The sequence below is a fragment of the Brachionichthys hirsutus genome, unplaced genomic scaffold (genome assembly GCF_040956055.1).
Source record: "Brachionichthys hirsutus isolate HB-005 unplaced genomic scaffold, CSIRO-AGI_Bhir_v1 contig_637, whole genome shotgun sequence".
NCBI lineage: Eukaryota > Metazoa > Chordata > Actinopteri > Lophiiformes > Brachionichthyidae > Brachionichthys > Brachionichthys hirsutus.
In genome coordinates this window covers 1-70,000 of record NW_027180606.1, presented here as the reverse complement: position 1 = coordinate 70,000, position 70,000 = coordinate 1, and the positions used below count along the sequence as shown (strand labels likewise).

Below are 70,000 nucleotides of genomic sequence, written 5' to 3'. Positions count from 1 at the left end.
AATTTTCAAAAGGCATTAGCTCTAGAGCTGGAGTGGGTCCTCCAGGGGTGTCCAATGCTCCATTACCTCTTGGAGGGGTCAGCTGCAGAGGACAAATGTCTCTGAGGGGTTTAGAAAAAAAAAAGATTCTAACTTAAACCCAGACATTAGCACTACAGTAGACTAGCCTGACTGCGTATAAAGGTCAGCACCAGATTAACGGGCAAACTGAAAACATCTGGGTAATTACACAATTACTGTGACATGTGCTTTTCGAGTTAAGGTGTGTTGTATTAGCTGTTCGCTTGGTAGCTAGTTTCTTAACATATTCCACACTGTATCCACCAAACACACACTCTCGTAAACACTCTTATTTGTATCTTTCCACTTCTAAAAAAAAAGCCCCCCCCCCCCCCCCCCCCCCAAAAAAAAAAACAATTTCCACCCTTTGCTGCACATTCCAACAGCTTCAGCAAATTTCTGGCCATTTAAGAGACAGAAATTGAGGGATCGATGAACGCGGGGCTATTTTTAACCATTTTATTGTTTTTGTTGACCGTAAGAATAAGCAGGCTTACGCCACATTCGTCCTTGACAGCACGCTTTAATTAATTTTCTGCACGCACTCGAAGAAGCCAGTGTTTTCTTTTTCAAATCTGTTTCCTCAGAAGTAAAAAATGTGCAACACATTCTTTCTTCAATACCTCTGTTAGAACATAAGAGAGAGAGAAACATGGATGACATGTGAGGAGAGAGAAGTCACTCTGCAGAGTGTTTGTCCTCTTGGATTCTCCAAAAGCAACAACAGTAGATTTTAGGCAAAGTCTTTAAGCTCAAAGATCAATCCACACATTTTTATTTTACATCTTCAATGCTTTATCTGTTACGGAAAAGCTGCAGAAATCCAGTGAAAGCCCTTTAAGAATGTGTTGTCTTTCATTAAAATTCATGCACGTAAAAACTGTCCTTGAGTTTCACAGTCTTTGTTTTGCAGTTCCATAAGATCAGATCCAGCATCTAATTACCAATCAGATTTCAGCCAGATGCTGCTTGTATGGTTGCCTGTTGGGCTATCGTGGCTACACATATGGGTTTAACTACGAAGATCGGTCACTGTAAAGAACCTGTAAAACAATGAATACCCCGAACAAGGATCCCATAACTTTTAAGTGGTGCAAAGGTGAGGAATTTAAAGGAAGTGAGACCTCGTAGATGGGAAACCTGGGAGGGATTATCATTACAAATGACTCACAGGTGTTTCGAGGATCCCTCTGATCCACTGAGTCGCGCTGTGCTAATAATCTTGTGAGGCGCTACCACTATCTGGGATCAACAACAAGCATCGGGGAATACTCAGTATGCTACGTTGCTACTACAGGCTAAATGAATGTATCAATCCAAGAAATAAATACCACTCTGTGGTGCATGGTCTGATCCAGTGGTCCTTATGGGCTTAGTGTAAGTCCGTGTGTCTGTGTGTGTTTACTCCAAAGTCTTCATTCACTCTCCGACAGTAATTCATTACAAATGTGATTAGATGTAAGGAGAACGCATCAATCTCTGGAGGTAAGACATTTGCCCCGGCGCAGAGGATTACACCAAATGAGTTGGGCTGCGGTGGAAAACAGCAGCGAGTAACCCGACCTCGCTCGGCCAGTAGAACGTTGTTGATGGCTCGGTCACCAGCTGAGAATGAGTTATCCGGTATCGATGGTTGCACTGAAGCTTTGTGGAGAGCAACCTGATCGAGATCCTCGCTAGAATCAGACACAGCGTGAGCCGCTGTAACCGAAACGGCTTCATCCATATTTCTGTCTGTAAAGCAGCCCACTTACCCGGGGAATTGCGTGTCTTCCTCCATTTCACACATCACTCCATCCACTGCTAATGTAGATATTTATCTATCTCTACTTCTGCCTGTCTGTCTTTATTTCTGTAAATCTGTTTATATGTCTTTCTCACTGACCTCTAAAGGTGTGCTGTCGTATCTGGCACCAAGGCGTTAGCAACAGATCCTTTAAATCCTCTAAGTGGACGTGGGGTCTCCATGGATTGGACTTGTTTTATTGGTACATCCCATAGTTGCCCAATTGGATTGAGATTTTGGAGATTTAATTGCCAAGTCAACACCTCAAACTCTTTTTTTGATGCTTTCTTCAGTGGATGGGGTCAACATGGGCCCCCTTACTGGTCTGTGTCTTTGAAATGCAATCCACAACAAAGCTGAATATGGGACTGCGACACCTGTTAAAGATCCTCTAGCAATTTAAGAGTAATGCGTAATTTTAATTAGAAATAATAGCCTCTATTTCCCCTAAAGCAATAGCTGAATCTCCAGAAGCGCAGTGATCTACTAATAAACTCAAAATCTGGAAATAGTTCATTAAACACGCCTGGTTTTAATTTAGATTCAGCGCCATGTCCTGGGAAGAAAATGAAGGCAGGCATAAAAACCACAGGGGTCTAAAAAGTGGACTGATTGCTTCGAGCATACTCCATCTCGCTTTACCCTCCCCACAATGTAAGGAAAATCAAGTCAATGAAATTGCCAAGCATATTTTAGTTTAAAATGTTTTATGCAGGACGGCACTGTGGGTAGCGCTGTTGTCTCACATCAAGAACAACATCGGTTCAAATCTTCCAGACGACCAGAGGACTTTCCAGTGTGGCGTTTTCATGTTCTCCCCGTGTCCAGGTTCTGCTGGTAGGCGTGAATGGCTGTTTTTATGTTTGCAATGAACAATGCAAATTATCCAGAGTGAACCCTGCCTCCTGCAAAAAGTCAACTGGGACAGATTCCACTCCTGCAGTGATGCTTTACGCACTATTTTGGAAACCAATTACTTGCAGGTTTATGTTTTTGTGGTTTTCACACCATTGCATTTAATTTCAACATTATAGTATATTATTATTCAGTAACTTTCAAATACAATTACTTTACAATCATCTATTTTACTGTCTTTCCAATATAATCTGTGTATGTGTTTACAGATCATCTAGGATTAGCTAAATCAGACATGTGTTTTCACCCCTGCTTGGTGTCTCTGCTCTAAACAGAGCTGCGAGATTTAGACATGTTGAAAACAGCATTTTCCTGTACTTCTGATTGTCATTTTAGCAATTAACATTGCAGCCTATTTTAATTTCTCTGTCAGGTTGTTCTTACTGAAAATAAAGCTGCTTAACCCACATCACAGCAAAGTCGATGAAAGAAACTAACTTCCCTGATCAATAACACGCCAGAGACACAAGGAAAGAACACAAACAACAACATTCTCATACCGTAATCATTAACTCAAAACTGGATGATGTTGGTCGGGAAGGATACCTCGGCACAAATAAATAAATAAATAAAAAATACATAAATAAATAACGAGAACTATACTGCTTTTCAGCGCCACCTCACCAAAATAATTTCATGAAGCAGTGGAATGTTATTTGTTATATTTTTGTCAGGGAAAATATGCTTTTGTATAATTCATGGGGGAATTTTTTTAGGAAAATATCCACTACTACAACACGTCATGATCCCGTCAGGCAGGCTGCAGCAGTTAGGGGAAAATTGCTTTTCTACAATTTGAGTAATATTAATTGTAAGTTTTTTCTTGGGGTGTTGAATCCTAGATTACAATGAGGATTCAGTGATATTTTGAATCAGCACAATTAAATGTAATGGAACATTTATGCTGCAATTTTTCTTTCACTCAAAAAAAATAACTAAATAATATATATTTTTGAGAGAGAGAGAGAGAGAGAGGGGAAACAAGTGTCAATATTACCTTTAGTTACAGGTGTCATTGCATTCGTATATGCCCCCCAATCCAAAGCATCAGCTGTCAATAACTACGCCTTTGTTGTCTCTGTCCTCTTTTCTATTCATCCCTCACTTCTAATGATGAAAAAAAATATTTACCTGAAAGCAATTCAAAAAACAGAGACTGTATAAATGATTGAGAAAGAAAGATTGAATGAATTATTGAAAGAGATGCAATGAAAGATTGAAAGGCGGAAAAAAATAAAGCATGACGCAGGAAAATTGAGTGACTACAAGGAAGAAAAATGGTATGAAAAACAGAATGAAAGAAATAAGGAGACTGAAACAAAAAATAGAAAAATTGGAAAAAGAGACATTTCCTATTTATTCCATTAATTTTTTTCTCCATGAGAGGAGGAGGTGAATGGGGGGGCTTGGCTTCTTTTTGTCTCTCTCTGTCTCCACGTCTGTATTGTGACATCACTGAGCAAGCTTCTTGTTTCCTCAGGGAAAATCACCCTCCCATCATCCAAACCCTCATCAGTGACAGATGAGAGATGAACAAGGGATCAAAATAAGCTTTCTCCCCCCTTTTTCCCCCCTGTCAGGTTATATTTACTCCGGATCCCTGTGGCTCCGCCGGAAACGCACTCCGCATCACAGCTTTCCCATTCCCACCTGAGGCGAGGCGCTCCTGTCATCATCAAAACCGAATCATTTCAATCAAACAATTTCAAGGACAAACCCGGAGCAAACATGTGGGATTATGGGTAAATATTCCCAACATTTTGCCTGATAATTGTTGTTTCTTGATTGTTGATGACCGGAGTTGAGAGCCTAGCTTGAGTTTAAGGTTTTTTTGGACATATAGCCGGTCCCTCTGAGTATATTTATACAGCACACTAAGACCAAAATGATCCAACACAAAGTGATCGAGTTGACAGAAAAGAACAAGTCAGCTACCGTTACCTCATGTGAGACTAATTCTCATCTTGAACTGTGGAATGGACAGCTTGTGAGGCAGCCACATCCACAGATCTCTGCTGGTTCGAACAAACCCTGCCGCACAAAGAATAAAATAAAATGTATAAATCCCCAAATCCCACAAATCATTTAAAAAGAACAATCGCCAATAGCAGCAGGGAAGCCGCCATAACGACACCCGTCTCTCATGCTCTTTTCCTAAACCCATACCACCACTGAAGCGTCTTTACGGCACGGCCGCATCGGGTTTGCGAAAGAAGGATCAAGGCTAACGCCTGACAAAACAGGTAATTTTATATAGTTTTGCAAGAATAAAGCAGGCCAACATTTGAAGGGCGGCTGAGTGTTTATTCAACCCTCATTACACTGTACTGAAACCTTGGCTGCGGCGTGGAGGACTGGCTGTAACCCACCGCTTAATGAGTAAGGCCGACTGCTGCTCCTGCCAGGCAATAATCTTCTCTTGGCATAACCAAATCAAGCACAGAAATGTTCTTATCAGGAAGCAACAGCATACAGCCCCCCCCCCCCTCCAAAACGCCCAGCAGACCTCTGATTTAATTGATTTTCACCATCCCAAAGCTGCTCAGTCTGTGCGTCAGACTATTTTATATACTGGACCGCTTGTTTGGGTGAGAGATTGTTTTCCGTCGGCTCCCTTGCTCGTTTGATGGGTGTGATTCAGGCCGCGATGGAGGCTGTGCAAAAAATAGCTAAGATGTGGGTGGCTATTTTATATATATATATATATTATATATATATTATCAATTGTTCTTCAAATTCCCTTTAGTATTATTAAAGCTGTGGGTAGAATGCCAACAAGTCTGATGTTGAAACATCAAGCTGCTGCACAGTGAAATCAAACTATTCTGGAGAATAATTCTGACCGAGTCCACTCTGTGATCCAATTTAGAAAAAATACAAGTGGACTTTTAATAAATGGCGTATATCCTGTTTATTTTCTATGAGGATAGTTGTTGACTCGGTTCGTAGCAGATATCAGATTAGTGTCTTTTAGCCTGTCTGTCGAGACACAATTAATTTAGATGTTTAGAAAAAAGAGATTAAAAGGAAGAAGGATAATCATGGATTCCTGTTATCCCCAAGAGAGAAAAAAAAAAAAAAACCTTAATGGAAAGACTCAATAATATTCAAATCACATAAATCTAATTTGTTCCTCTATAAACTTCCTGCTAGCACAGGGGTGGGCAAACTTTTTGACTCGCGGGCCACAATGGGTTCTAAAATTTGACAGAGGGGCCGGGCCAGGGTGTTTGTGTCAACTAATATAAATGACTTAGTTTGCCCGTCTGCCCTATACCCTGGCGTACTCCTACTGTGGAGCTCTCCGTGGTGCTGAAACGCCCGCTTTGTTTTGGAGGGCCCCCTGAAACAACGCTTCCCCCCCACATGACAAAACAAAAGCAGCGGGTTTCAGCACCACGGACAGCTCCACAGTAGGAGTACGCCAGGGTATAGGGCAGGGGTGGGCAAACTTTTTGACTCGCGGGCCACAATGGGTTCTAAAATTTGACAGAGGGGACGGGCCAGGCTGGAGTGTTTGTGTGAACTAATATAAATGGAATGTAAAAGCCATTACATGAAAGGATTTGGCCTTTAACAGGTAGCATTACAGGGAAAAAGGGGAAATGAATGAGGTTTATAATAACATTTTATTTAATTATATTATTTGGACAATTTTGGCAGGCCGTATTATAAAGCCTAACGGGCCGTATATGGCCCCCGGGCCTGAGTTTGCCCATGTCTGTGCTAGACGCTTGCAGGTGATTTTTCTCTAATTATCTCCTTTCACGTGATAAATTAGCCTTTTTTTGGTACTTTGTCTCTTTTCGGGTGAGAATAATATTCTCACCACACTTGCAGAGGTGTCAAGACACATTTTACCACCATCCGGATGTCTGCGGCAGCTCATTGAGCACCCAGGCTTGTTGGATAATTGTTATTTTATTACTAATAAAAGCCTCGTCCTTTGGTTCAAGTACTTCTTGGCTGCCAGAGTAGATTTCCTTTCTGAATTTTGTTTTCAAGCTTCTCTTTTTTTTAATTACACTTCCTGGTTTGTCAGATTGACAGTGCATGATAGCAGTTTGGCTGAACTTCAGCCTCGTCAGCAGCCGACAGCGCCTGCACTCCATTACCTCCTATTTCCACTGTGGAACCAAAGTGTGTGAAGAGTCAGAGAACATTAGGGTGGAGTTTGGCATTCTGTTTACCGCCAGTAAATTTGCATACACAGGGATTAAGGCTTTCTGTCTATTCCGCTGATTATCCTTTAGCGTCGAGGAAGCTGTTTTCAATGGAAAAGATCAAAACGTCGGTTTTACAGAACCGAATCAACTCCAAACAGCCGACACCGATGACGACCCGACGAGGCCAGAAGTAGAGGGAAACATTTAAATTGTATTTATCTGCCGACAGGAACCTAAAATAAATATAGACAAGAGGTTTTATGACTTAAATGACTTAAACTTAAATGATAAAACAACAGGACCGTGCAGGAAAACGCGTTTCCACCTTCTGTCTCCATTGAGAAACTGCTGGATCACCAAAAAGCCATTTTCGTCGTTTGACTGTAGCAATTTAGCTTTCACAAGTGCAAACGTCATTTCAACCTATCAGGTTTTTCTGACGCGCCGGCGTGTGAGAAAAGTTGATAGTGAAGTGTCGCGAATGCATCTACACGTGAAAACTGATTTACACATAGCTGTAATTCAATTATAGATATCCACGATCACATTTCCAATGTCAAGACCCATTTACGGTGAATTTACACCCAAGGGATTTAAACACACTGCTTGGTGTTATTCCTTATTAATTCCTTGTTAAGAATTAATTATCTATATTAATCAGTAAAAAAAACCTCCCCTATGAAACACTTCTTAGGCGATATATCTTATAAAACATCAATAATTATTATATCTGCTGTCAGTAATCCTCCTCCTTATGGATCTGCACAACCTCCGGAGCTCCATTATCAGGTCTAGAGCTCTAGTCCATCATGCCTAAGTCTTCTTCTCATTGCTTTTGCTTGTTCTGTGTTAGTACTGGTCTAACTGGTCTCTGCTGTGGTACTGGTGTACCACAGCAACTCTTCTGATGGACTGCCCCATCTCCTGCAAGCCAAATGGCAGGATCCCAGTAATGCCGCAATGTCATTTCCTTTCCAATTGGCAACCCCCTTTTTTTTACAGGGGTCGAGGGGTGGTCATTTGGGATGAGCTAAACAAAGCCATTGTGACTCGTTCTCAGAGACGACTCATTAAAATCGGTGTTGCGTGACTCGTGAAACCAGTTCTATGGGTGTAAAACCAATTTAAAACTGGAGTTCTCAAAATGAGCGGTTTGTTTTTAAAATCTATTGAGTGTCGATAATTCAATTCTGACCTATATAATGTAGCGTTAAATCTTTCAGTGATTTTCAATGTTGGGGAATGTTAAATAAGGTTAAATCTTATCAATATTAGAATTAACAGGACTATATAAGGGATAAGAATCAGAATTGTATTTTGGATATGATGGTTTGAAATTCTAGTCAAAAACAACTTCATGCTAGCTTTAACTGCTAATAGAGCTGCTGATTAGATGTTGATGACTCATCTTTTTCCATCATCACTCATCCTTTCTTTTACAACTTTAGTATTATCTGACAAATGTAGAGCAAGCAAAGAGCCTAAAAGCGTCCTTTCCTCCTTTGATTCACAGCAGGGTGTGTGTGTGTGTGGGGGGGGGGGCTGAATGTTCAAACTGAAGCCATTATTATAGATATAGTGGTTTTCTGAACGGCGCCTGCAACTGTCATCCAATTTTATTGAGATTGAGAGCTCCTGTTTCCTTTTCATTTGCTCTCGTGAGTAAAAAAGAATCACAGCATTAGCAAGTTAAAAAGCAAAATAGAGATGATACGAGACAACGTGTGCTCATTCTGTCCCTCTGAGAAAGCATTTAACAAGAGGACAGAGCTGTTTGTAACGACACCTGTGATAAAATGAGAGCTGCAAATGACAGTTTATGAGGCCCCCCATCTGCTCTTCACGCTTGAAGTGCATTTCTTTCCTCCCCGGGTGTTGTAATCACCTCTATATTTAGGATGGTCTTTATTTCTTCTTTTCCATCTTCCACGCCACGCTGGTGTAATCAGACGACTTCTTGTGTACCGATATCAAAGCTCTTCTCTTAATTGTCTGAGAAGAAAAAAAGATGAGATGGTGCATCTCAAGGAGGGTCATCGGTAAATTTAATTAAATATTAACTCACTCCTTCTGTGATGTATACTATGCTAAATAATAGCATATATTTTCTATCTGTAGTAATTATTAATTGCATGATGGTATTTTTTTTTTACCTCCTTAGATATCGACTTACGCTAACACTAATGGCTCACTGCTTTGAGGAGCCTGATGTCTGTGTGCTTGGACAACCGGTAAGTAACTCCGGCCCGGCAGGGAATCGCCCCGTCTCCTTTCATGCTCCCAATGTACACTTCAAATGGAACCAGGGAGTCATCAAGTCTCCCGCAGAGTGCATCGGATGACTCTGCACGGTAGCATCATAGCTACACGGGAGTCAGAGCACAGGAACGCGGTGGACAGCTGATGGTGATTTAGGCTTCCATCGAGTCTCTATAAATGACAGTGGAAGACGAAATGCTAATAAGCATAGCTTTCTGACTCTCCGTGCAGCACGGCCCTGCAGGTCAACTGCAGAAATTAGAAGGTTTATTCCTTGCTGCAAGTAAGTCATCTTTTCACAAATAACTCAGCACGCAAGAATTTATTGTTCAGGAACATTTAACCATTTTAGATTCCAGCCTGAGGGTCTGTGGCAAAGTCTAATGGAAGGTTATGCTGCTAAGTTGCTACTGGCTTTCTTATAATAGCATGTGCTGACATTTTATTTTCAAAAAATCAACTTATTTCTTTGTTTAATTGTTGGAACAAACATCCTCCAACATTCGGTATCAATGGGCAATGACAATAACGACCCAAACTTGAACTAGACTTGAAAGAGACGCATTACTGGATGTGATAAAGGAGGAGGAAGTTCATTTTCTTTGCTCACGTTATTACCTTATGGACGAGCGGTACGCTGAAGAATTAATTTAGGGCCATTTCATGCGTGGAAAGTATTTTGTTCAATGCAAACAGGAGCGTGATCGCCAATAAATGACATTAAATGAGGGGAAATAAGCCTTTCATTGATATATAGATTTTTCCTTTGTGTTGTGTTTTAGATCACAAAGCTCGACTATTGATACATTAATCATACGGCATTTACCACTGGATAGATAATTAGAAAATAGACTGTTATTAATAATAATCACATTTTTCGGATTCTATGAGCTAATGTCCTATGAAGAGAGCAACAATGATATTTAATAAACATGTCATAGATATGTTTTATAACAATAACATACTGTATTATTAATTATAAAGTTCGATCATGACTCATTTCCCAAATATAAGCTGTTGAGCTCTCACATTTAGTCCGGTTCTTCATAGTGCTGAATCCCTGATGGCTTTAGGGTTGAACGGATAACAGTGTCCCCAATTACTGAAGCCTGTTTTGTTCTGTTCTGTTCCGTTCCGTTCCATTGGGTCCTCGGCTTCTCATCGAGACAGAAGACACCCCTTAATAACGTCACTTGTGACTTTTACCACAGGTCGGTTGGTTCGTGTCCAGTATGAAACTAAAGGTCACCAGTATTTTTCTAAATTTGACCAAGTTGTTCCGTTTTATGTTTTACTTTTTACAGGAAGTCCATGCTTGTTAAAAGGTTCTTAGTATGTCTGGTCCTGATGCATTTTGGAGAGAGAGAGACTTTAATTCCATCCATGGCCCGGTTCCTTACTCAATAATTCAGAGTGTGTTTAGTCTAATTGATTTCACTTCTTACGTCACACAAAGATGAAAGAGTCTTTCATCCGTGGCCACTCACCCGAACCATCCATCTTCTTTCAACATACATTTTTACCATCCTCTCTAGGCGGGAATGGATCCTGTGGACCGACCTGTCCCGGCCGACACGCCATCAGCTCTGATAGCTGCAATATTTCACGCTGCACAACTGAGATATTATGATCATTATATATCATTTTCATTCTTCTCTTTGGTTCTGTCTCTTTGGTTTCACCTATAAGTGCACCGACACAGGATCGTGAAATAGTAGAATTTCATCCTCTGTCTTTGCCATTTTCACACATATTTCTGCACACACACACACTCCAACTGATCCCGTCTCATAAAAGTCTGCAACATAATAAATTACCATGTATTTTATTCGATGTAGGCATAAATTCTGCTTGTGCTCCTTTATTTTCAGCACCTGATTATGAAAGAGATGAACTTTTTCTACATGAAATAAAATTTATATATAGTCTAAAGATGTAAAAGAATGCCACCGACTGGTGATAAACATCCAACAATAAAGATTTGGTTGTATATGAAGACTTCAATTAAATTAAATTCATTTTTATTTCTATAGCGCCAGATCATAACAGAAAGTTATCTCAAGGCACTTTACAGGTGTAGCAGGAAAAGACTTGCAGGGAAAGATAGAACCCGACTTGTCCCACAAGAGCAAGCACTTTGAAAACCTCCAAAGACAGAAAGTGGGTTGGATCCGCAGTGATTTAATGTAAATTAAACAAGTCATTATGCATTAGCATACTGTACAGGTAATGCAATGACCCAGCAAGGGGTAAAGAGTCCTAATAGAATTACAAGACATTACAAGAATGAGTATTTTTTGATCACCTCCTCCCTACTTAATTCCAAATCCCCCCAAAGAGGTAGAGATTTGGCTTTAACAACAGCGGTTCAGCCCAACATTTAATACATTAAAGACTTAACATTCCTCAAGGGGGTAACAGGATCATGTGCCTTATAGGCATGTTTATGGGATGCCATGCGGTACAATGCACGGAAAAGGAAGAGAGATTGAGGAAGAACGAAGATCTGGGATACTGGTGAATTCTGATGACGGAGGAAGAGGAGGCTACGAGCAACCGCTGCACACGTGGGTGGATTCCTCATCGTTGTACGTTTTGATAAGTCCCGTACGTTTCTTGCACTCGTCTATTACGATGTGTGTGTTCCCAATCCGTCTGCTGCTGACAGAGCCCCGAAAGAGAGGATTCATTGGTGGGAGGAGAAGCATATACTTGCAGACGTGCCCAGGAGCTTTGCCCAAGGGAGGCCTGCGGATAATTACCAACCATTTGACAAACAGAGTTCGGCGGCTCACGGAGACTTACTGATGGTAAGCCAATAGGCAAAAAAGAACGCTAACTCCAGACAAAACATAGTGTACATAAGTCATACAAAGGCGGCTTACAGGTACATTGTAGAAACTCAAATGATCAAAAATAGTCACTTGTCCCCATGAAGGGTTAAGACGTCGAATGCAATAGTGAAATGACAGCAGAGCTCGGATTGTGATCGATCTCAAACATAATGTAAGCCCATCACAAATGCCGTAGCTCGGAGACGGTAAAGACGCCGGTGAAGAAGCCCAGATTTGAGTCTAAGTTCAAAGTGTCGCCTCGATTTTCCCATCCAGATTCAGTTTACACTCCAGACCTTCGAGAATGAGCGCTTGTGCATTTTGTCCCTCCGCAGCATTTGATGAAATAGCTTTACCCAAGAGGGTTGATATTCAGAGTGAAAAAAGAGGGAGAGGGCAGAGCGGAGAGAGCGCTGCAGAGAAACTGTCGAATCAGTAACCTCAATCATGTCCCACACCTATGACTAACCTCGGGCAAAGTTAGGGAATTAACAGAGCAGCCAGACAGACATGCAACACGGGCTACGACTTTGCACTTCAGAGATAAGCTCTACCCCATTCCTCTGGAGATTCTTGAGAAAGACCACATTAATAACAGCAGAGACTTCTCCCTCTGCTGCTGCCTCTGTTTCTGTCTATTGATTTTTCACTGAATTCTTTTGATGAGAGTGGAGGGACTGACACTTTGATTAGGCTTGCCGTTAGCCAGTATGTGTTTGCTCTTATATGTGCAGGTTTATTTTTGTGCAGGTGAGCCAATGCGGTAGCGGTAATTTTGTGTGAGGGTAGACGGTAACAAATGACTTCTACTTCAGTGGCGCACGCAGGTGTGTTTTTGAAGTATCGGTGTAGGATTTACTTCTTACTTTCTGCAGCATTTGGTTTAACCTTTCCGGTGGTATTGCTCCATTCGGTCTGTATCCGTATGCTCTCCTAATAAGTGTCCCATTAGGGGCAGAATGAAAGCAGACACACGGACGCATCCTTCCTTAAAGTACAGCATAAATGGGCCTTTACCCTTCAGGCTACGCCCTCCTTTTTGAGGGGCGCAGTGAGAAAGTGTACTTTTTTTCCGGTTGTTTGACTTTGCTTCCCATGGTTTTGTTCCAATGGTTCCCAAACACAATTTAAACAGCTGATTCTCTTCTATATTGCTCAAGACGCTTCTTCTTCTTCGTCCTGCTTGTCCAGTCAGGGGTCACCACAGCAAACCAACGTTCTCCACTTCACCCTGTCCTTTGCATCGTCCTCCCCGACACCAGCCACTCTCATGTCCTCCCTCACTACGTCCATGTCTCTTCTCCTGGGTCGTCCTCTAGCCCTGTTCCCTGGCAGTTCCATCCTCAGCATCCTTCTACCGATATAGTCCCCATCTCTCCTCTGGACATGTCCAAACCATCAAAGTCTGGTCTCTCTGACCTTATCTCCAAAACGTCTAACCTTCACTGTCCCTCTTATTGTCTCATTTCTAATCCTACCCAACCTGGTCACCTCCCAAGGAGAACCTCAGCATCTTCATCTCCGCCACTTCTAGCTCCGCCTCCTGTCTTTTGCTCTGAGCCACCGTCTCTCAGCCGTCCATCATGGCTGACATCACCACTGTCTTGTAGACCTTTCCTTTCATCCTCGCTGACACTCTCCTATCACTTGGGGGGCGGAGGGGGGGCTCAGACAGCAACGCTAAATATCAAGCCAAATACAAACACATACTTGTTTGGATATCAGAACACATAACACACCAAAGGCAGTAAAAGGCTCTATTGTTTGGGCTAATTATAGCAATGAGCAGCTCGCTCCGGGGAGACTTCTCCTTTTCCTCTGGACGTCTCCGGATGATCGGGTTTCACTGACATTGAGAGACGGAGCCAAGGTTGAGCCCACATTTGATCCGCATTATCAGGAAAAGCCCTGACCACCATCCGCTGCAGCCGAGGATCTACTGACAACGATTTTACATTTCTCTCATGACATTAAAGTTCTCCTTCATTCAGCGTAAATAAAAACAGACAAAATGATTTTTTTTCTTCCCAAATTGAATACCTCTGCAGTTTTTTGGCTAATGTGCAATGTTTGCACATTTTTTCATTTTACTTATTTATTTATTTTCTTTTAATCAAACAGGAGTCGTGACCTCTGTTAGCAGCCCTTTGTTTCAGTAACTACATGTTATTTTTACAGGTGATATGTTACCTACGCATTTAGACACGTTTATAAAAGACTATTATAGATTTCAATCTTTCATACAGTCATGTGTTGAGAACATCTCGCTGGCGGAAGGCTGATCCTTCCCCGCTTTCAAACCCGGCCGTGATGGCATCGCATCTTAACAATCAACCTGTTTCTCTGTGGGATGTTTCAAACACCTCATTTTACGTTATTTTTGTTCCAGCTTGTTTCCTGGCATCCAGAATAATCACAGGCCTAAAAAAAAACCCACAGGATTTTAAATATTTAATATATCGTCTCTGTGCTGTTTTCAATTGAGCACATCACAAAAAAAAAAAACATTGATCAAATGATACACTATAGGTTGTGTTTCTCCTTTCGTGCATGCAGCATCCCTGCTGTTTTGGTGCTGAGGTTGTCTTACAGTGAGATTTTACTCTGTATACAGCATAAATCTATAATGCCTTATACTGCTATATATAATCAGCTCTCATGACAGGAGGATTTTGAATTTAACAAAAAGAAAATGCCCAAAAGTAAATCTAACATTTCACATATGAGTAAAAGCCCACCTATAAGACACGGCCTGAGTCCACCAGTGGATGTCAGACAACGTGGGCTGTCAGCAGTTCTAACCCGAACCCTATTTTGCATCCCTCCTCCATCTCCCTCGCGGTTGCAGGTTCACCACAGGGATGATCCATGCACTGATGATCAGGACCTCTAAATCACCTGTCTATCAGAATACACCTTCACTGACCAAGGGCGTGACATCCCGTGAGCTGCGGTCAGCATCTTGATGCTCTTCTAATCCAAAAAATATATAGTGACCTCAGTCAAACTTGTATAAATCTAGGAAAGGAGTTTAATTCGACGCCTGCAGACAAATGAGACGTCCTCATCCTAATATCCCTCTCCTCTGCTTGCATTTCTGTCATTAAACCAGAAATGCTATACGTGATACCACACCTACACTTTTGGTAACCTGGTCAGGTGGTAAAATAATCTCGGTACTGTTGCGTGATAGTATTTCTAATTTATTGCGATTATTATCTTTATTTTGTTTTTTTAATAAGATTTTCAGCAGCCATGATCTCGGGATGATGCTGCATCCACCCTTTCCTCAGCCTGGATGGTCTGGGATGAATTTGCTCCAGTCTTTGGGTTTTAGTGGAATAGGAGGGTCCGCTGCGCGGTGAAAGTGAAGTAACGGCAGGGCGACGCAGGGAAGCCTTGGAGCGCGCCTCGCGAGTCGCAGGGACGCGTTTGGACAGTCTGTGTCACGGAGCGCCCCGCGCGCACGCAGGCACGCAAGTGGAGCAGGGGAATCTCCCACCAGCCGGCTTGTCATCTCAGTGAGAAACCAGCCCGTTCAGCCTCACGAAGATAAAGGAGGCGCGATAACATCTCCTGGTCTCGATTTTGGACTATTCGAGCCGAAGGAACGAGGAACGCGGGAACTCCACGACCCGATCCCATCCCGCGTTACCTGCTCAGGCTCAAACGAGCTGTCTCCAGGTGTCCGGGAAACGGGAGCGGACGGACTAAATTGTCCGTTTATAGTTCGCAATCTGAGTCCAAGAATATTTTATTGAGGATTTTTTTTATGGAGTAAAAGGACTGCGCCCCCCGCGCTCAGGACCGGATGGATTCTTTGGGTTTTTTCGTGATTCTTCTCTAATTCAGACGCATTTGAGAGTCAAGGTGCAAACACCGGAGCCCGTGCGCGCTCATTTGTATTCCTTGTAATTGGGATAAGGACCAGATAATACGCGGTTGGAATTTCGGTGCGTAATTTTTAGAGGTGCGCGCGGCTGCTGAGCCGCAGAAGTAGTTGAGCCACCTTTCCTTCCTCCCTCCCGTTTAACAGCCTGTTTTCCAGTGGAATAAACTGAATCGCGGGTGAAGACTTGAGAAGAGCGGCTTATTTCTGGAATCAGAGGCGCAGATTCTCCGTAGGGTGGTGAATGACCAATGGGGAATCATGAATACCGCTTCTGAACTCGAAGATGGGACTCGGCATAAAAACCAGGTATGTTCATCCACCTCCACGCGCGCTGCGGGGGTTTGGGGGGGGGGGGAGTGGCACGGCTGCTTGGCGCAACGACCCCTCCGGGTTTAGCGGTCTGGGATCGGGGCGCCGCGCACCGCGGAGGAGCCGCAGAGCTTCACTTCTGCAGTTCACGCCATCCCCACGGCCACTTCTGCTGCGCGTGGCACAACGCGTCACTGCGTTAGTTAGGAGAATGTAAAATATCCCACAGGTAATTTAACGTGTTGGGCGACAGTTCGGGGGGCACCTCACCCGAATATCCACCCTCCCCGTGTGCGGTTGGGCTGTATTTGGAATGGCTCCGGACGCGCAGACGTTTTTTAATGGCCTTTTGACGCACCGGAGCGCTTTAGACAAACTCTCCCACTCGGATGAACGGAGGCAAGAGCGGACGTGCACGGTGGTGCAGTCGGGCAAAGCGCACATCGGGGAACAGGCAGCAAGGTCAGGAGACGGTTATTGACAGCCAATGAGGAACGGCGCTCCTCCAGGATCCACGCAATTAGGTTTCGGCGCGCCCGCAGAGGAGATTGACGCATCATGGGAACACCGCGCGTGATTTACCTTTCCACGCTCCACACGCCACACGAGGTTAAAGTGTTCTGCCACACGTCACTGAAAACAATCCGAAGGCGCTGACGTGAGAAGTTCACGGGAGGAGCCGGTGACGTGGGCTGGGCTGTGATCGTTTACCTCTTCGAGCAGCGAGCAGGGAAGGTAACACGTTCGCTGCCCAATCGTGTCTCTCGCCGCTTCCACTTCATTAAATACAAAAATAGCTGATTCTAATTAAGAACAAAACGTGCGTGAACAAAACGTGCGTGAACAAAACGTGCGCGTGCTGTCATTCAGAAAGTGGCCAGGTGGCAGTCACAAGCGGCACCTCTCTATAAGGTATTATCGATCAACCCAAGCAGTGATTGATTATATATTACACTACAGCTGGCTGATCATCCTTTAGCTCCAGAGGCGGGGCTAAGAGCCTATCACCTCCTGTTTTATTGCTGCTTTGCCTCCTTTACCTCCACCCGAAAGGTCACCCTAATGTGAGAATGTAGTTTGATGCTTGTGTTTCTCGAGGGGACAAACCTCCCCCCCTCCCCCCACGGGGCTCGTGGAGCTGTGAAAGTGGTGAGTGAACTCAGATAAGAGAGAGAGAGCCGCTTGCTCAGAGTCACAGGACGTTGGATGAGGTCATCCATCCATCCGTCCAACCATCCATCAGAGGCCCCTCCACGTTTTTATTGTACATCACACTCAGATGCACTGCCAGCCTCTCTCTCTCTCTCTCTCTCCCTCCCTCCTCCCCTCCCTCAGCAGGAACTCCATTGTTGGTCATTCCAGGCCCGGTTGGGAGTGATGGGTTAATAGAGATGTCTTCTGGGCTCTGTTTGTGTTGTCGTTCCAGAACCGGGCCCATGATTCTGCTGGTGACTCCTGATATATCTGATTAGTTGCTGTCGGTGTTCTGTAACAGACTGAGGTCATTAAGAGTCAAAGGAAGCTTCAAGTGCAGCCTTGAAATCTCAGATAAAAGCTATATATGTTCTTCTTCTGTGCATTAAAAGAAGAGATGGAAAAACGGATGTCGTGGCTTCCGGTCGGATGCGAGGACGCGGCGGGAAACCTCACACACAAAGGGTTGACAGGCAGGCCGAGACAGGAAGCTGCCGGCCATTAGCGGTAATGTGAGAAACATTTGTTCCTGCTTTAGATATTTCACCTCTTTGCTCCAAGATTGCTTTGTAAAAATGCAATTCCAGACAAGAAAGACAATAAACAAAGGTGGTGATATTGTAAAAACAAACAAATAAACAAACAAACACCAATATTGATTTTCTGCAGTGCTCTCCAGCTCTTTTTTGTTTTTCGGTTGGAGCTGATTTCATGCCATCATAGCGGAATTAGCCATGAAGTGTGAGTAACCTGATTTTCATCTCACTTATACACTTATTTCATATGTATATATGTATATGTACACACACACACACAGACACACACACAAGTCTGCTGAATCCCGCCGGGGATGCCTGCCCGAGTAATCAATAACCACTCCAAACTTTCCAAAGCTGTAAAATGACTGTATGAGCAGAATACCAGAATACCACTTCACACACACACCCACACACACACACACACACACACACACTGCACCAAACATGCTCACTCATGGAGGATTTGTTGAATTTTATCGGCCAGGATTCACTTTTGAACACAAACAGATCAAAGTCACGTCAAGTTAGCAAATCACTGATCAATAAATAGAGACATTTAGAGATGCATCTTGACAGCAAACACACACACACACACACACACATTGGAGGACCACTTATCAGTAACTCGCTCCACAGCGACTCAAATCAGAATTTATATCAGTGTTGCCTGACAGCCTTGACACATACACGCACACACACACACACACACACACACACAGACGACCGCACACAGACTGGACACACTCCCCTTAAACGCGCCTCGCTCCCAAAATTTGGTAAGTGTTGTGCATCAGGCGGAAAACGTCTCGGCCGCCCTTCATGCACGAGGCTTCCTTCATATCGGTAATTAGAGCTGAAGGGCTGTTTTACTTTCCGAGGACAAGCCGTATACCTTCAGGTAGAACGTTCCACAGCCTGCAAATGTCGTTCCAAACATTCATCGAGTCCCACTTCAAATCACAACAGACAACAACAAACACCTTTTGTCTCGCCCCCGAGCGCTTCATGTCGTTTCTAAATCCGACCGCAGGCCTGCATGTGGAACATCGTCCAGAATCACATAGAATAATTGAGTTTTGTCAACTTTCAAGTTGAAAAAATGTGCAATTTTAACACTTTTGCTTTATTAAGTAAGATATTAAATGCATTTGGATCTACCAACACGGCTCTGCGGTATTTGAATGTAATTATGGCGCTCAAAAGTGGTTTTATGTTTGTCAGCGATAGCTGCACAGCGTGACTCAATGCTAGCATGCAGATTTATCAGGTTTTTGCACCAGTGCGATAAAAACACACAAAATACACAAAAAACACAAAATAATTTTATTTTGTTGTTTTTCTTCCCAAACGAATCGTCTTTGTCGTTCGAGCGGGTGAAACGGGTGAGTTCAAAAATAAACGTCTGACTCATTCCTCAGTCCTTCTAACAATAAGATCTGTTAAACTTGCGTCATGATGCGCCCGCTTTGCTCATGAGAGACTTTTCACACCAAGTCGAGGCTCAGCTTCAAACTATAGCTAAACGCTGCGTGTCAATGTGCAGCTCGATCAGCACCGCCAGATGTGGGCCAGCTGGTTTTGTGGGCAACCTTGTCAAACTAATGAACCTGCCGGAGTCGGATGGAGGTATAGGAGGCGGTGTGGACTGCAGCAGAGCAAAGTGGAGAGAGTTCTTTGGTTCACCGGGTCTGTGATTTCCCCGCGGAGGGTCCTACTATGGAGGAGGTGCAGCTCTAACAACCTCAGCTTCTGTTTCCTCCGCCCCGGTCTGGGGCGGCATCGAAAAGCTTTAGCTTTCAGGTCCCCGGAAAGGTCTTCACGCCCACCTCTTTGTGGGGTAAGTGTCGCACCCGGTGGCTAACCTGTACCGTAAGCGCTCAGGGTTTAAATTTCGAGCTGTGCCCAACGCTTGTGACGTGAGGTTGTTGTTGGCTTCAAGCTCCACAGATAGCAGGCATCCATCTCAGAGGAGGGGCTGCTTAAATTGGGCCACGTCTGTCTTTGTGCTAAAAGGTGCTCTGATATATTTATAGCCTTTTATCCATCCATGGTTCATTTCAAACTCCACTATGGGGGGTGAGATGGGAGGGACCGTTACTGGATTCATTACCAAACGCAATCCCTCGGCTTGCTGCTGCAGCCAGATGGAGATATCGCCGGGCAACACACGTGAACAGCGACCACGTGAAACCAAAAGACCGATCTTCAGCCAGAGGTTTTAAATGACAGCAGCAAATGAAGAAGCCAAGAGTAACGTGGAGTACAGTAGAACGGACCCAGGGTGGCGAAGCATGAATCACGGCAGGTAACAGATGAGCGCTGAGCAGCGTCAGGATCGCTGGGGGCTCTTGTTCCCACTGCAGGATGACGCAGCCGGAATCCAGCAAACTCCCACATAGCGGAGTACCGGAGAGGCGCCGTCAGATCAGCCACACATCTGTATTTATACACACAGGATGACAACATATCATCCTGTTGTAATATCACATTTTATTACCTCCGACAGGGAGGTTATGTTTTTTTCCCGCCGTTTATCTGTCTGTCTATCTGTTTGTCTGACTTTTAGCAAGATAACTAAAAAAATTGAAACAGAGATCAGAGATCAAAAGTATCTCAACGTAAACGCGCGCGCCTCTTACACTACTTCACTCTGGAAGACTGTAATGTGCAACTCATCATTCACTTCTCTGCTAAATCCGTCATTAAATATGCATCGGAGATCGCCTGTGAGAGGCGGATGAGAGGTGTGCAGATGGAGGAGAAGGAGTGGGCTGGAAATCAGGTAGAGTGGTGGAGTGAGGGATGAGAGAGGGAGAGCGTTGCAGAGTTCAGTCATCGCCAGGGACAACCGGCTCGGTCCAGATGGGGCTCTATCTGCAGGCAGCTTTGGGAAGAGTCTAATTTCCTTGCAGTGATTTCATTCTGAAAGAGCGCTGAGCGCTGCATTTCTGAGGTCAAACCTCCCGCAACAAGGTGCACTTCTCCCCCCCCCCCCCCCCCCCCGCCCCACATCCAGAGGACAGCAAGGGTCCCTTTCATGGAGGGCTAACGCGTCTCCTTTAAACTATACAGCAGGACAGTAAATAATAAGGGAATTCATGGCACACATTTTCTGAATAATTTACAATCGATGTAGAATTTTAATCCAGTAATCAATCCGCTCCGGTCGAAGGATATGGAGCAGGAGCATCCCTGCGGAGGGGGACTCGGCATAGGAGGGAGGAGGATGAGGATGCAGTTTTATCAACATTTAAACACACAATCTCAGCAAAGACTGCAGAAACACAGAGGCCAGCCCTATTGTTAGCCTACATAACAGCATCATTACAGACCGGCCTGCTTTAGCTGATTTAGGGTTAATAGCGGCATTTATTGTCCAAAAGGGGGACGGTGGAAGGATTATTGTTGTCCCAATGAAGGAATATTTTTGGTCTGATGCCACTTTGAACATTTTTAGGGGTTTAGATTCACTTTGCTTCTCATAAACCAAACATAATGTGTGAATCAATGAGAAAAGCTCATTCCCTCCATGGCCATACCGGCCATCCAATGAATGGCCGTCCCTCGCGGTCAGGAAGCGGTTCCCCCTGGTGTGCGACGGCACGTTTACCCAGCTGACAGAAATAAATAAAAAATATTGGTGTTTATGTCTGTCAGGAGAACAAAGAGAAGAAAACATCAGGAAGGCGGTGAGGTGACCAGAAAAAAAATCAATCACGGCGAGGAGAGCTTGATGAGGGAGGTGGGAACAAAGAGATGAATTTATTGCAGCTGTCCTATTAAACAGTTCAGACAAACCCATGGTTAATATATTAACAGAGATTTCTACCAACATCCATGATTTATTTATCATCAAAGATTCAATCGGGCAAGCTGTGTGCCGTTATTCATACGTGCTGTGTGAAAGTGGCACATTTTAATAAATGAGGGATTGTAGGAGTCGCTGCCACGGCGTGTTGTTCTCCCAAAATCCTCATCTTAAATTATTCAAATGGTAAATCCATCAAAAAACTGGGAGATGGATTGATGTTAAAAAAGCCCCCCCCCCTCTCCTTTGGCTCGTATAGCTGAATTTATTAAATCTCCAGGAACATTTTTCACTCTTGTCGTATCAAAAAAACAACAAAGAAACAACAACAACAGACGTCACAATTGTGGGAAGCGAACGCGCGACAGTCGGCCAGTGTCTTTCATGTTTTCTGCATGTTTGAACTTCCAGCATCTCAATCCAGGGCTGTTCCTACAGCTTCAATTTATATTATTTGGGTTGTCTTGTTTCCGCACCTTTCGGCGAGACCTGAGTCTCGATGAGATTGGATATGGAAATGTGAAGCGATTCAGGCCAGCAGTTTCTGCTGACGCTGTGGAACTTGGCAGCACGGAGAACAGGGAATATTCCGTGGAGGGGAAAACGCTGCTGCACGCGGACGCCTCAGACGCAGACTCGTTTTAATGCTTGTGCTTCAGATATGAAAGGAAGTGGATAATGAGCTTCTTCCTCCACCTGATTACGGTCCATCGTATCAACGGCACGGTGAAAAGCAAAGAGGCACCGGAGACTCCGGCGAGGCTGAGATATCAGAAGGTCGAATTGAACTCGTTAATTGATTTCAGTCAGCCATTGGTTGAATTCTCTTTTACTTTACATCCTCGGTTCATGTAACCAGATCACACCAGACAAATCGAGACAGGTATTCCCTTTACAAGACTGCCTCACCCTCTTTTCTCTCTTTCTATCACCCCCTGTCTTTATCTCCAGCTGCCACCAACAATAATAGCCCAAAGGTAACATGATCGTGTTCACCTCGGCGTTGCGACAGAAGTTATTCTGGTATGTGACAACCCTCCACAGACTGGTCCAATCCCAAATCCCCCTAAACCCTTCCCATTTGTTCCCACTCCTCCTTTGTCTATTTTTTTTTTAGAACCAGAAGACTTTCATGTTTTTAAAGGACGCCTGAGCAAACCAGGAATGGGATCCGATTTCCATCAGGAAAGAATTCTGCCTCCAAACTGCTGCAGAACCCGACTGTCGAAATGTCTGAGATAATTATCCTAACTATAACTGAGTTACTGACGGCGTGATGAGTGGCGTCCCACAGATAGAGGGTTCAGCCGCTCCCCCTCACAAGTCATGAAGAGAAAACAAGGGTCAGAAAGAGGAACCGGGACAGGGCCTTTGTCAAAAATCTGCTAACTCAAGTCCTCCTCAGAGATTTTCAGGCTATTGGATGAAGTTTGTAAGACGAAGGAGTAAAAGACGGATCAGAGATTTGTGACAAGCAAGCAGCACTCGTCACATAATCATCGGCACAATCTCAAAAATTCTTTCGAAAGACGTCTTTAATGAATCCTTCTCGCGTGTTCTCGCTCTCTCTCTCTCTCTCTCTCTCGGTCGCTCTGACTCGGGGAACAGAATCTGGCGGGCTCCTCACAGCAGTCGATGATGAGCCGGCATAAGAAATCAATCGGACTTAGAGTATTTCTGCGGCCCCTCAGCTCGCATTGATTTATTGCAAATGTGTTGAAGATGAATAGAAAAACTCTTAGGACTGCAGGGAAGGGCGGAGAGAGGGAGTGGACGTAAGAGCGATAGAAGATGGGCTGCCGACAGGCTTGGGATGAGGGGGAGGAGCAAGCAACGAGGCGGGATCTTGATCGGCTGACCTTTGCTTTGATAGGCTAGGGGTCACGCCGCTGTCTGTCACTGGGCAGAGAACATGATGATGGCGACTTTATGAGGCGGCGATGTGTTGGCTGTGTCCCGCGGTTTTTTTCCGAAACAGGTCATGACAGCTCCTGTCAGTCTGCAGCAGGACGGGTCAAAGGTCACGGAAACAGCGGCGGCGTAGAATCCTGGCGGACGCAATCGGCGAGCTAACCCGATAAAAATACACTCAATCGCTCCGCGGCTTTTTTGCCGGAAACTTTCCAATCTGATGTAAACAGAAAATTCAGTATCTTTTACATAAACATCTGCTTGTTTCTTAATTAAATTATTGCTTCATTAAAACTGGAAGTGTCTCCTAATTTCGTTTTTCCACGTTGCCGATTTGAGTCGGTTTCCAAACTTGTCCTGCCGTCGCTACTCAATTACGGCCCAAAGAAATTTCAGGGCTCTGGAGGAAAGCCTCGCCGGTAAATTTAGGTTTTCTCTTCCAATGCATCTCGAGAATGAAAGGCTCCATTCATCCCCGTTGGCGACGGTCGGCCGAGAGGCGGATGCAGACGGATGAAGAGCTCGGTGGTGACCCGGTGTATTTATATTACTCGCCCACTTTTAGAGACACCAAAAGGGGGCTGTTGGAGATGAGGATTAAAGTGGATTACAGCAACTGGACAGCACAGCTGAGAGAATGACATCTTATGTTGATGTCATGGCTTCCATAAAACACGAGTGGTAAAATATGTCGCCTCAGCAGGGCGGCGCCGGTCGGCTTCTCTGAAGGGGTTAAAGAGGAGATTAGAGCGATAATGTTGGTCTGCTAATCCGGCAGCACTCTCAGAAGAAGAAGACGGGGCACAAGAGGGGTCAGCCATCACCATGGCAACAGATTATTCATCACCATGGCAACAGATTATTCTGCAATAATTATCTGCCATATGTGCCTTTGTCAGAATTAGAGGTTGGCTGCGAGATGGGTCAGAGGTCAAACGCTGATCAGAGCCTCCGGTGCCGTCAGAGTGGAGTTCAGCTCGCTCCGTCGCATCTGTCACACGAGACGCCGCCTCGCAAGCCGCACGCCGCTTCAATCAGACACCCGAGAGGTCCGACGCCACCAGACGCGTCCACTCCGTCGCAGCGACTCGCATTAAATGTCACGCCACGCTGCGCAGATTGAGCTCTCAACAGCCTTTTCCTCCATCGTATATCTTCCAAAATGAGTATGTGGAAATGAATTAAATGGATTTATGATTTCAATCAGAATACTAAGCTTCCCGAATTGACTTTTTTTTATTTATTTTTTTGCCTGAGTAGTGGGGGAAAGAAAATGACTGTGTGAGGAGAGTGCACAAATGTGAGCTGACACGGGCTCAGGAGGGAGGGGGGGGGGAAATGAAAAACTTTTGTGGTTTGTTCAGCCGACCAAGCCTTCCATTAGGAGTCCAGACGGTTTAACTCAATCCTGCAGCTCTCCCGCGGGAGTTATGCAGTTCACACTAGCACCCTGGGAAAAGCAGCAACAAGGTGCAAAGTGGCTTATCCGTTATAGTGGATCATTTATTGAATGACTCGAGGCCACGTGGGAAAACTCATTTGGAGCAAGATGGCTCTCGATGGATCTTTACTTTCCCGTAAAGCACAGAACTATCCTTCAAAATCACGCCGCATTTAATTATTTGGGCTGTAGTCTACTGCGTGATATCAAGGATTATAACAGTTTTTTTTCCCACCTTAATTTTAGGATTTCTTCAACAAAACACCCCTCGAGTCACGGACAGCAATCTTTATTCAAACCGCATCTCTGCATCGAGCCGTGGATTTGGGTGTGAAGCAGCCTGGAGATCCCCCGGGAAGCCAGGAACGTGACAGCTTAGCCGGTTTTTAAAACACATGACGATACCTGGGGCTTATTACTGCAAGCTGTCAGAGTGTGTGAGCTGCACGGTGACGCTGTTCTCCTCTGATCAAATTTGTCATGTCATGGCAGGACGGAGGAACTGCCGACACGTTTCAGAGCGAGCCAGGATGCGTTCCGACAAGCTACTTCCATTTAGACACCAATTAAGCTCCATCCATTACTTGTATCTACGGTCAATTAGAATGTCACCCGTCACTATTAGGAGACTCTCCGAGCCCTCTGGCATTCTGGGAAAAATAATTACATTCTTTCTGCATCATAATTACTGCCTTAAAAGTGTCTCCTTCGAACACTAACAAATGAAGCTCTTGCCCCCCCCCCCCCCCCCCCCCCCCAGCCCCCAGCCTCTGCCCAAGTTCTGCCTCTCTCATCTCTCGCCCGTTGTCTCCCGAGACGCTAAGGAAGTGGTTTTAATCTGGTAACTCCAGAGGAATCCTCAGCACCGGACCGCATTAATTAAGTTCTTATGTGCGTTCCGTTAAATGTTTTCCGAGCCCGCCCAGCGTAAACATGTTTACCAGCGACTGGTCACTTCTTTGCAGCTTCTGATTGCAACGTAGCGCACGGATTAGCACGAGTTATGAGAAATGAAGTGATTAGTGGACATTAACCAAATGCAATTTTACGCGCTGATGAGTTTTATTACTTCCTGATTTCCTATTTGCAACGTTCGTCAACTCTATACACACAAGTAAATCGAACCGCTGTGATCTCTAGAGGAGCCGGCATGCGCTTGTCCACATGTGTGACGATGAGCAATTATTCAATCCACGTTTTAGCTGAAGTTGAGCTGATTAATTTCCACGACTGACTTCGACGTTGCCTTCATCCGGGTGTTTCGTCGGCACCTCGCTGCTTTTAGGAGTAAAAAGGACAGCATGCTGTGACATTTCCTTTGTTAAATAGCCAGACTGTGTCCTACGCTTTCACCCTCACATTTGCCAGCTCCTGAATTTCGAGGATTCAGGGCTTTTTTTAACCTGTGATCTAAGATTTTCAGAATAAAGCACGCCTCTGTTTTATTTATCTTTGTAGCACTTCCCTTATGTGACCAGCTAACGCTCTCATAGCACTTTTATTGGTTAAAAAGGCTCTTTTTGCTGTGTTACAACGAAAAATTCAATTAATTTGCCACCATTATGTATAACCGCTTTGAAAACGTATGATGTTACACATTCAAGACTGTTGGAAGGTGATCATTTTCCCATGTGAAGTATTGACGGAAGCAGTGTGGCATTAGCATGTGATGAGTAAATACGAATTTAAAACATCCAGGAGACAGCGCTCTGGATCGAGAGGCCACGTTTCCCATCCCACAAACCTTCCGTTCTGAATGCGCTGCGCTTCATTGGCCGACGCTTCTAAAGGGTTATTTTGCAGAGGAATTTAAAGTGTTCCTCTTACACTGAAGGTCCTCATGAGGAAATCGCTTTTGCATTTAAGAGTAGTGTTACTAGCAGGAGTAGAGGCTCACTGAGGCCGTCAGGCAGAAGAGGAGCTCCAGCGTTGACTTTGAGTGACAGGAAGCCGTGCTTGACTTAGTTTTTATTCCATTCTCCTTGAATAATCTCAAGGTCAGAATTGAAACAACAGGCTGCACAGGCCATAAAGAGGCTTTTTTTTGTTTGTTTAAGAAACCCGGGAGCCCAAAAGGCCGACATTTAAAATGACAGCAAAGGCATCACGACCTGTCGACCTCCCCTCGGGGAGAGGAAGACGCAGCTCTTACCACCCGATAGCCTCAACGACAGCTTTTAGTCAAGCATTGTCGCGCATGCACACACACACTAATGCAAGACACTTGCAACTTTTCACATAAATGAAGCACTGCACACAAACACACACACACGGACACACACACAATCTAGCTGTTGGAGCAGGGAAGTGAGCATCATATTTGTCTTGCGTCATCAGCATCTCGTTGCCAAGGTCACAGACAGGATGTGGGGTATTCACTCCATACAAGTGTACAAAAAGAGATTGATGGACACACACATCACAACTGCTCTAACAGTTGTGATGTGTGTGTGTGTGATCGTGATGGAGCACTTAACTGTGCTTACAATTGCAATCAGGACTCTAAGTGGCTTGCAATTTCAAAAAGAGAAAATGAAGTGGGAAGGAGGCAGAAAGAGAAGTGAGGCTGTGAAGTTATCATGAGAACGTTTGCAGTGATTCCTGACAAGGTAAAATGATAGCATGCTAATCCCCGCCATGCTAATTCACACAGTAATGACTTATACAAAAGATAACTGTGTGTGTGTGTGTTGAAGCGACATCAGCGTTCGGCCGTTTGCGGCCCCTCGCGGTGCAATAAGAACGTTTTTGCTGTCACACAAGTGCAGCTTTTGCAATTACAAATCCTCATTAGCATACATTTGTGTCTGATTTGTGTGCGTGCACGCTGATGCATGCTTGCAGTCACACTCGAATCCTCCCCACTTGGCCTACATCTCGCACATTAAAGTTTGATTTGAAGTCAAGACGAGTCAAATTTATTTGCATAGCGCCATATCGTATTCGATAACTCAACGGGCGAAGGCGAGGCGGCAACTGTTCCTGGCGTAGTTAGAGAAGCGTCCACAAAGCGATAAGGAAAAAAAGAGAATTTAAATCCTCCTCTTCAGTTATTTGAGCAAAGCAGAACCTGCAGCTGCATAAGAAGCACCTGGAAGACGAATGCAGCTGCAGATGCTCGGATGTCCACTATGCTTGGAGGCCTGCCATGATGCCATCCCATAATGATTGAACACCAGCTGACAAAGGGCCACGGGCCACATCGTTCCCAGATCGCCGTGTCCCAGGAGAAGCAAGGCAACAATATTTGCCATAACGCCCGTGCGAAATTGAAAGCCCTCTTTCAATCTTCGTTTTCACTTCACGCTCTCGAAGCCGGCGTTCTGACCTCACGGTGATTGTGCTCTCTATAATGGCGGCGATGTATTTCTGCATTCCGCTGCGTGCATGCGCCTCAGGGACGGCGTGTGACAGACTCGTTCCCGGTGCGCGGCCAGTTGTGCTTTGAGCTCCAAGGACAAGCGGCGGCGGGTGGAGCGGGTGATTTGTCTCTTAGGATTGAACTCATCTCCCCGGTCTCCCGCAGGCCTCGCCTCCCTCTTCCTTCACCGCACGCTGTCTTATTTTGAAGGTGAAAAGCGTTTATCTGGCTCTTTGCCTGCGTCAGTTTGAGCTGTACTTTGTCGTATTCAAACGGTTCGCGCTGCACTTGAGGAAACACTCGAAGATTCCACAATTTGGTACAAAATGAGATTGAATTATTTTTTTGATATTGCGGCAAAAAGTCATGAATATTTGCCACCGTTTTAAAAATCATATGTTTTACTGTGCTTGCAATAATCCATGGGTTTCCATGACGCCACCTGGAAGAGCAGGCGTAAAAGAGGAACTATTGAATTTTGGAGTAAATCCCAGTGAAGAAATTGATTCTTGATTTCTTCACTCTTTAACTTTGCAAGAACTTTGGGGCCCTTTTTCAAACCCAAAAAGTTAGCAGCAGTTATCCATGAAATATTTATTATAGGTCAGCATCGGGGATGGAAAAGGGTGATTTTGGGAGGGATTTGTCTGCCGGACCAGGAAAGGCTGACTCCTCTGGAACAGGAGTTTCCTTATACTGAAAGAGATTGATGGATAGAAGCTGTCTGGGATTCCATGGTGAAATAATCTAAATAAAAGTGTTTGGATACACTATACTATTAAATGTGGGTATCATCATGGCAAAGTACCATTAAGTATTGATGCTTGTAACACCCAACTTTAATGACAGTCAGGTTTCCATTTAAATATGCAAAAAGAATTTAATGGAGCCAATGCCATAATACTGAGTATCTTATTTGCAAATACAGATAAAAGCTATTCTCAAAGAAAAGAAACCAACACTAATTTCATTGTTACTCCTCTAACTGCAGAACAACAGAACTGAGATGACCAGTCCCTGCATATCATTTCTTGGTTTTAAGATGATTTAACAGAAACACAGAATTCTGCATTCAAACTAAGCAAGCTAAGATTGATCACAGTTTTGCAACGTCTGCTTTCATTCTGGTGTGTTTAGATGCGTTTGATGGTTTTCTCGTGCCAGAGGGCATTTTCAATGAGGTGTATTGAAGGAATATTCTGTTTACAGCACCAAAGCAAAAACGCTGATTATACCGAACTAAAAAAAAATCCTAAAACCACCCACAGACAGCTTCTCCTTTTCATCAGTGTGTAGCCAGAAGAAATTCAACTGAGAAGGAAACATGAGAATGATTTGGACAGAAGGAATGAAGGCGAGCTCAGTAATGGATCTGTCACTATAGGATGTCTCGTCTTGTACCGGCCAGTCACTATCAAGAATCCCACAAAGAGTCTTTCTAATGTAGCTGCTAAATGTGTACCAGTGGCCCAGTAACCCCAAAAAGTACCCAGCGCCACTCCGGCTATCAACTGTAAAGAGAATAGTCCCTTTGAACCTGTAAAAGCTGTTATACCACCGTCACATCCACAGTGAAAAGTGTCCTCTAAAACACCCAGACCCAAATCTCTGTGTCCCACTTATCCCACAACGTGACAATCCTGTGTATTCTGGGATAGAATACACACTAGAAACAGGGGTTGGCAATAAGGCCACAAAATGCCTGTAATTCTATTTTACAGTAATAATAATTATGTTTTAATGCAGGATGAAGATGCTGAGGTTCTCCTTGGGAGTGACCAGGTTGGATAGTATTAGAAATGAGACAATAAGAGGGACAGTGAAGGTTAGATGTTTTGGAGACAAGGTCAGAGAGACCAGACTTCGGTGGTTTGGACATGTCCAGAGGAGAGACAGGGACTATATCGGTAGAAGGATGCTGAGGATGGAACTGTCAGGGAACAGGGCCAGAGGTCGACCCAGGAGAAGAGACATGGACGTAGTGAGGGAGGACATGGGAGTGGCTGGTGTCGGGGAGGACGATGCAAAGGACAGGGTGAAGTGGAGAAGTTTTGCGTAGTCAATTCTATGAAGACATTTATAATAGCCAAACAATCAGGTTGACTTTGTTTCCTTCAGCAACTGCTGTAAGTTTGCCAGAGGCGTGAAATGATACAGAATTAAAAAAGTGCATGTATTGAGGATAAATCTTTTTTAGTAGAAAGTTGGACTTTTGGGATTGTTATAATAATTTCTGAAATGATTCTGGATACAGTTTTTGCACCCTTGACATAGTATTGCAGTCTGTTCTAGTCCTAGTCTCCTCTCTTAGCAGTCTGCATGTCCCCTTATGATCAGTAAACCCATGGTTGAATATATGCAAAGCCTCTACCGCTCTGTCGTCTTAGAGATCCGTAGGTTTAAACACACCTTGCTTAAGTCTATACTGAACACACACACACACACACACATCCGTGCTGTGGTGTGCTGGGGCAGCAGACTGAGGGTATCTAGTGCCATCCTGTTTGCTGTGGTGTGCTGGGGCAGCAGACTGAGGGTATCTAGTCTCCTAGTCTACTAATGCACTATGTGCATACTATCAGTTTCATATTGCTGTGTCTTGTTGACTGGAGCAATGTTGCTGATAGAATTTCGCTCTGGGATTAATAAATTATTCTGATCTAGAAATGCAGCGAAAGAGAGCAAACATATTCCAAGAACAACACATTCAGACAAACCACATAAGCTTAGAGCAGATTTTTTTTGCCTTGAGGACTTGAAGACGTCCTCCGCTCATTCAAAAAGGTCCCACGCACACATACCTTCATACCCACAGAAGGTCTGATCCCTCGCTCTCCTCTCAGGCGTATCGCATCAGACGGGATTCGAACCAATGAAAAACCCCAAGTATTCTATTAAGGGTAAATCCTCTCAACTTGTGGAGCCAGATTAGGACTGGATAAACACTGCCGAGCAGTTACGCCCACAAGGGGACTAATGCCAGGAAGAAGCCTGGTGACGATTGGCACGTCAGTCCAGTGTGTGTCTGTGTGGACAACCCCGGAGAGGGGATGAACAAATTAGAAACTAGGATACGTGCTTCTTCCTGCAAAGGGAAGACTCAGCTGCAACACACAACCTTTGTTCATCCAGTGTCTCGGTGTACTTCTACCCTTTGGCCTCTTTGCAACAAAGCAGAACAAATACCTGTGAACTTAAAGGGACCTACTTTTAGTCACCTTTCACCATCCTAATTCTTCCCAGCTTGTGTTACTGCGTGGTTGACCTCAGCTTCATGACTGTAGAGTCTGTTTATTCAGTGCGGCGGCTCTGTCGCTCCTCTGTGTACTCCTAGCGCATACAGCTGCAGTGTTTTAGGGAGAACAGACATGGATTTCTATCGCTGACCCTAAGGCTGCTCATTGGAATTCAGCAAAGCCCTCCCGAATCTCCCTCCATCTCTCTCACCCGCCCCTGCTTTTAATTTTTTTTTCTCCCTCGCTGTCTTACTCGTTGCAATGACCATCATAGCAATGACTGTGTGAGCTGCGTGCACACACATTTGCAGATGCCAGCCGTCCAGAACGACAGAAAATGTGGATGCAGTATTTTCTAAACCTGCTGTATTTTTGACACTAACAGTCAACATAAAGCTATTAAGCCTCTTTAAACCTGAATTTTTGTGTTATGGCCTGTGCAGCTCCACATAAAAAATGCTCCAATGAACTCATTCTAGCTGCTTGCCGGCCCCAAATGGCTGTCAGAACAAAAAAAAAAGGCTAACGAGGAGAAAAAACACGCAATTCAAGGCTAATTTAGTTCTAACATTGTTAGAGACCAAAACATGGTAAAAAAAAAAAAGAGACTAAGTGTTTATCTCATCTGGTGGAGTTCAAGTCAATTTCAATTTATGTGACCTTTAATCAGAACACAAAAGTCATCAGAGCCACTGTCTCTAAGCCGTCCATCATGGCTGTCCTTACCACTGTCTTGTGGACCTTTCCCTTCATCCTTGCTGACTCTCTCCCATCACAGAGCACACCTGATACTTTCCTCCACCCATTCCAGCCTGCCTGCACATGATTCTTCACTTCCTTTCCACATTCTCCATCAGAGTGCACTGTTGACCCGAGTTACTTGAAGTCATCTACCTTCTTTCTCTGTCATTCCTCACCATTGAAAGAACTACGATGCTAAAATAAAGCTAATACTGATGATATAAACAGCACCAGGTTCAATATAATCTACAATATCAAAAAGACTAAAGTTAGTTAGTAACATGTATTAATGGAACATGAACATTTAGCGATGGAGAGGGAGCGGAAAGGAGAAAGCTGTAACTTTGGTTTGGTGTTTTTGTGCCCCGTAGTGTCCACAATTAAATGAGCGCAGCTTTAAAGAATTGAGTTTTCCTTCACGTCATAAAATGTAAATATCATCTCGAGTCTGAGAGACGCTACAATTCATCACAGCAGCGATGCATTAATTGCTCGCGCTTGCTGCTATTCTGTAGGCAGATTTGTGTTTGTGCGTGCGCTTTTGAATCTGCCGTTGTCGTCCAAGGCTAATTGAGCAATTCCACAGTGGGAGCGCCCCTGTTAAAGGTCATGGAACGCCATTCCTGCATGTTCCCCGTCGAAGCTAGAAGTGTTCCCGTTCACACGCAGGCACAAAACGGACGTGTTCTCCAGCACACGTTGTTGAGATAGCGCCTACAAGCGCCCACGTTGGCCTGCATATGTAAATGCTTTCTATTCCACACATGCTGTCCCCACTTAGTCAAGGAAAAGCTCTTTCAGTCTTTCAGTTCTTTTGGAGTGGGAGGAATCTCACCGAGGATGCTGCAGACTCTAGGAAGACGTACAGAGCCTATCATAAAGTATTGAATCCACTGATACCTCTGAGATGTGCACGTACTTGTTAAGATGTGTTTATGTCGGTGTGTAGCTATGTGTGTGTGGGTGAGGTGGTTGTAGTTTATCAGCGACAGCGTGATTCATCTCGAAACTATAACGTCTTTTCTGGTTGGAGGGTTTGCTTTAGAAAATGTGCTTTGCCGATACTTTTCTACAATTCTTGAAAGAGGGAGCTAGCGCAATCCGGGCGTGAAGGGGGGGGGGCGAGGAAACAGCAACCGTGGCGTTTTTGAGTCCTGTTCCTTCTAGCGGGAACAGCCAGCTGCTAGTCAGAGCTAACCAGCCATATGCAGCTGCTGTCAGAATCTCCATGTCCACCCTTGGAAACACGGAGTCCACTGGAGCTTAGACAGTCCGTCCTCAGTGTTACCTGTGTTGAAGGCTCTGGTTCTGGTTGGGCCAGAGTCCTGCTGTTTCGGGAACGCCCTAACCGACATGATACTGACATCATCAGCTGGTGACCTTACAATGCTAAGGATGATTTCAAACAATAAAGGGTACCATTTTCCACCAATCTGGAAAAACTGGCCAATTAAAACCAGCGTTGATGCGTTGCGTGAAAGTATTTTCACACTTAAGTTGACCCCGCACAGATCCAAAATCCTCGCCTCATGCACGCCCGCCGGTTTGTGCGCATGTGCTTGCATGCTTTATTGCACATGTGACTCGAGCAAACGCCAACACTGGTGGCCCTTATGTGTTTGTCCCATGCAGACGTTCTGTGAGTGTGTGCCCAGCCCCTCCCAGCTCAAACACCGCTGGTCAGACTCAGAACCCGCCAGGGAGACCCCGGCCAAGGTAAGACCCTGTCGCTGCATTGCATCGAATACATAAACAGGCAAACAGATGCATGTGGGTTACATCAGAATGATGTAAATCCGGACCTATTGGAATTTAAACTAAATTAGATTCCACAATTGTGTTCATCAATCTTTTCACAATTTGTAGCCGAGATCGGTAAAAAATCAGTAAAAAAGATGTTTCCCTCTATCAGCTTGTTCAGTCTAAAAATCCCTCTTTAGTTGGTGTTTAGCTTGACAAATTGATTTGTTGATTGAACTCTCAATGAGTTTGATTTCCCTGGAACACTGTCAAACTGCATATTGAAGGTTGGTGCAGGTCCCGGCAAACATCGAGGAGTACATAAACAGATGGAACTGATTGAAACTGACAGGAATGAAGCAGTTTATTGCTTCATTTATGCCTGTATATTCCATCACACCTTCCCTCTGCCAGAAACATGCAACACTTTCATTGGAAACTCGCTCACCGTGGTGAGGATTACTGTGATTTTCATCACAATCTTGCCTTCTCATTGCTTTGGTGACGGCAGTGTGAGGGATTATTGCACATTAAGCGTCATGTTTTGCCATCAAGCCACATCGATGGCACAGCCTCACCTCAAGCACTGAAACACACAGGAATTAGACGGGATTAAGCCCTGCAGATTAAGCCGTGCAGATCCTCTGAACTGAGCGCAGTGATCATGAGCCCGATTTCATGGCAGAATTTGGGAAGCTATGTGTTGAAAATTGGTGCAAAGCTGCAGGCGAATGAACCAGAGATTAAAAATAGGTGTGAATCCCTCCAGGCTTGCTATGTGCACCCTAATCAGCACTTAAAGTCGTTTGTGCCTTTATGTACATTGACTGGGCAGCATTAATGTGCAACTCATCCTGCACACATTTGTGTTGTTGAAAAGGCGGAAGAGGCAAAGTGAGTGACAGAGACAGAAAGAGGATGCACAACTTCTCCTGGTCTCCTCTTTGGCTAATGAGCAGATAAGACCTTCCCTCTGAGAAGCGCCTGCCAACGCATCGGCGAGGGAGACCAACGTTTTCATTGAGAGGAATCCTCTATCATTATTTGCCTCTCCCATCTGCTCATCGGGGGATCTCCCGTCCTGCTCCTCAAATCCCACGCTTGTGGAATGAGCTGAGTGAGATAGGACAATCTGAAAGGTGGCCACTAATCACGGAGCGAGCTCCTGCTGTGTTATTAAGCGACAAGGATGAACGTGCGCCTCACCGTCGGCCTATCGGAGGCCGTCGTACGTCTCCTCCACGTTAAGTTAACAGTCAGTATGCTAGCGATGAATATTTACTGCAGTATAGATGACGGCTGCCACTGATGTCTCGGCCCCGCTGGCGATGGAGCTCAGTGAAGCTGTTCTAATGTTGCACTGCAGCCATTTTGCAGCATGAGGCCATTATACACATTATACACAGCACAGGCACTCACAGCTGAGCCCACTCAATCACTCAGCTGCACCTACACTCAGACATACAAACTGTTTGACATGCAAAGTGAGATTTCATAGCGCACTTCAAAGTCTACATGGTGAATTAAAACAAAGTGAGTGGAAAAAAAAAAAAATCTATTCTCCCCTGGAGCTGTTTCCTGTGATGATGTGTCCTGGTGCAGAAACGCAAAGATGTGAACCTTCTGACAAAGCCGTGCAAGCTTTTGTTTTTTAACGTGCAATATGTACCTGCCTATTGCAAAAAAATAAAAAATTAAATGGTAGTAATGCCTGTGGGTAAATTAATTATGCATGCTTGTGCATCATGAATCCACATAATATTATTGTATGTTGTGTTGTCTTGTGTCTGCTGCAATTAAATCATTTGGTATAAAGCCCTGAAGGCTTATATGCCTGTGGTAATAAAACAACACAAATTCCAATAATCACCAAAACAAATGTTCAAAAACAAAAAGGGGGGAAGAGTGGGAATGCCAAAAGTAGATGAGAAGAGGATAAAGAAAAATATGCAGGGAGGGGAGATGGGGAACAGGTGAGAACTGAACACAGGTGAAATCAATACACAATCTAAAGGGAAGAAAAAAAAAAAACATGGAGGGAAAAGACACTTTCAAAATAAAACAGGAAATAGACTGGCCCATGACAAGCGTCACAAATCAAACACAAACAAATCTATATGTTAGTGTATGTATGATAAATTAAACTGATTTTAAATATAGCCTCTTTGCAGATTGCGTGGCGCATCAGAACCAAAGTCTGGCTTTACAGAAGCTGAAAATGCAGAAGTACACATTGGCACAGCTCTTGGGAAACTGTGTTGGGTTCTACTCCCTGGCTGAAAACAATTATCCATGAATTTTTTTATGTTCGATTTTTGTGTGTGTGTGTGTTATGCTCGGGGGAATCCAGCGGGGAACTCACAAGCCTCAGCAAAATTTGGCTCCAGGCCCAAAATCTGTCCACCAATGATGTGAGGTTGTGAATGAAGCCGGGGGCTAACAAATGGGGCCCCGAGTGAGCAAAACAATCGGCTCCCACGTGGACCCCCCCTTTGTGTGCATCCGCTTGGACTCATAATTAGAGGAGCAGAGGGCTCGTTGTCTGTCGAAAATGATCCTTAGATATCAAATAAGCCCACTTTGGGTCGACAGACAAACTGAGTGTGGGTTATTCCCATCCTAAGTCACAGTCGGACCCCCATATGGCCTGGCTGTCATCAGACACAGCCTTTGTTTTTTAATGCCTTCTGCCTAAACGCTTGCACAACGGATGGGACTATTTCCTGGACAACAGAACTGATTTTCCTCACATTAAAGGAACCATAAACCTCTCCCGTTAAACAGACCATTAGCTGTCTATTAGTGTAATTCACTGTGCTTGTGCAGCTCATTTACATATTAATGAGCTTGCACTCACACATACACACTCCCACACACCTACAAACAGACACTAAAGGCACGCTCACACACACCTGCCCACATATTCTCACTGAGGGAAGATCTCCCAGTGTTGATACGAAGCACAAGCGATCAGTCGCTGATTCAGTTGGAGGGAGCTATGGAGGAGGAGCCAGGCATCGTTAATCAGGCATTGCCGGCCCATATTGCTCTCTCCTAGCCATTGGTCTCTCGACTTCAGTGGAAAAATGGATCCGGATCATAAAGGGCCTTCACGCGGGCCTTTTATGGTCTAGTTAATGGAGACTTTGCTACTGGTTGATGTCTGCCCTTTTCCTCTAAGAGCATTGTACTCTCTGTTCATTCATTTACATTTCTATTGGCTGTCTGAGTCTCCTTTGCTTTTCCTTCTCTTCCTGGCTACCGTTCTATTCACTTTTTTATTGTTTTCCTTCCCGTCTCAGAGACGGAAAGATAGAGCATTGGTGCCTTGATGTTTTTGTGTGTGATGCCCATATCCCAGAAGTGTCTCTGGTCTGCATCCTCCCACTAATGCACGGTCAGCGCTCTGATGATGGACTGGACAGAAACGGTCTGTTCTTTGTTTTTTTTAAAAGTTGTGATTAGTTAGACCTTGAGTTGTGCCAGATGTTTCATGAATAGAACATTTTGAGAGATGCTTATTTTGGCATTGTGTTTGAGTTCTATTGAAAGAACTGAAAGGAGGAAGGTCAAATACACGGTCCATGTCTCATCCCCTCGTGACAAAGAGATCAGTCTAGGTTTTATTAACCGTGTGTTCTCTCACATGGACGGAACATGATAACACAGCAGACATCCTGGAGCCCAGAGCGCGGGGGGGGGGGGGGGGGGGGACAGCGATCTCGCCAAGGTCTCATGATAAAGGTATTCACTTACAAAGGCTGCCTGAGTTATTAAATTATTACATATGAGAGTTGAAATACATTGATCACGCTCATGTGGCGCAGCTGAGGCTTGAATTTCGATCGATTTCAGTCAGAATCCTCTTCATTTTTGTCGCGTGATTAATCAAAGCCATGTGTTTTAGAAAGTGGGCTGTGACATGGTGAAATAATTCTGGATAAATGAATGGGTGCATGTGTAAATGTCCATATTACCGAAACAAAGGGGATTGATGGACAGACGGAATGGGTTGTTCTAGTTAGTCCACCGGCTTTTAGTCACAGTGAGTGCGGCTGTCGGCTCGAATTCTACTTCCCCACAATGCTGGAACCCACAGATATAAGCAAAACGACAGAAGTAAAGGAACAGTTGAGAAGAGAGCGATTGCAATCTTCAAGAAGTCTGGCATTTGCAGGAATCTGCATTATGTGGCTGCATAAAGCAGTCATTTTGACAGATGGGAATACGACTGCGCCGCTGAGCTCGTGGCTTTCAAACGAGCTCCCAGCAATGGCTGAAGGTCATCTCTTCTTGACTGGAACGGGCGTTTTGTTGTAATTTGTGCCGTTGTGGCATCCTTGATTCTAACATTCTCTCTCCCCTCCTTCCCTCCTTCCTCCCTACGCTCAGAGAATGAGTTGCAGCTACCTGCTTTGTACCATCCTTCTCTTCGTGGCCGTGCTGCTGGCCGTAACCGTCACCGGAACCATCCTTTTCATGAACCACTACCAGGCGCCGCCCATGTCCGACGGCCTACCCCACATCTCCACCAATCAGGATGAAGCCAACGCGCTGGTCACCGTCGAGAGAGGCGACGGTTCTCGCATCAACATCTTCATCGACCCCAACTGCCCCGACTACAACAGTAACTTTTTGCGGCTGGAGGGCGTGCAGACATCGCTGCTGCACTCGCTAACCGACCACGACTCCGACCTGAAGTCGGTGAAAGGGCAGGACCGGGCTCTTCTTGTCAGTCTGGCGGAGGAGGTAGCCAAGCTGTCAGCCCACGCAGGGCAACTGAAGATGGACTATGAATCGCTGCGCAGAGGGCAGGGCAACCTGGGACAAGACCTGAACACCCTGCAGGCGGAGCAGGGACGCCTCATACAGGTGAGACATGTCAACGCGGCAACATCGATGTAAGGTCATGTCCAAGTTTCTCTGTGTGTCCTATCGTCTCCCAGGACAGCCCAAATGTTACATTTCAGCTGTGTTCTCTGAGCTTGAGATGTTGCTGATGCTGCCGTAAAATCAATCACACAAGTACTTTCATTATTACGCAAATGAAATTGCCTTAAAAGAGATGGAATTATGTCACCAGGACGGGAGACAATTTCTCTCGGCAGGAGTGAAAGAACGTCAACCTGTGTGGCGCTTGATTGGTCGAAGCGGTGGAAGTGTGTTCGTCAGACATTTAATAAAATCCACAGCGAGTAGAATCAGCGTTATGATAAAATGCATATGTTTTCAAATGCTCCGTTTATGATGTTGGTTTGTCTAATCCACAACCTCAAATATATAGAATTGTGCAATGCATTTTATTAGAGGAGCTAAACATGTTTTACGTGCAAAAACTTGATATTTGAGTCATCCGATGAATATAATACAATATTTTCCTCTGAAAAAGAAGGGAGACTCAAAGACCGGCCCATTTGCTGCCTCGGATGACTCGGACTCGGTTACAGGGGAAGGGATGTATATCATGATGCCAGAAATGGAACATCTCGAACATTAATCCAGTTGGCTAACGTAACGTCAGATTCTTCCACGTTTGATGAAAACATAATTAGACCCCTTTAGTTTCGCGCTGTCCATATTGATTGATTTATTCCTAAATGTGCGTGGAGAATCTTCCCACTACATGCTCATTTAATTTTGGCCCATCGGGCTCGGTTTCTCCATTTTGCAGTAAATAGATTTCATAGCTGCCAGACATACATCTCAAACAGCTGAATGCATTCCGCTCCTGCCAATCTTTCTTTTAAATCCTGATGTCTTGAGCTCGGGGTTCAACATTGTTTAGAGAACGCAGAGAAATTAAAAAAAAAAACCTCTATGCATCAGTCCGCTCTGACGCCACAGGCAACGGACGCCACGGGTGCTGATTGGGGGCTCAATGGAGGCAAATTTACTGTTAATGTGGTGTTGGTGGCATAGTGCAGTGGGCACTGACTGGAGGTGGTGCCAGCGGGCCAGACACTCAACGTGATTGATTTCCTCTTTAGAGGCAAGGCGTGCGGCGCGCACATCCGCTGTTTCGGCCCGACACCATGGTGCGGCTGTGATCTATGGGCCACCTGTGGCCAGAACTTCTGATTTATAAGACACAGAGCTGACTGTGCCAGTGTTAGTAATGGCTCAGCGCGGCCCTCCCCGAAGAACAGTTCGCCCTGCCAAATAAGAAAGAAACCCTTCAAAATGCCCCTGAGGAAATGAGCCGCAGAGTCTGATTGCAGTGGTTTTAGGATCGAGGCTTCTTTTTTTTGACATTTTCATTTTTCACAGTGACTGCTTGCAGTCTCAACCACAAAAGATACGCCAAAGCACTAACATTTGCATTTAAATGAGTCGCAACATCTGAAATACTTCCAGTGTAACATCCCAGCGGCCTCTTTGGCGGCCTCTACGGCGGCCTCTTTGGCGGCCTTCGGGTTGCCGTCTCCTCGTACTGTTTCTCTTGTGCCACTGCTTTTAACAGTTGTCATAATGTCGGCAGCTGTGTATAAAACTCACACACTAGGTTGAGCTCGGGAGGAGTGAAAAGAACGTTCGGCAGCACCCAAATATCTCTAAAAAATATGGGTGGGCCAGGTTCCGACTGGTCCACCGACAGAAGCGTAGTTCACACATTCCATTGATGTGACATTTTCCGCCATGTCTGACTACAAGATGACTGCGAGGAGATAAAGGCTGTGAGGACGAGTGTGACTTACTGATTTCCCTAAACCATAAGCCACAAGTTTAAAGCAAATTCTATGCCAGCGGAATATTAATGTTGTGGATGAGAGACACCCACAATCCTAGCGGAGAACTGGGCAAAACCCGACCGCTGCAGAAAACCGTTTTACATCGCGGCGGACACAAAGTCCTCCGGGGACGGCGAGTCAAACCCACCCCCGGCTTGTTGCAGCATTCCAGTGACGGATGGGAACCAGGAAGTCTAAATAATGCTAAAGGTTGCATAAAAATATCAAACTTAATCAAGCATATTGTGCTGGTGGCACGATTAAATGTTTTAACAGAAATATAGAACAATGGAAACACATGGGGGGGTTAAGATAAAATTGTTATCTTCTAATTACAGGTAAATGTAATAAGAACCAAGCATCAACAAATATACTTTAGAAACAACATATATTTGTCTCCTTTTGTGCCTTGTCAAGTCGCACAATGGGGTACATGTGAAAACTGTGGAGGCAGACTGTGAGATAAATTAAATATGGGACATACTGACGGGGGGGAGGCTGTTGGAGTATGGCTAATCTGGCTGGTACACAGGGCCATCCCACCATCTTTAATTACACACAACCCACAACAGGTTCTATCCATCGTCTGGGCAATCTTTTATTCATGGTTCATTTGCTTCAGAGGCCTCCCTGTTTAACCAGAGGAATGCAGCGACTAAATCAAACGCCGTAAGACCAAGTCAAATATTAAAGGCTCAAATCTTTACATCTCAAATTGTTGCATTTATCAAACACGATAAAAAACGTTTACATCTGGATTATCGGACTGAAGGAAAACAATTTGCCACCTACGCCTGTTTGAGGCGGAGGTCGAAGTCAGATGAAGATGTGCTTCTGGATCACGGCTGTCAGAAAATGATAAAAAAGGCGAGGATGCGAGCAGAGAGACGTCTGGGAGCTGCACCGCCGCCGGAGCGCTGCACGTTAGCGAAGGATGAGGTTATCAGTCAGCTTAACTGGACCCCGTGGAGAACCATCAACTTCGTGAATATATATATATATATATATATTACTTGCCTCTGGGATCTGCTGTCTTGTAGGATGGAGGCCCAACAGAAACGACGATTGATGTATCTGCTGGTTAGCTCCTCTGTTAAATGATTAATCCTGTCGTCTGTGAGGTGAAACAACACTTATGTCTCTTAAACATGAAACATCTGCCGAAATCGTTTTATTTACGGCACAAAAGTTCAGCCCGATGAGACAAAACATCGACTCTGACAGACAAAATAAAGGGAAACAGAAACACCCAAACATGCTTGTTTTTAAAGCTGGACTCACTAAAGAGTCCGTCGACACCTGATGGCTGTCTAATCACGGCTAATTACACCAATTAAGACTCTATTTAAGAACACACACACACACACGCACGCACACACACACACACACTATTGGAACAGACAAGAATAATAGCTTCCTCCTTGTTGAAGGTTAAAAAACATTCCTTCTCAATTTAATTGAAATTTCAAATCTGAAGGCTGAACCAGAGTTTTCTCAACGCTTTTACAATAAATCATTTTAAAAACGTTGCACCATTCGTCACAATAAACGTCTGAACGACACACTCTTGCAGCAGAAAGCCAAGTTTTGCTTGCTTTATGCTGCCTAGGTTCTCAGATGGCGTTTTTGTTTTAGCTGTCTTTGTATTTGTGGGTACGGCGCACACAGTCAGATGTAAAATTATTCAAATGATCCCAGGTTTATTGCTAAAATATAGGATTTAGCAGTTGCAAACAGCGAATCACTCAAAGACAGTTTAAACAGCTCATTGCCAGAGATTTAAATGTTATTCACACTCAACACAAATACGACCCCCCCAGAGACACCCTGGATCATTCCAGAATCCGCATGACAAGGAAAAAAGGGGAGGAGCATATATGTATGTTTGAGTCTCCAAACATACTTTTACATTTCTGAAAGCCTGAGTCGTCGTTAAATGAGTACGTCGGTACGTGTGCAGCATCTGTATACATACGAGGTCTAACATCTGCCCGCGTAGCGGTTAGCCAACCATGGCGGCGCGTTAAAGCACGACCTTTCAACAGTGAAGAGGACACAAAAGGCTGCAGGTAAGGAGGCGACCGCGGCGGCTCATAGGTTACCCCCGCTCATTCATCACCAGTCTTCCCCACAGGGTGTTTTTGCAGCATTCGCCGGGGTGCATTGTGGGACGGGGTATAAAGCGGTTCCTGCAACACAGAGCAGGCTTTGCTCTCGTATGTTTGTAAAGGTCCCTGAAGGACTGTGGCATACCAGCGGTAAATATTCTGCATGTTTCAGCCCATTAACTGCAAATTGAGTCAAAGATATATTACCGTTTCACAAAGAACACCAAACATTTAAAGATGAACTAACCTGCTTTTCGGAACAGCCCTTGGGTTTTAATATAATGCAGAGCGTTTTTCATTTTTGTGGAAAGTCTTTCGGTCGTGCGGTTGAGACCAGTGTGAGGACTGTCCTCGCTGGCTCTGGGAAAAGAGCAGCACCGGCAGGCTGTTAGCAAGGACTTAGACAAAACAAAGACAACAGTCAGGTGACTCCCCTCCCACCGGAGGCGTTCTAATCGTATCAAGGCAAACGTGCATAAACGTGTATTCTTCTTCTTCTCTGTCGCTGTTTGTGTTGCAGCTGCTGTCAGACAGCCAGATCAACATGGTGAAGGTGGTGAACTCCGTGAGCGACGCTCTCAACGCCATGCAGAAGGAGAATGTGGGGCTGAAGGCACGCGTCAAGGCCGACCTGCAGAGGGCGCCGGTCAGAGGAGCTCGGCTCAAGGGCTGCGCCAACGGTGAGAGGCGTGAAGCGTGGTGTCCACCTAATTTGGAATGACTGGATTCTTTCTCTGTAGATTTGTTTGCCAGCTGTTCATCTTGGATCTGTTTGTATAAATGTCTCCGCATATGTTTGACCTTCCGTCGCCGTTTCCCCGCTCAGATCCAACCCTCTGCTTGCTGACTCCATCAGTCTCTAAAATGATATTCCATTGTGGTCCGCCTCTCATCCATCCTAATTCAAACCGTCCTCGCCCGATGATATCAGTTCGTTTCCCCGGACGACATCTCATCCACCTAATCCAGCGGCCATGGAGCAGATGTGAATATATATATTTTCTCCCCTGAGCTGTTTCTGATGCAGAAAAAGGCCCGAGGCAGAACCCCACTGGAAAGCTTTTTCCAGGACACGCTACAAACTACGGCATCCAACCCCGTGGCCACGGTTCCATAGGCCGCCGCGGAGCAAAGCGAGGGCTGTCCGTGCACACTGTGCGGCCGTTTCACGAATCACGGCTCATGAGCTGTGTAGTGCAGTCGCTGTGGAGATCTGTCGCGCAGTGTTTGCATCACCGGGCTGTTGATCTGTCCATCCGTCCATCCGTCCATCCATCACACACCACGGACAATTTTGGAGCAATCAATGAAGCTCACCTTTTTTGAGGTGGGAGGAAACTGGAGAACACGGAAGAACATACAAACTCCACACAGATAGGATTCAAACCCGGTGCCTTCCTGCTGTGAGGCAACAGCGCTACCCACTACGCCACCATGCCACCCTGATATGTTCACAAAGCATTTATATTGTTTCAGTTCAAAGTTCTGCGTCCGTCTGAGGATGTTGTTTTCTTATATACCATGTCTAATTATCTATTCATTTCTTAGTTTACCGGTTATCGTGAGAAAATGAGCTCCGTGGACCCTGAATGATGACATCATCACCTCAGGATATCAAGATTGCATTCTTGGTTTCAGCTAAAAAATTGTCTTTATCCCGAATAAAGTAGGTCCAATAAATTATTGTATCAGCTAAAAGCCTAGAATCTGAAGAAAACCATAAAACAGTCTGGGTGGCATTAAATTATAAATCGCGTGATAGAGGGATTATCGCAGATCTCAACCAGAGGCTTAACCCAGCCGAGAATCAGGACTTCATTGTAATTCACCGAGCGTGATTTTCGTTTTTTCTTGTGTGCTGCCTCTGCAGTGTTTGTAGCAACAGTAGAGACAGACGCAATAGTCCTCCGTTGTGAAGGAGGCCATTAGTCAATTTCTAAGCACAGCACGCAATAACAGCCATCTGTCAAAGATGATAGGACGACATGAAATAGATACGATTACGGGGTTAAAAATCAAGGTTTGAGCCGTCATTTATTGTGCAATTCTGCTCATTTTAGAGAATTCACAATTTGCTTAAAAAAGAAAATTGTAATAATTCAACATTTTTTTAAATATTATTTCTTCATATAAATGTTTAATGATCTGAAGTATCGCAGACATCCAATGACACGGTGAAGGCACCATTGGCTGCACTGAATCAAAGCTGTTCTGGCTGGTTCCGGTCTCATTATTTCACACTGCGCCTCCTGGAAAACAGGTGTCCGGCCCATTCAGCTGTCCGGCCGCCATTACAGCTCATTATTTAGAGGCTTCCAAAATGAGCTGCTCCAATTTATGCCGGTGGGGGGGCAACATGTGCTTAAAATCCGTCGAGCAGCTGTGACATATACTGACATATGCAGCCGTTTTGATACGTGGCTCATGGTACCCACAATGATGCATCTTAAGGTTGTGAGGAAGGATTTAAAAAACTGTCTTAAAATAGCGACACCTCCGTCCACTCGGAGTGGAAATACCTTCCCTGATGTAATTATTCTCGGGTTTAATTAATTCGCAGTTGAATTTTTGGTGTTGTTTTAATCATAGTTTTTTCGAGTGTGCGACATTAACCCATGCAAAGAGTAAATAACTGTCAAGAGTAGAGGCTTCTGCTCTGAATGCCGCATTCATGTTGATTCTGGACAAACTCGTTTTCGTGTCCCAACGCGGTTGGGTTCAATGAAACTCGCCTCTGATCTATACATATAGATTTGTCACCTTGCTGTTTGTGTATAATTAGAGAAAATCTGACTAATTGAATGTTGAATTTTACCTCTTAATTGTGCACGCCGAGGTAAAATAAGCAGCAAAGACGCATGTTTCCACACCAGCACAGTTTGAGCGTCTGTGTGTTTCAGCACGGGGATCGCTCATTAATATCTTTGACTGCCTGTCTGTCCCGCCGTGCCTTAAAGTATTTAAAGTATTCATCTCTGCACTGTTTGCTTTGGATTCCCACAAGAACATATTAGCTTCTCAAAGTCACGTGGCTCCGAATCTGACAGCAGAATCTGACAGCGCTATCTGAAAGCGGCTGGGTCTCCAAGTCGAACGAAGCCGCTGCAGAACCGGCACACTCTGGCTCTACAGCTGATCTACAAGTTAAAGTCCAGTCTGCTGTCAGGCAAAAACAAGAAAATTAATAGTAATAACGAAGGAATGTACACATGACATATTAAACCAAGGAGAGGATGCAAAAGTCAGTACAAACAAAATCTTGTTCTCTGTTGATCGGCGCCAACTAGCAATCAAAGCAGGCCGGGCAGAGAAGGAAGGCGAAGACGGTTTGTATCGGGCGTTCATTTACAAACCGCTTGTTGTCCGACACGGACGAGGAAGAAGGAAGTAGTGGGAGAACCCACTGGGACGGGAAATCGCGGCGTCGACGTCTGAAGGTGGACTGATTGATCTCACTCCAGTCGGTAAATTAAATCTGGACAATGAGACGGCAATCTCAAGAAGAAAGAACATGGCAGTTTCAAGAAGGCACCCATCGCTCGCCGTGAGATGAGAGGAAACAGTGGCAGCAGCTCTTCACCGGAATTACCTTCCAAAAAGGGATTGATTATTTCTTTCAACCCTTTCACGCCGTTGCTTCCTCCGACTGGGGACACATTTATTTGACAGGCGCACCAGTCCGGTTTGTATATTTAGATGTGCTCTTACTGGGCAGAGCTGAGCTAATGACGCTTATTACCGCCACCGAGGAGGTTAGGATTTTGCCAGCAATGGTCTTAGGGAATCCGGGTAAGACTGGAGACAGGAAACAATGATGACAGAGGAACAATACGGCCGACCCTAAAATGGGAATTAATGTCATACTGACAACAAAACCGACACAAGTCATATTAAGAAGGGTTTATGTTATGTAGTTTTGTCACATCATTGCTATCACATAACTTAGCATGTAGCAAATAACATTGTAGGTATGAGATCGGAATTCAACTTAATTTAAAAACATTTGGCTTTTTGTTTTTTTACAGTGTAACGTTCAGCGTTAATAGTGCTGGTTCCACGTTTGTGACGTTTCTGCTGCCTCTTTCCTCTGACTGCTGCTTTGTTGCCTCAGTGACATCACAGCATTAAAAAATTACTTCAACTGCATATTAGATATATGAGAAATGACACCTCATGCAAGCTAGCTGATGGAGGACTTTTACACAGAAAATATTCAAAATAAACGCTGTAAACTGTTCAGTAAAGAATTTTAAATCTGTGTCCAAACAAAGAAAAAGAAGACACACCAAGCTTAAGTGGCCCTGGGGGAGTCCAGTCATGGTGGGAGGTCTTTGGAGGAGTTCATTCCTCGGCTGAAGGGGATCATTAAACTGAAAATCTTCACAAGCTGTTGTTATAGGGGACCAGATTCTTAAGTAATGATGATGGGATTTTTTTTTTTTCAGTTTCGGTTTCCTGTAATGAAAAGAAAAACTGAAAAATTCGGCCATCTATGTGCGATGATGATGATGATGAAAGTCGGAGCTTAGCAACCGATGCGAGAAATGGGAAAGCTTAAGGAAGATCAAACATCGCATATCATGGAGGGACTGTAAAAAATCTTGAATGGCCTTTTCAAGAACTCTGCTGGCTGTTTTAACTTCAGGGGTTTTGACCTTATGGAGGCCGGCATGAATAATCTATCATATTGTCCTCATCAAAAGACTTCTTCCCCGGATTCTGCGGGAGTAGATTTTGCATCCTTCGTCTAAAATGTGTTTCTCACTCTCAGACAAGGGCGCTGCTGTTCTGCTCTGCTGCAGCCCGTCTCCTCTCCTCCTCTGCATGTCTCTTGCATACTCTCTCCACTTCCTCTCCTCCTGTGTTGTATCGCTCCAACGTATGTCTCATAACCTACGGCGTACTTCCCCATGTCTTGTTTTTCTTTTTCCTACAGCTTGTATTTTCTCAAATGTCTCTCTCTCTCTCTCGCCGTGCCACATCTTTGAGAATCTACCTTTCTTCCTTATTTCAACCCACTTTCATTGCAGGATTTTCCCCGCGGTCGCCCGTCACTCTCTCATCCATCTCATCAGCTTCGCCTTCTGATTGGTCCTCCAGACCTCCACTAGAGCCATCCTTCCTTTGGCTGTAGACATGGTTTGTGTTTCAACCTTTTCTTCTTCCGTGCTTCCCCGCAGGCTCCCGTCCTCGTGACTGCAGCGATCTGTACGCCAGTGGTCAGCGAGAGGACGGCATCTACTCCGTGTTTCCGGTTCACCACCCGGCAGGCTTCCAGGTGTACTGCGACATGACCACAGACGGAGGAGGCTGGACGGTGAGTAAGGGGAAGACGTCTGCGTCTTACTCTTAATGTCTTACCTCTTTCAAAAAGGAACGCTCAGCGGCGACGGTCTTCAAAATGCAGATGAAGGGAGGCCCGAAGGGCTTTTGTCTTTATTTGCCTTCACAAATCTTTACAAATCTGCTTTTATTTAAGCCAAATAACCAGAAATCACTTCTTTTAAAGGCTCAGATCCTTAACATGAGGTTCAGTTCCTGTTTCGGTGTGAAAAGATCCCATCAATGTTTTACCACAGAGGCACGAGGAGATCTTAAGCACGCATTTCATGTGGACTAATTTGAAGTTCAACATTTTTATACCTGATTTAAATAGGAATTTTCATACCAAAGCAAGTATATCAACAGCTAGAGACGGGAACACTGAGACTGTATGTATTTGCATTTTTGCAAATCCAGCCTTCTTGTCTTTGCATATTATTTCTGAAACAGATCCTAAAAGAAAGCAAACAGGGTTTGAATTTCTCTAAGTGTGTCTTCCTTTCCTTGATCAAACATCTGCCAGAGGTCTGGGCCTTACTCAAATCAACGGTAGTTTAAGAGAGAGACTGTACTGGAAGCCCGGGGGATGATAGACGGCGAGGTGAGCAAACGTTGACACGGAGCTGTTTGAAGTTATATTCGGAAGTCTGGATTCAATGCATTGTTCTCTGAGTGCACAAACACATCATCACCCCGGCGCGTAGAGCCATTTATTTCCCTTTGATCTCGTTCTGGCCACTGCGCATTCCGCCGTAATTACATACAATAGAGCACGCATCAAACTTCAGCTCAAATTACTGTTATATTGGCAGGCGGTGTGTTTATGCATTCTAGACCGGGCGAGGTAGGCAAGGTCGTAGCGGCCTGTCGTCAAATAAAACGACACTGTCACAGCGACAGAGTGCTTAGTGCAGCGTAATGGGATAGACCTGCATGCTCGCCTGCCAGTGTGTAAATGTGTGTGTGTGTGTGTGTGCGCGTGCATGAATTAGTAAGTTTCCCTCCCATTACCACAAATGTTAAGTAATACTTATTGTCCTATAAAAGGATTTGCACAGCAGCTCAGATTGGAGCGATAAAGCGGCACCTACTCATCCCGCCAGGTGTGTTGAGCTGGTTGTGCTAACGTTTGAGCCTCATTAAGAGATCAGTGCGGCGCCAAACCACGAGGACAGGTAAGGAGAGGGGACACTCGGCGAGTCGAGTGGCTTACCGCCTGCCTGACGGCGAGGCTTAAATACGGAATGAACCATATGCTGCCACCTCATTACCATACTACGACACGCCGCAGCGCCGCTGCAGAGGCTGAGACGAACGGGACGGAAAGGAGGAAAGAGGAGGACAGGATGTGACTCAGAGGAGGTGAAGAAGAGAGGCCCTGATGGCATAAGAATCTGTTGTGGGGAGAAAGTGAGACATGGAGATTAAAAATGCACAACAGGGGGGGGGGGGGGGTCGCCGAGTTCTTACCAAACTCTGGAATCATATGAAGAAGAAACATCGTGTTTTATTTTAACCGAAGTGAGAAGGTGGCCTTTAGGGAGGGTTTGTTTTTCTACAAAAGACGAAGACTGAATAATACAATCTAATTAGCATTTTTCACCCAATTATCATACTAGACATTACTAAATGTACTTTTGTTTATTAAAGTGTGTATTTAAATGAATTCATCCAGGGGAAGAAAGAAGGTGTGGTTAAAAAAAGGTTTAGACTGCTAGCACAGTGGTAATATCAAAAACATCCTGCACGCAGTAAATAATCATAGATCCTAAATAAATGCAGCTTTGCTTTAGTTAAATAATTAATAATTGTACGTTAGTATGTCACACAGAACCTGGGCAGGATGTGTGTCCCCGCTGTGTCCTGGGATATGTTGTCCTGAAATGGGACAACGGTAATGTTGAGTTTGGGATTCCCGCGACTCAAAGTGATCCACGGATCAAATCCTTATTATGCATGCAATACACACAGTACAAACACACACAGTTTCCATTTATAAACTCATCCTTCCATGTTATCAGGGAAAGTCACCCAAAAATGAACCGGGGTGGAGTTTAATAGTGAGCTTAAAGCTGATGAAGGGAAGAAAGGGGAAGAAGAGAGGAGAGAATAGACAAGAGAAAAAAGACGAGACAAGATGAGAGAAGAAACAGGGAAAATGAAAGAAGAGAAGGTAAGAGAGGAAAAGAGAAGTAGGAAAATAGTAAGAGACAGGCACGCACACACACACATACGCTGAGATTTTGCAGTATTGAATGGAGAACATCCTCTTGTTTGGAGGAAACATATGAGCTCGGTCCGGACCAATGGGATCGTCTGACAGAACTTAGACCAGAGAAGTCCAGTGAGAACAGACCAGCTGTTTCTCAGTTTCTCACAGTCATACTAAAACATGGATACACACAAACCCTCACTCAGATAAAGTAATCCTCCGGGTTTGAGCAGAGAGGTTTCAAATGGCATTTAAATGCAGCCTCGCCGCGGAGGGTAATCTCCATTATGACTATTTTATTTGTTAAAAGGAAGGGACTAAAAATGACCGCAGCATGAATAATGAATAACAGTGGATATATCAGGAGGCAGTGCGGGACGGCATTATCAAATGGTGCTTTTAACAGAAGTACTGCGATCACGCTCAAATATTCAGTCCGGCCATGAAGTGAAATGTAAAAGTTTTAGATTGAATGTACGATTGTTGGCGTGTTGAATCGCTCTTTGAGAGGCTGGGAGTGCCTTTTTTTTTTTGGCATTTCAGAGTGTACAGTGTGGCTCTTCAGTATCTCAGAGCTCACAGGCTCGTCAATATTTAATTTCCGTTAGTTTGTTGGTTTGGAAAAAAAAAAAGGAAATCAAAGCTGGATGTGTTTTCGCCTTGTTTTAAATGTTGAACTCGAAGCTTTAGAGTGCTAAAGCTAACTTTTGCTCGGACTGCGATCGCTGTCCAACGAGTGTTCCTGGCTTCGGGTTCGTTCGTGTGATTGGTTTGCTTTCATGGTAACACGTGTCGACACTTTTACTTTTCATGGTTGGTGTATAAGGATACCAAGAACAATCTAGAACCTTTTGGTGATGATCCAGATCACCATGTGGACGGTGTAAATCCAATTAGGAGGGGAATGAGCTGCTTGGCGGAGGTTTACATGCGCGGAATGCTTTTCTAGTTTCCCCTGAATTCAAAAGAATCCACACATTTTATCCTCACAAAATATCTGCACACATGAGAATGTAAAAATCATCTCAAATACTAAAAGTAAAAAAGAATCTGTCACTTTTGCATCAAACCGCTAAAAGTTTATTTGCAAACTCATAATTAGAGCTAGGCATGCTATAAAAGAGCCTATATCGGTGCTAACCAAACACAAGCCATCTGTTAATCTGCCATTGTTGTTGTTTTAGGTGCATTCTCATTACACAGAACCATAATGGCCAAGCAGAATTTATGCTGTCATCTTTGTTTTCCAAACGCTCCATTTTCATGTCCACGGACATTTAGGAGAAATCTGCACTTCAAAAGGCATTGTAAAAAAAACGGCTTGTTTTCCTGGCCCTGTTTGAAGGAGTGAAAACACAGGCAAAAAGATTGCTCTCACAAAAAAACATCCATGAAGGGGGGGGGGGGCTGTTTTTTCCGCCTGCACTGGGTCGCTTCATATCCACAGATTTAAATAAATGTTCAAAAATGCTCAGCGGAAAACTATTGGCATTAACCTGCTTTCTTTTAATACCTTAACCTGATAAGGAAACCAGATTTCCTGTTTAGATGTTTCACAGCCAGGTATAATCGCTTTACTGAGCCGGAGCACACAGAAATGCAGAAACTGTATGCAAAAAAAGAGTGTTTGTGAAAGACCGTGTGAGTCCTTCTGTTCTCGTTCGCCTCGGAGTTCGGAGCACATCTGTCTGTCTGATAGGATTATAAAACATGTTTCCAGCAGATGCTTGAAGTCCTCTTGGAAGACGCCACTTCGGCAGACTGCTTTGGATTTACGAGCGCTTTCACCAGACAGTGTTGCGTTTGTCGCCATATATCATCAATATTATGAACAACCCAATCAACCTGTTACCATCCTCCGTTCCGTTTTGATCTATTCTTTAATCGATGTGTGGGAGGTGATTATTGATTTTTATCCCCCCCCCCCCTGCTTGATTTCCGTACTTCCCGATGGCTGTCTGTAAATCTGTCTCCGCCTCACAGCTCATGTATTAATTATTCTCTGAAGATGTTTCCATTACATTCGCTTTGTAAGTACAGCGCAGCAGCACAAAGTGACATCTGCTGCCGAAGCGCCAAACCTATAAACCTAGTGTGAGCACAGTGAGTACATGCCAGGAGCTAACAAGCTATTGGCACGTTTCCTGCTTTCCACTCCAGTCACATGGCAGATTGTAAATCTCCCTCAATCAGCTTTAGCGGGCTTGTGTTGGTTCCTCGCCGTGTTTTTGTTTTTTTGGTCCACCGGTCAGAGAGTCCGTCTGTACACCCGTGGGCGGGCTCTGTCTGGTTGGCAGGAATCCTGCTGAGGATCTTAAGACAACTCGTTCGGTAGCCTTCGCCCACGGCAGAGATTACAGGATCTCAACTCGGTCACGGCAACGCATTACCCTGGGTGAGATCGTGAAGTCAAGTCAGTTTCATTTAAATCGCAACAATAAAGTTGTCTACAAGGCACAGGTCTAGACAAACACTCTGTTCAAGACTGAGAGGAACAACATGGCAACAGAGGAGAGGAAAAATACATAACCCTAACGCCTTTAACAGGCAGAAACCTCGAGGTGGGCCACATGCTGCCTTGATGGGTTGCATTGACAATAATGAAACGAATATAATGGGAAAAATAGTAACGATGATAATGATTATCATGAAATCGATAATTATAGATGATAATCTAATTATAATGGGAATAATAATAATGATAGCAATGATAATGGTGATAATGAGAATAATGTGTCTGTTCTTAAGACTGCATATTTTCTTGCTAACATTATTCAGCTACTTCATCCAACTTAAATGTTTCAGGATTGAAACCATTTACCCCCCCCGACTAAAACATTTACAGTGTACATTGTAGTGGGTGTTTACTGCGACTGCTTTTATTTACATATTCATTTGCATAATGTGCTCTTTTTTATCTTTGCCTCATTCTTTAGTGCATAAATAACCGTGTTTTTTATTTTAGTTTTTGGTTTAACAAGTGCAGCAACGCAGTTCTAACTCACTTCTTCCTTTGAAGAGCCGTCACAGACATCCCTTGACTAGTTTAAGGCGCCACGCTGACGCAGCCGCTCTGACAAACCGTGTCAGAGCAAGCGTTCTCCTCCGCTGAGATGCTTTCCATCACGCCGTCTGCCATCACGCTACGCTAACTTAACATGCTTCAGTAAAAAGGTGGAGGATAATCGGGTGGAAGGAAGAAAACTGAGCAGGATGTTAAAAGTTTTCTGCTTTTAATGACTCTGTGTGTGCGTGACTGCATACATATATGCATGTATTTAGTAATTACTGCCTTTGCTGCTGCTTCTACTTCTTATTTCTTTGCCATATTGTGAGCCACCACAATTAAAGAATTCCTCAGAGCAATGATTTTCTTTATGATACAGTAAATATTCGGAGGAAACGGTGGAGATAATTCCGGCGCTGCTGTTTCTGAGAGATGGGTTGGTTGTTGGGCTTTCTGGAGCATGTAGAGCAGCACTTCTAAAGAATTAATTACCTAAGGGCTGCAAGGCAAACAGATAAAGTAAAAATAGTGTCATAAAGACTTATGGAGAGTGTGAGCGCTAAAGAAGGAGGGGAAGTGTCCCACAATTATCTTGACTTCCTCCTAAACAGATGTTAAACTGTCTATCTCACCACCAAATTACATTTGGCTCAGATCCGAATACCGGATACTGTTGGGATACAAATAAATACAATAAATAAATAAATAAATACAAATGCCCGGTGGAGTCCGAGCACCGGTACGGTCAAGGCAGTGTCAGATTCCGCTATTTCTAGCTAAAAAAAAAAAGATCCATTGAGATGTGTCCGAATCTGGCCCCCGGCTGTACCGAGCCGAAATAATAATGCATTATAACATCAATATCGCATGAAGCAGTCCGGCCATCTTTTCCTGCAACAACATTTAGTGCCAGGTGAATGCGACGGCGCCGGGTTCCATTAGCTCTTATTGTGTTTGCTGCCAGCACGCACAGGCCGCGGCCGCCGTCGATTTCGTAGGTCAGTTTTTTCGGACCCTTCTGCACTTCCTGCGGTGAAACACCTGCAGACCCTTTCACAAGATGGCTGCCGCGTCGCGACCGCGGTCGTCGGCGTGCATCCTTGGAACGCCGGCGGCCCTGCACACAAATAGAACAAGCCCGACCTCGATAGGAATCTGCCCTCCGGCTGGATGTGGCGTGTGAGAATTGCATTTCCGTGTGCTTCTGGGGTTAGGTGAGATGAATCTAATCGACCGGGCCCAATAAAACACGCTGAATTGAGATTTAGCATAAACACTTACGGTAATACACTCTGAACCGGACGGCTGACTTTTATTCCTCCAGCAACAATGAAAATGTATTTTTCCGCAGCTCTGAGAGTCTTTTGTGCCCTTTTCCTCTCATGGCGCTGTTGACCGGTGTTGGGAGGAAGTTCTTTACGAGTGACCATAATGTGAGAATCGGTGCGGTTAATACACTCTGCTTATCTGCCTCCGGGCTGCATGTTTCTGTCTGCACTTCGACTTGTGTTATCAGAAATAAAGCAGGCCGGCGGCGGCAGAACTTCTTCACGCTGCTCACAGCAAACTTTGTGCACAAGCAGACAAACAAAGGCAAACTGATCACATGGATTTAAATGCCAATTCAGGTGAACGGGATCTTTGTGACGTCATTGTCACCTAAAATGTTTTTCTGCTCTCCATCACCCAAATCCGAACGCTGCTTCTACCTCCAGAGACATGAATTCACTGTGAGTGCCAAGTCTCTCGGGGAACACACACACACACACACGCACACACACACACACACACACACCAAGCAAGAGAGAGACCTTAAGGGTCAACATGCAATTAAAGCTCAGAGGGGGATCTCCAATCTTACAAGGATGCCAGACGTGGACAAAAGCAAGGCCAGCAGGACAAGCGTGTTAACCTTGACCCGGACTGGTTAACCCGCCGCTATGGAATACTGTCGTTCATGTGACCGCTGACCGGATTCTCATCACCGTGGCGACTCGCGGTAGTGAGACGTACCGGTAACACTGGTGTCTACCTTAGTAAAGCTTAAAGAATAAACTGTCTGGAGTCTCACGGCTCAGTTTCTGTGAGGAAAAGCAGGGATGATGTCAATGAGAGCATCCTGCTTCTGCTCTCTGTCAGCAGCGTCTCATCTTTCTCCAGTATGTATTCAACGTTAGCGGAATGAGCGCCAGGGGAGACGGGTGGGCAATTCCTGATGGATGAAAAGGGAAACTTTTCTTTTAACTTAGCGGCATCAATTGGCCATCTTCTTTATCTCAGCTATTTGACTATGGGGTTGGGGCGGGTTAAGAGGGAGGGAGCGAGGGAAGATAAGGAGGCTGGAAGGTAATGATTTCAAGGAGAATTTAGCAATGTTCTGTTCTTTTATTCGTAAAACTGCCTCCAAAGCAGTAGCAGACATGCTTTCGCTGAGTTGGTTTATTCTGCAATCCGCAGTGAACCCAGTTTGTCAGAAGAGATCACCGCTGGCAGGACAGATGTTTTAAAGCAGAAGTGTAATAACAACTTTATACAAATGTTACCGCTGACCAGTCTTTCATCGGCGGCTGCAGAGGCGACGCTATGCATACGTGTGTTTTGTCGATACTGCGCGCCGGCTTTATAAGCTAGGATAGATGAATCTGTCCAGTGGAGTGTTTCATTATTTATGTGTAATTGAAATTGAACAAGGGGAGGACATTAAATATACAGACCTTATTACAGTAACGCTTGCCGCTCATTGGCTCGGCATGACACCTCACCCCTCACTGACTGGACTTCTGACTAAGTGAGAATCCTCTCACAGAACCAATTAGACCAAGGAGTAATTACAAATGTAGGAAAAAATTCCAGGATTCAGTATTTACAGTATTTAGACTGTGTACTAATACTACATTGAGTAGATGGTTAAAAACTTGGAATCATTTATGAATGATGAACACAGGCCTGCGGGTTACCTCTCATCTTAATAACAGTCGGTCACTCTGTCATTTTAATTTGTTTTACCTCAGATTCCCATTTAATATAAGAAAAGTCTGCTTGACTGTCGTATAGCATAATGTAATGGACTCTTATGAAGTAACTGGGACGCCAGTCTGATGGTCTAATTCACCGTGACTGGGACCAAACCTGTGAGAAGGACGGGGCGTCAATCTGATAGCAGACCTCCTGTTTGACCATTATCACGTATCTGCGAGGAGGTGGGAAATGGTTTCATGGAACATGAAATTCGGAATATTCCTTCTGTGAGAACAGGGAGAAGAATCCCTTTCTGCTAAACGCCGCTGATAAGCGCCGCTGATACGGCAGCGATGGAGACAATTATGCGGATGGGAAGCGATAAGGATGTAGATTGTACCGTCGCCCTGCAGGAATTTCTTCTGTGTGTGCACGGATGTTAAAGGAAAATATGGCTGCTGGTGCCATCTTGTGCCTTATGGTATGTTAGTATTATGGGATTAGTCAGGCTGAACATAAACTGTCTCATGGAATTCCCTTTGTCGTTTCAACATTAGCGTAGCCTTCCCAACAGCGAGTCCTACGCTATTTTGCATCTGCATGCTTTTCCAATTTCAGAGCACGCTTCCAATTTTGACAGTCGGCATGTAATCCCGTCTGGACATTTGATTGGCCGATGCAGATTATGCATCATCACACACGGACAAATACAGACGCAAAAAAACGTGTTAATATTTATTTTGTCAGTTAAATGGTTGCTATAAAGAACATTTCTTCACACATCATTACTCGATAGGCTTTCATAATTCATCCCGCAGAAATTCCATCTTTCCTGGTGTTTTCGGGATTATTGTTCTGTGAATATCATCTCATTTCTGGGGATATCAATTAAGGATGCAGCTTGCTTGGCGTCCCCGTTCAAAATCAGTCGAGATTTAATGGATTCCTTTTATTAGCTTCTGACAAATTGCCTTTTTAGTGGAAAGAGCGTTTGCATTATTCATCTATAAAAAAGATGAAGCATTTATGAGTTTATTTAGTTTAGTTCCAGATGAGCTCAGAGACGGACAGTGGGACTTGGAAATGGCTCGACGGGGAGGAAGATGAGATGAGGAAGATGCAGTGCGAGGACAAATCTCATCTGAACCCTGAATGCTCTGCTTTTCTCTCCCGGCTGTGCAGGTGATCCAGCGCAGGGAGGACGGCTCAGTCAACTTCTTCCGAGGATGGGAGTCCTACCGCGAGGGATTTGGAAAGATCACCGGCGAACACTGGCTGGGTAAGTGGCTTAGGTGTGTGTCTGTGTGTTTCCTCTAGATTTATACACTGGTCATCTAACGATACTGCTTTTAACCATGGGGACATCCCATTCTAAATTCCTCATTGATGGTGAGTTGGTCCCCTTTTTTTGAAACTAGAACAGCTTTTGCTCTTCTGGGAAAACCCCAAGACACTGAACCATGTCTTTATGGACCTCGCTTTAGAAACCAGGGTACTTTCATTCCGGAACAGCAAACTGGCCCCACAAAGTCTGAAGCAAAGAATTATCCAAAAGGTTTTCGCTTCACTGAAACTAAGGGGCTGGTTTCGGATGTCTCCTGTACGATCTCCCTGGGGCTGTATTCCGGACATGCCCCACCGGGAGGAGGTCTCGGGGGGAGACCTAGGACACGCTGGAGAGACTATGTCTCTCGGCTGACCTGGGAACGCCTCGGGATCTCCCCGGAAGAGCTGGAGGTGGTGCCTGGGGCGAGGGAAGTCTGGAAGACCCTGCTGAGACTTTTGCCTCCGCGACCCGGCGCCGGATAAGCGGTGGAGGATGGATGGATGAACTTAAAGGGCCTCGAACCAACCCCTAAGAAACACCTCCATAACTCTTAACGAAAAGGTTGCATGAATACTTCTCTTAATCTCGTGTGGTTTCATTGCCTGAGCAGGAACATGCCAGCGCTCAAACACAAAGCAGAAAAGAAAGGACGGTCGCCCGCAGAGAATTAATGAAAAAGCTCCACTTTGTAATGATGCCAGATAAAGAGATATTCAAAAGCAGACCGGGAGAAATCAGAAATGAATGCGACCCTTTGAAATCAGAAGAATTCTGCGAGGGTTGTAGTTCTTCATCGATGAGAGCTGCATCGGTGAAAGCAGCGGGAGAAGACTGCAGATAATTAAAAGGTGTAAAAGGCGCTTAATACGAGCTGGACCCACAATCACTACACGCACAGACCAGCAGCTTCACAACAGCATTTCTTTTCTTCTGTTCACCACTTGCCTTCTTGCTTGAAATGTGTCTTTATTTATTTTTATAACGTCCTTGTCCAAATCCTTGTTTTTCTTGCTGGCAGCGTGACATAATTCCATGCCTCCTCTCAGATCTGAAGAGAAAAGAATGCCAACAAAGAACAAATTCAGCTGAAAAAGTAAAGCCTTTATCAAAGCTGAATGGCTCCTCTTCCTCCTTCTCATTAAATATACCAGAGTATATTGTTTCCACGGGGTGGGGATGATGTCCGTGCTCATCGCGGCCATTCTTGCGGCTCGTTTGAGATAGCTGCTCGTTTGACGTAGGACGATGTGTCGGAGAAACAAACTGCTTGCTTTTTCCAGCGGCGATTGGCCTTTTAGGTTGTCTTTAATTGGTCTGACATTTGTTTATCTCGCAGTCGAGCGTGATGCGGACCGGGTCGGAGCCAGTCCCGCCATAAGAATGAAAACAGGCAACTAAAAACGCAAATAATGTTGATGCAGGCTTAACCAAAAGCAACTGCAGCTGAGGAGTTTGACTCCGTGGCAACATCTAATCACCGTTTTCCCAGAACCTACAGTCTCTGAGATACGTTGCTCTTTTTTTTTACACGTCATTTACCTCCAGTCTGCATTAAGAGCTGAACCGTACTCCAAATGCTCTGGTTGAAAAACACGTCCTTGGGCTTCTATTCTTCACTTTGTAAGTCCTTTGAATCTCTGAAGCATTCACTCCCGTAGTCCCGCTCCTCGAACCTTCAGGGCTGCTGCTGCACCTCCCTTTGTGATGCCAGATCCAACACTGAGTCATGGCGAACTGAGCCGCGAGAAACTACGACGGCGACAACTCTCCAAGGCCGGCAAAGTTTCCGGCTGGTGATGATTCATGACATCACAGCGCACCAGTGATTCATCACGTCCAACACGATACGAGAAGAACCCGTAAGACCCGTCAGCAGGCAAGGAAGTTCACATGCATTTTAAATTAGGTGCAGAAACTGCAAAGTATTTGCAGAAATGGCCGCTTCCCGAAGAAGCGGCAGAGATTTAATGAGCCGACGTCGTGATGTGTTTTTAAAACCTCCAACTGTTTGAGTAAGTGGAGCTTGAAGAAATCTATCACTTTAAGAAAACGCTTGATCGCGGTCAAGGTCACAGATGCTCTACATCCCCATCAGCACTCTCAAACACACACACACACACACACACACCTCAGGAGCAACGCTGCAGACATTAAGTGGGCAGCTCAGCATGCAGGCATGCTAAATATTGTCGATTCATAATGCAGCATGGCAAATTATTTGCTTGCGTGTCTCGCCTCTGTTGGCGCAACTCGGTGTTTCATCCAGGCGCTTTGTGAATTACAAATAAACGACGCTTTCCTTTGTTTGCACTCACAAACCCACACAGATCCAAGAGGAATTAACGCCCGTCCTGCAGAGGATAACCCGCCCCCCCGACAGAGAAGGGCCGTAATAGATTGTGCATTTAAAACAGCGGCGTGCGACCGATGAATAGACGGGCTGCTACCGTTCAGAACCGGACCAAAAGGGGGCGGGGGCGTCCAATCCCAGTGGAACCTGAAGTCACGTGCGCTAATCTCCAAACCCAGGTGCATCATGGACATCAGCAGAAACAGAACCCGCTTTTATCCCAGTGAAGGTTGATGTATTGGTGTCACGGTGTTGGCTTCACCTTCCAGCTCTTTTCATTTACGGTAAGCCGTTTTATTCGCCGCTGGAGTGCACCTCGTTCATTCTGGCTGGTGTTTACATGGCGCCTCGAGCGTTGGTGAGATAACCAGTATGGAACAAGAACACCCAGACTTTTCTTATTATTCAGCGGATATTTTATCAGAGCATGAACCGCACAAATGCCGACTGCGTAATGGGTATCCTGTGGTAAACACTGCTGGGAGACAAACCAGTGCTCTGACTGGGCTTACTGATAGCGGCGTTATCAAGATCTGTCCGTAACGTTTTGAGTTATTTTGCTAACAGACAAACAGACAGACAAAGTGCTGCAGATTCAACACTGCTGCCCCCCTGCAGGTAGTTTCCCATAGAGGCGAAGCAGCTTGGTGGAATAGCGTCCTTTTATTTGCATCACAGACGAAGACGACAGATCTTGAAGATAAGTGCCGCTCCTTTGGATGTAAGAACAGATTTGTTACACTAATCAAGATATTCAATTATGAGAAATTTCTCATTTGCGTTTTTTGATAAATATCTATGACACCAAATTAATAATTCATAATATGCAAACGGGGTGAAAATGAGATGGGGATTGCCAGACTGTTCTTCGACGCCATCACTCCCTCTCTCTGACTTGCAGGATTTTTTTCTGAATTAATGGAGATTTGGGGGTTGTTTTTTTGCTGACCTGAAGCCATTACAGAGCGCAGCTCATAACACGAAACGTGGTTAGGGTTCCAGCCGGACCTCCCTACGGTGTTCTGCGGGGAACATGTTGGGAATATGGAAAGTTTAGTGTTCAGCAGACTGAATTTGAATGAGCCAGCAGGCTGCTTTGAACCTCCCGGAGACCCTTTGCTTATTCAGGGCCTGCCTTTGTCTCGTCACCTTCATCACTGATTACCCTCAGGGCGAGTGAAAAATGGATCCGTGCTTGCCGGCAGCCTAGAAGGAAATTCATTGCAGCTACCTCCCCATCAGATCAATATTATTCACGAACGGCATCCACCAGCTTTTTTTATTACCTTAAATATGCAGCTCTTGAGTTAAGTTCTTGACTTAATTTAAGATTCTTAGTGTAAGCATCAAACTTGTTCTATTATGCAAAATAAATAGATGGTAACTGCTAATAGAATTAGCGCCCTCCGGCTGAGTTGAAGATGTAATTTCTGCAGACAGTCTGACTATAAAAACATTTTAGAAGTGGGTCAATGAAAGCCCAATTTTGGCCTTCACATCTATCAGACACCTGGTCCACATGAGGCTGGTGTAGCCATGTAAACCTGTTATATAGGTCCAATGCAGTCTCAAAGAAACTAACCTACTTCTCCAAATAGCCCAGTACAATAGCAATCTGCTGCTGAAAGCAGGGCAGAATCGTCTGCTGTATTAACTTGCTTTCTCCATAAACTGCAGTCATAATTTAATTTCTGTGTACTAGCAAAAACATTACAATAAAATGTGCCAGCTGCTGCTGAGCCTGGACCGGGTCATTTAAGTGGACGACAAAAGAGGAAGAAGAGAACGAAGATGAAAAAGAGAACTGGAAGAAGACCATATATTTCAGATTTCAAACTCATGCTAAAAGCTCAGAGTATCAACACAAGAGAGCCGATAATCTGTGCACCTCACCTCGTCGACATAGTGACGCACTTTTGGCTCAGTTTATTTTTTGGATAATTAGGATAAAAATATTGGAGGAGAAAGGGATGAGTTTATTAAAAAACAGAGCGATGGAAGAAGGAGAAGGTCAATAGCAGTCTATTTGTAAATCCATTTGTAATCTGTATTCTGAAGACTCATTAGTTTATTTATTATATCTTGAACTGTGAATAAATCTCTTGAAGCAGCATGGCTGATGCTTCACACGTATTATTGCAACTTTAAGCACTGATTTGTTTTAATTGCATAGCATTTAATACCATTTCCTCATGTATCCAACTGCTGAATTGGATTTCGGTTCGAAATTCTGTGTCATAAACACAAGAATTAGGTAAATAATAAAATCTGAGGCAATGGCCTTATTTGGACAGCGTGAAGAGCGTCTCTCAGAGGCAGCAGAACAAACATATTTGTTGCTCTTCAGAACGGAGCCAACAAGGAAGGCTCAGTCTCAGCTGACAAGGTGGATTCACCCTGGACGCGTTGTTGTTAATCGTCCGGACCACAGATTGACTGTTAATAGAAATAAGGAAAGACAGAGTCTGCTTTTTAATCGGCGAAGACTGATGTCGCGCTGTTGCCCTTATCTCCAGGCTGTTTGTGGGAAACTCCAGACCCGTTTCCTTTAAATCGCAATCTTTGATAATAGAGTGATGGCCCAGAAAAACCTCTTCAAAGGCCCCCTACTGGGCCCCCTGCTGCTTTCCCTAGAGGCACACACATTAGTTAATGAAGCCGTCATTATGACTCTATCCTGCAACTTCTTTAATGAACAGTTGCTGTTGTCCTGGAACCCAGCTCCAATTTCAGCTGGCACACAATGAACCAGAAAGGTTAAAAAAAAAAAAGAGCCTGTTCCGGCACTCCCGAGGTTCTTTTCCTTGTGTGTAACCTACTTTACCTCAGGGACTCTGCGATAACCCCAAACCACACTTTCATCCGCAAGAGTAAAACAGGAGAGTGGAAAAATAAAGGATATGATTTGGACAATAATACAGGAAATAATCAACGCTGAACCTTCAAAACGCAAACCACGATGAGCTGTGCTGTTGAATAATGTTTTTCTGAACACTGCAGTCTCCTTTGACCTTTTGTAATACCATACGTTTATAATTTCACGATGTCAAGCAATGAATTCTGGAGTTACAACCACAGTTTTGTGAGGTCAGAGCGACCTTTGCTTTTGACCACCTATTCCAGGTCTAGCTGGATGCCGCTGTCGGATTGCGATGAAACTCGCTGGAGGCATGACGTGATCACGCGGCCTCAACTGGGATCTAATCACCAGGCTCTGAGCTGCAACTGACACTTGAAGAAATTCGTGAAAGGGAAGCACAGACAACGTGGAACATAATGGCCTCTGGCCACGGCGCTTTCTGGAACAGAGGCATAACAAAAATGCTAATACGGTTACTCAGCTGTTTAATAAGCCAGCTGTAGAAGACGTGAAGTGAAAAAAGAGCCTCACTAAATCCCTTTGAACAAACAGCCTCAGCCCGAGGCGCTGGGAAGGGAAAGTTGATGAAAATGCTATGGATCTTGTGCTTGTTCTGCTGATATTTTATGTAATTTCCCATTAGAGAGGAAATGCTATCCAGATGTTGCATTTCCAGACTTAACCGCAGCATAGGCCTAATGTGGCGAAGGGATTGCCAGAGTTCACTGATGCTTTAATAAAAAGTTCACTTCACTTTATTTGGAGGCGCTCAAATATTCACATGTGAACTTTTATCCCTCTACAGATGATGTTCGCGGGGTAAATGTCCTCGGTAATCTTATTGCAGCCGTCTAAGTCGGATCAGTTTGCAGCGAAGACACGTCGGTAACGAATAAGAAAATTGTGCGTTTCTGCTAAAGTGAGGGTCCATATGGAGGCCAGGCATAAAGATGTCAGTCCTAAAATACGAAACGGGCGAATCAAAACGTCAGCGCTTGCTATTTGTAACTAACCTGAAGGAATCATCGACAATCACATGCAAACTAAACCTTGCACATCCCTTTCATGCTTTCTTTTATCCCCCCGGTATCATTATCTGATGTCTGTGGCTGGAGTCCCCAACCATGTCTCTCAGATCAATGTTCTCCGGCTATTCATTTCCAGTCTATAGATTTACTCAGACTTGTGAGATGCAGAGGAGCCACACACGCACAAAAAGAAAAAAAGAATGTGATGCAAAGGCCAAAGACACTCCGTGTGTACTTATTGTCCTCAGAGACAAACATTAGATTAACCTTTATCGTCTCCCTTAGGATTCATTCATAGTTTTTCTTCGGCGTGCACAGTTAAAATACAATCGGCATGCAGTGAAACATTCCGGCCAATAGCGGCAGGCGGAGGCGTTCTACTGCTAGAATCCAGGTCGCAGCAATAACCTCCAGCCGAAATATAATCATCTACCGATTGAGCTGCCATTGTTAAACATCTGTTTCGAGATGGGTCGTCCTGGTTTGGCTTCTGCCTATCCCGAAACAGAACGAGGCGTTAAAAGACGCGGCATGCAAAGAACGTGGCCGTCTCTCACGTGTGCGCATTTACAGAAGTGTGTCTGTTTTCATTGCATCCTTCACCTCAGTCTTCCTCTCTCCGTCCTCATGCACGTGTTTCCCGCGCCAGCCCGCCTCCATCACGATGCCGCATCCCGAGGCTCCACGTTTGTATTTTTGTCACGCGGCACAAAGCCTGCAGAGGACCGTATCTACAAAAGAGAGAACAAATCAAAGAACATCACAATTCCTGTGAGGATGACAACCTATTATGCTTTTCTTTGTCCATCTTTAAAAAAAAAAGAAAAGAAAAGATAAAATTGTCTGTGTACAGTTTTGTGCAGCTGAAAGGAGCCAGAGACGGCTGACATGTCCAGGATTGGGAGGACTTAAAAGGTCCTTCCAGGTATGGAAAAATTCAATCATCGATGAAAACCTTTCCTGACTGTCTCCACCTATACTTTGGAATTGTAACTCCCACAAATATCCGTAACAGAAAGCCACACTTATTCTTCTGGAAGAAAGAAAACCGGTTCCAAGAGCAACTGCTCCGGATGTGCTTTGACCCCATCAGCATTTCAACTCCAACCCCGAGCCGCTGCGTTCTCTTCCTAGCTTAGCCGCAGCATCGCCGACAGCGGAAAGGTCAGAGATCGGTGCCTTTTCAACAGCAACAGGTCGGAGAAGGGAGGGGCTCGTGTCGATTGATCGATCGCTCGCTCTCGGGAAGATTTATCACTCCCAGCTTTAATAGGATGCCCATACTGTGAAAATGTATTGCACTTTGAGATGTTAATGGCGCTAGACAGAGAGGACGGGTGAGAAAATTGAGGAGCTAATGAGTGTGGAAAATTTGGTGAGGAGGCTGGAGAGGAAAACAGATGAGCGACTAGTGAGGATTTGTTAGTGATTTGTCCGCACGCAGGAATAAGGGAGGGGCGAAGCGGCGGTTCGGGAGAATCCAATACGCTTTTAGGAAATAAACAATGCATAAATTAAAGCAGAAGCAGAAGAAGATGTTTATTTGATCAGTTTTCTTAATTCATAACAAATTCAGAAAACAAGTGGAATATTTCCAGCACGATGTAAATGTTCTTTTTGTATGAAACCATATTCTGAAGATTCACGTACTCACGCATAAAGAAAAACGTACGAAGCTCATATGCATGCACAATGTGCAAAAGAGGCTGGTTTGAAGCTGCTGCAGAGTCAATAAAGGCTTCTACCTTGCAGGAAGGTCACAGCTTAGAGAGACTCTCCACCCCCTGAACTCTCTCTGTTCCCGTTAGAGGGAATAAATAGCCTCATTATTCCGCCCGGTGCCCGCCATCCATCCCCTGCGTGTCACTTCCTTTGTTTCTAAAACAACTTTTGTCACGTTGCTGTAAAAGCTCTTCATTGTTTTCGCGTCCCTCGATATAACAATACTGCAGGGTTTATTCGATTTTTAAATGAGTCCAACTAAACAGCTTGCATTCTGCCTTTTGCTCAGTGGAGGACCAGCCCTCCTCCTCCTCCTCCTAAACTCCGTTCTGCTCGAGGGAATCAAACACCTGTGTGCTTTCACAGATCCCTCAGACTCCAGGACGAAGTAGCTTTCATGCACATGGGTGCGCTTCTTTAAACGAACCGTGGTCTAGTGCGTTGACTTTGATGCAGTTTGTCTTATTCTCACCTGCTCCATCCTGTAAATGAGGTCAGACTCATCACTAGTTGATAACGGTGGCGGCAGCGACTACACTACTTTCATGTTTCCAAGAGACGCCCGAGCAAACCAGGAATCTGACCCGATTTCCATGAGACAGGAAATCCGCTGCAAAACTGCTGTGTGAGTGAGAGACCCGACTGATAATTTACAGTCAAATAGCAATGCGCCATCGAATCGGACCGGTGTGTTTGTAACCTTTGTTTCCTCCTGGTTATTTGCATGTTGTTTTTTCTATTACACTTGTTTCGCTGTCCTTTGTAGAGTCGGCTTGGTTTGTTCTCACCTCCCTCCATTGTTGAAAGTCTTTGAAAGGAAAACCTCTGCATGTAAATATTCTACATGCTGCGGCTTGGAGCTCAGGAAAGATGAGACAGATATCATATCATGTCGCCCTCCAGACAGGCGGCGACCCAAGTTAGCTGAGGCTCTTTTTAGCAATCATCAAGCATTCCTGCCTCCGTGACATCGCTGCATTCGCCAAGCATCGCCAGAATTACTCCTGACGGACCCGATGTTGTCAGCTGCATCTCCGGCTGAATTCTTCACGGGGTGTCAAGAGACTGGAGAGCAGCCTCTGTTTATTCTAGCGTCTAAAAATGGCCGGCACTGAATTTCCTTTGGTTTTCCTGCTCATGCCACATTTACACGGGTCTATAATGCACATCAGAGTGAATTATTCCATACGTGAAGCGCCTCACATGCTGCATGTTGGATTAAAAACCAAACAAAGCTTATTGTGATCACCTGGAGCTGAACCTAACGCCAGGAAAACAATTATTTTTTAGTGCCTGGTGCAGCTCTTTACAGTCAGCGCCTGCCCACACAATGTGCCTCTGCGCCTCATACTGCCGGTTTGTTTTTTTTACCCTGCAGACCCCCCCCCCCCCCCCCCCCCGCGCTCCAGCCATAGTCACTAATAATTTCATTCTGGAAAGACATTTTGTGCGTCGGTACGACACCGGGCTAGCACTTATCCAACCCCATGTTTAATTCCTTACTATTACGCAGACAGTGTTTCAGCTGAAGTGCTTCATACAAATCGCCGGCGTGATAATTGCCTCTGCTTTGTGCAGCCTGCGAGTGAAGTCGGGCCCGGTGCATGCGAGTCCACTGTTCATGCATGCAATGAAGGCCTGCGGTCGATGAGAGTATCTGAAGCCACTGGCATGTCTTTCACAATGTGGGTGCGTGGGAGTTGCGTGTTGTTACATGTAGTCCTCTGTGGGGTTATTTTACTGAGCAGCAGTAATTTACAGACGTCCCTCGCAATATCGCGGTGTGTACTATATAAATGTTTACATTTACATTATTTTATTTATATAATATGCATTTTCAAGCCTGAGAAAAATAAAACCGTAAAAATATACAGTATTGTACAGTACCGGTACGGGACATTTGGAAAACACAAAGAGCTGCACCAACGTGAGATTTTACACAGAACCTATGATGAAACGTCCTGGAATGTAAGAGCTGCAATAAATGAGGGATGATGGCAGATATGATATTCCATAATGCAAAGATAGATAAATACTGACTGTACATTTACGCTCCTGTTCATGTGTTATTTTCATTTTTTTAATTCTAAGAGCAAATACTGAAAGGAGGCTTATTAAATACTGCAGTGAAATATCTGGCAAGTCTGCATTGTTTTACATGCATGTTAATTAAAGTGTCACCATGAGATACTCAATGTAAACATGAGAGTGGAAATTCAGGATTATTTGATACCCTCCCCATAAAACAAAGAGAAACACAAAGTGCAATGTCTCCCAGGACTCGGATCCCCCGCAATCTATTATTTAGAGCACATGCAAGTGTTTTCAGTTAAAGCTCCTCCAATACTGCATTCATATCCAATCAATTATTCAGGAGAGTGATTCCTCTTGATTCGGTCCGACACGCTGATGCCGGCTGTCCGGGGGATCCAGAAAGAGAGCCAGCTGAGGTCACGCCAATCAGCCTCGACGCCGACGCGATGAAGCCGCAGCCTCCAGCCCGGCCTCCGTTTCCTCCAGGCAGACACTCCATCTGCAGCAGATTGCGCCGCCGGAGTGGAGATGGCGGCAATTTGCTGCAATTCTGCCAGTAATTTCGATATGTATGGGAACCAGAGCGATCTACAGCCCTCTCCACAAGGCCCGGGTACTTCATTTGATGCCTCCCCTCACCAGCACATATCGGTGTACGTTTCCTGCCGCTCTACCTGAAGGGGTTTTTAAAGGGTAAAGGATTACAAGTAGAATCTTCCCATAAATGAATGTTAAACAGGAAGAGATGGGATGATTGAAGATTTGATTTAGGAGTGATTGAACGGCTCTCCTAATGGCAGCGACGGTTCCTTTGTCCCCAACGTCCCGCTGCAATGGCGTTTGCAGTCTGTTCATCATTTATCTGGGTTTTGCTGAAGATCTTTTCATGCATTTTGTCTCTCAGCGCATCGTACACGCCCCGTCAGACATTAGGCAACAGAAAGTTATTTTATATACAACACTGCCTCGAGTTTTCTGATGTGAGCTGCGCTAATGTGGAGTCTAAAGGTTCGAGGCCATGGCCACTATAAAAAGCTTTTTTTCTCTCTCTGAATCAAATGTGGCTTAAATATCATTGCTACTTTACCGCGTGTGAGGATTACCTCCTCTTTTGGAAGCCGTCAATAGAAATATTCTCCTTATTCAGCTCTTGAACTCAGTGTTGGGAGAGATTTACTCCCTTTTGGTGGCGACGGAATGGTATAATAACTTTTTCATATTTTTAAATCCTGCCATGCGGCGTCTATTCAAGCCTCCTTTTATTCCACCACTGGAAGTATTTGTCGACCAGAGGAGATGTTTGAAGGAGACGACAGCGACGGAATCGTAGAATTCACATAAATTAAATGAAAAGTGCTCAATGGGGGCCAAACTCTCTGCAACCTCATTAAGGGCAACACGTGCCAGAGGGTCTGGAGACATGCGACCAGTTTGGACACGCCGTCTTTCACACCCATCATTACATCATTACCCTTGAGTCAGTGGGGGCTCAATGGGTCTTCTGGATTTCTGCACCGAATCCAGTTTAGTCCAATCCATTTCATTTATTCATGGGACTGTCATAACTAGCTTTATTTTGGTGAGATAGTTCTCTTCTATTGATCTATTAGTTCTAGTTCTAGTTTATTTTAATGCAGGGCAGCGCTGTTGCTTCGCAACAACAAGGTCGCAGGTTGAAATCCAAAGTGGGGCCTTTCGGTGAGGAGTTTGCATGCTCTCCCCGTTTCTGCGTGGGTTCTCTCCGGGCGCTTCCTTCCACCACCAACATACAAATTAGGTGAATTGGTTATGCTGCATTGTCCATGGCTGAGAGTGTGTGTGTGTGTGTGAATGATTGTCCGTGTGGGGCCTGGCGGCTTGTCCAGGGTGTAACCCCGCCTCTCGCCCTTAGACTTCTGGGATAGGCTCCAGCTCGACCTGTGACCTGAATTTCGGATTAAATTGGGGGAAATTAATTAATGAATGTATGAATGCACTTCCTGGTTACACGTCCTTGTTATGGATCACATCTGTCTGAGCTAACCAATCAGAAGCTTGTAAGAACTTAGACTGACGTAAAAGTCACAGATCTCTTTACGCGTTGTTTTAGCTGCTTATAAATTATAATTGTGACGTGTACATCATTAACTGTACAAACCATGTAAATGTTTTA

The 70,000-nt window shown here is 44.7% G+C and overlaps 1 protein-coding gene across 1 annotated transcript; it reads left to right on the top strand.

Annotated features, from left to right (window-relative positions):
* Positions 1-16,126: 16,126 nt before the first annotated feature.
* Positions 16,127-57,806, top strand: LOC137916171 (fibrinogen C domain-containing protein 1-like; the record flags this gene model as incomplete). The annotated part of the gene is made up of 6 exons (XM_068759252.1): positions 16,127-16,218; positions 34,085-34,168; positions 38,585-39,064; positions 43,549-43,708; positions 48,209-48,345; positions 57,710-57,806. Coding segments are annotated over 6 exons (1,050 nt in total), but the record flags the coding sequence as incomplete, so codon positions are not given.
* Between the last annotated feature and the right edge of the window lie 12,194 nt (positions 57,807-70,000).